Source organism: Oncorhynchus mykiss, chromosome 22 (genome assembly GCF_057628025.1).
Source record: "Oncorhynchus mykiss isolate SJ-2025 chromosome 22, ASM5762802v1, whole genome shotgun sequence".
NCBI lineage: Eukaryota > Metazoa > Chordata > Actinopteri > Salmoniformes > Salmonidae > Oncorhynchus > Oncorhynchus mykiss.
Genome location: NC_143043.1, coordinates 24,312,789 through 24,384,877, shown reverse-complemented (window position 1 = coordinate 24,384,877; position 72,089 = coordinate 24,312,789). Strand labels below are relative to the sequence as shown.

At 40.6% G+C, this 72,089-nt stretch overlaps 1 protein-coding gene across 4 annotated transcripts; it reads right to left on the bottom strand.

Annotated features, from left to right (window-relative positions):
* Window positions 1-28,938: 28,938 nt before the first annotated feature.
* Window positions 28,939-71,881, bottom strand: esyt3 (extended synaptotagmin 3). Of its 4 annotated transcripts, none has more exons than XR_016490576.1 (24): window positions 69,075-71,881; window positions 63,797-63,838; window positions 63,347-63,481; window positions 60,315-60,391; window positions 59,990-60,059; window positions 59,593-59,682; window positions 59,288-59,343; window positions 58,999-59,119; window positions 58,401-58,577; window positions 58,134-58,216; window positions 57,778-57,826; window positions 57,125-57,214; window positions 56,849-56,911; window positions 52,009-52,068; window positions 49,749-49,820; window positions 47,737-47,823; window positions 40,747-40,896; window positions 39,710-40,053; window positions 39,170-39,235; window positions 39,009-39,088; window positions 38,017-38,148; window positions 37,682-37,787; window positions 35,979-36,028; window positions 28,939-31,630 (listed from the first exon to the last, which is right to left on the bottom strand). XR_016490576.1 is itself a non-coding variant. In XM_021579283.3 (23 exons), the coding sequence occupies exons 1-23, from the start codon at window positions 69,468-69,470 to the stop codon at window positions 31,588-31,590; spliced, it is 2,592 nt and encodes an 863-aa protein (XP_021434958.1). In that variant the 5' UTR covers window positions 69,471-71,881; the 3' UTR covers window positions 28,939-31,587. The 4 variants fall into 4 exon arrangements, 2 of the variants coding, with proteins under 2 accessions (XP_021434958.1, XP_021434959.1); XR_016490575.1 differs by lacking the exon at window positions 28,939-31,630 and adding an exon at window positions 31,918-32,489; XM_021579283.3 differs by lacking the exon at window positions 39,170-39,235 and having other exon boundaries at window positions 39,009-39,107.
* Window positions 71,882-72,089: the final 208 nt, after the last annotated feature.

Below are 72,089 nucleotides of genomic sequence, written 5' to 3'. Positions count from 1 at the left end.
ATGGGAAAAATGACTGATTTACAGTTCATGGGGGTTGCCTAATCACACATATGAAGTTTTGGACAGATCTGACTTTTTTAACCCTTCGAAACAGACACCAATTATGGCACTTCCGGTTGGCACAGGAAGCTATAAGTCAACACATATCCTCATTGGGGTATGCTTTTACAGAATCCTGAGTTTTAAGTCTTTACGTTCAGAACTGACTGATTTACACAGGGTTGAATGCACTATGTCTATCAAACTGCAAGGCAGGGTATGGATATACACTTTTAGGGTGATTTTAACCACTTCCGGTTGGTCCAGGAAGCTTAGAATCAACACAGGTAGACCTCATAGTGGCCTGATTGGACTGTCACCGAAGACAGGTTCATACGGCATTCATAACCCACATAGGCTTCAGGTTGAATTTAGGGGTGCAGGCAATGTATTCCTATGGGGAGAGATGTCATTGTAATCTGTGAGATCAAAAAACCCTGTTTTAGTGTGAAGGGTTAATGCCACATGGTCACGGTTAGGCTTGCACAGATCGGGAGGACCTTAGGAACATTCCTGTGGTGGAATTTTTCTTCTCACCCTAACGGTTCTCTCACTGTCACCCAAAATCAAATGACGTTGTGGGGTAGGCTTCATTTTGGGCCTACTTTTCTAATGGTCGCTGCGCTTAGACCGAGCGAGCTACGGTCAAGCGGGATATCTCGTTGAAGTCGGCACAGTCTGGAGACTATGGTGATGCCATTTTTTGTGTTGATTTCAGAATGCCATTTTGGTGATGGTCCCTCTCCGTTTAAACACATTGCAAATGTACAAAAGTCAACTAGCAAGTCAGTGTCCATCAGTCAATTAGATGTCATTATGACACCAAACTGATACCAATTGACACCAAACCCACTTTTTCCAACTCATTTAGAAGCCTACTATCACATATGTCAGAGCAGGCCCATAATTCACAGCGCCTTCAGTTTAAAACATAATAAAACGTAAAACACATAGTTACATTCTAGCTGCGGGTCCAGTTCGGACATTATGTGTAGGCCTATGTGAGGCGACCCCGAATCCCGAGTTTCGGCTCGATAGGTCCTTCGGTGCCCGAGCAAAACCCTAATTGGTGCTGAAAATCCACTTTTTTACATGCCTTGCTACGGGGTCCTTGAATGAGCTATCGGACAGAAACGTTGGGGTCCGTCTCTATGGGCCGAGCCGGTTTCACTGCACCTAGCCTTGCGTCTCTGAGACTTTTCTAAATGTCGTCATTTTCGTAATGGTCAAAATGAATTGAAGTCATTGCAAATGTACGAGGCTGTTCCTCGGTCCGAGAACCTTCTAGAGCCACCTAACTCACCACGCACTATCGACCGGAGGTCTAGAACAGGTTTCTAAAGTTTCGGAACTCTAGGTCTGACGGTTCTTTTTTAGCTCGAACAAAGCTAACTATTGCAGCCACTGACTGTCTCTACGCACCCCAATACGTCCCTCCTTCCAAGTTGTGTGTTAGTGTGATTTAGTTTTCCTTTGAAATTTTATGGGAAAAATGACTGATTTACAGTTCATGGGGGTTGCCTAATCACACATATGAAGTTTTGGACAGATCTGACTTTTTTAACCCTTCGAAACAGACACCAATTATGGCACTTCCGGTTGGCACAGGAAGCTATAAGTCAACACATATCCTCATTGGGGTATGCTTTTACAGAATCCTGAGTTTTAAGTCTTTACGTTCAGAACTGACTGATTTACACAGGGTTGAATGCACTATGTCTATCAAACTGCAAGGCAGGGTATGGATATACACTTTTAGGGTGATTTTAACCACTTCCAGTTGGTCCAGGAAGCTTAGAATCAACACAGGTAGACCTCATAGTGGCCTGATTGGACTGTCACCGAAGACAGGTTCATACGGCATTCATAACCCACATAGGCTTCAGGTTGAATTTAGGGGTGCAGGCAATGTATTCCTATGGGGAGAGATGTCATTGTAATCTGTGAGATCAAAAAACCCTGTTTTAGTGTGAAGGGTTAATGCCACATGGTCACGGTTAGGCTTGCACAGATCGGGAGGACCTTAGGAACATTCCTGTGGTGGAATTTTTCTTCTCACCCTAACGGTTCTCTCACTGTCACCCAAAATCAAATGACGTTGTGGGGTAGGCTTCATTTTGGGCCTACTTTTCTAATGGTCGCTGCGCTTAGACCGAGCGAGCTACGGTCAAGCGGGATATCTCGTTGAAGTCGGCACAGTCTGGAGACTATGGTGATGCCATTTTTTGTGTTGATTTCAGAATGCCATTTTGGTGATGGTCCCTCTCCGTTTAAACACATTGCAAATGTACAAAAGTCAACTAGCAAGTCAGTGTCCATCAGTCAATTAGATGTCATTATGACACCAAACTGATACCAATTGACACCAAACCCACTTTTTCCAACTCATTTAGAAGCCTACTATCACATATGTCAGAGCAGGCCCATAATTCACAGCGCCTTCAGTTTAAAACATAATAAAACGTAAAACACATAGTTACATTCTAGCTGCGGGTCCAGTTCGGACATTATGTGTAGGCCTATGTGAGGCGACCCCGAATCCCGAGTTTCGGCTCGATAGGTCCTTCGGTGCCCGAGCAAAACCCTAATTGGTGCTGAAAATCCACTTTTTTACATGCCTTGCTACGGGGTCCTTGAATGAGCTATCGGACAGAAACGTTGGGGTCCGTCTCTATGGGCCGAGCCGGTTTCACTGCACCTAGCCTTGCGTCTCTGAGACTTTTCTAAATGTCGTCATTTTCGTAATGGTCAAAATGAATTGAAGTCATTGCAAATGTACGAGGCTGTTCCTCGGTCCGAGAACCTTCTAGAGCCACCTAACTCACCACGCACTATCAACCGGAGGTCTAGAACAGGTTTCTAAAGTTTCGGAACTCTAGGTCTGACGGTTCTTTTTTAGCTCGAACAAAGCTAACTATTGCAGCCACTGACTGTCTCTACGCACCCCAATACGTCCCTCCTTCCAAGTTGTGTGTTAGTGTGATTTAGTTTTGCTTTGAAATTTTATGGGAAAAATGACTGATTTACAGTTCATGGAGGTTGCCTAATCACACATATGAAGTTTTGGACAGATCTGACTTTTTTAACCCTTCGAAACAGCCCCTGAGACACCAATTATGGCACTTCCGGTTGGCACAGGAAGCTATAAGTCAACACATATCCTTATTGGGGTATGCTTTTACAGAATCCTGAGTTTTAAGTCTTTACGTTCAGAACTGACTGATTTACACAGGGTTGAATGCACTATGTCTATCAAACTGCAAGGCAGGGTATGGATATACACTTTTAGGGTGATTTTAACCACTTCCGGTTGGTCCAGGAAGCTTAGAATCAACACAGGTAAACCTCATAGTGGCCTGATTGGACTGTCACCGAAGACAGGTTCATACGGCATTCATAACCCACATAGGCTTCAGGTTGAATTTAGGGGTGCAGGCAATGTATTCCTATGGGGAGAGATGTCATTGTAATCTGTGAGATCAAAAAACCCTGTTTTAGTGTGAAGGGTTAATGCCACATGGTCACGGTTAGGCTTGCACAGATCGGGAGGACCTTAGGAACATTCCTGTGGTGGAATTTTTCTTCTCACCCTAACGGTTCTCTCACTGTCACCCAAAATCAAATGACGTTGTGGGGTAGGCTTCATTTTGGGCCTACTTTTCTAATGGTCGCTGCGCTTAGACCGAGCGAGCTACGGTCAAGCGGGATATCTCGTTGAAGTCGGCACAGTCTGGAGACTATGGTGATGCCATTTTTTGTGTTGATTTCAGAATGCCATTTTGGTGATGGTCCCTCTCCGTTTAAACACATTGCAAATGTACAAAAGTCAACTAGCAAGTCAGTGTCCATCAGTCAATTAGATGTCATTATGACACCAAACTGATACCAATTGACACCAAACCCACTTTTTCCAACTCATTTAGAAGCCTACTATCACATATGTCAGAGCAGGCCCATAATTCACAGCGCCTTCAGTTTAAAACATAATAAAACGTAAAACACATAGTTACGTTCTAGCTGCGGGTCCAGTTCGGACATTATGTGTAGGCCTATGTGAGGCGACCCCGAATCCCGAGTTTCGGCTCGATAGGTCCTTCGGTGCCCGAGCAAAACCCTAATTGGTGCTGAAAATCCACTTTTTTACATGCCTTGCTACGGGGTCCTTGAATGAGCTATCGGACAGAAACGTTGGGGTCCGTCTCTATGGGCCGAGCCGGTTTCACTGCACCTAGCCTTGCGTCTCTGAGACTTTTCTAAATGTCGTCATTTTCGTAATGGTCAAAATGAATTGAAGTCATTGCAAATGTACGAGGCTGTTCCTCGGTCCGAGAACCTTCTAGAGCCACCTAACTCACCACGCACTATCGACCGGAGGTCTAGAACAGGTTTCTAAAGTTTCGGAACTCTAGGTCTGACGGTTCTTTTTTAGCTCGAACAAAGCTAACTATTGCAGCCACTGACTGTCTCTACGCACCCCAATACGTCCCTCCTTCCAAGTTGTGTGTTAGTGTGATTTAGTTTTGCTTTGAAATTTTATGGGAAAAATGACTGATTTACAGTTCATGGAGGTTGCCTAATCACACATATGAAGTTTTGGACAGATCTGACTTTTTTAACCCTTCGAAACAGCCCCTGAGACACCAATTATGGCACTTCCGGTTGGCACAGGAAGCTATAAGTCAACACATATCCTTATTGGGGTATGCTTTTACAGAATCCTGAGTTTTAAGTCTTTACGTTCAGAACTGACTGATTTACACAGGGTTGAATGCACTATGTCTATCAAACTGCAAGGCAGGGTATGGATATACACTTTTAGGGTGATTTTAACCACTTCCGGTTGGTCCAGGAAGCTTAGAATCAACACAGGTAAACCTCATAGTGGCCTGATTGGACTGTCACCGAAGACAGGTTCATACGGCATTCATAACCCACATAGGCTTCAGGTTGAATTTAGGGGTGCAGGCAATGTATTCCTATGGGGAGAGATGTCATTGTAATCTGTGAGATCAAAAAACCCTGTTTTAGTGTGAAGGGTTAATGCCACACGGTCAAGGTTAGGCTTGCACAGATCGGGAGGACCTTAGGAACATTCCTGTGGTGGAATTTTTCTTCTCACCCTAACGGTTCTCTCACTGTCACCCAAAATCAAATGACGTTGTGGGGCAGGCTTCATTTTGGGCCTACTTTTCTAATGGTCGCTGCGCTTAGACCGAGCGAGCTACGGTCAAGCGGGATATCTCGTTGAAGTCGGCACAGTCTGGAGACTATGGTGATGCCATTTCTTGTGTTGATTTCAGAATGCCATTTTGGTGATGGTCCCTCTCCGTTTAAACACATTGCAAATGTACAAAAGTCAACTAGCAAGTCAGTGTCCATCAGTCAATTAGATGTCATTATGACACCAAACTGATACCAATTGACACCAAACCCACTTTTTCCAACTCATTTAGAAGCCTACTATCACATATGTCAGAGCAGGCCCATAATTCACAGCGCCTTCAGTTTAAAACATAATAAAACGTAAAACACATAGTTACGTTCTAGCTGCGGGTCCAGTTCGGACATTATGTGTAGGCCTATGTGAGGCGACCCCGAATCCCGAGTTTCGGCTCGATAGGTCCTTCGGTGCCCGAGCAAAACCCTAATTGGTGCTGAAAATCCACTTTTTTACATGCCTTGCTACGGGGTCCTTGAATGAGCTATCGGACAGAAACGTTGGGGTCCGTCTCTATGGGCCGAGCCGGTTTCACTGCACCTAGCCTTGCGTCTCTGAGACTTTTCTAAATGTCGTCATTTTCGTAATGGTCAAAATGAATTGAAGTCATTGCAAATGTACGAGGCTGTTCCTCGGTCCGAGAACCTTCTAGAGCCACCTAACTCACCACGCACTATCGACCGGAGGTCTAGAACAGGTTTCTAAAGTTTCGGAACTCTAGGTCTGACGGTTCTTTTTTAGCTCGAACAAAGCTAACTATTGCAGCCACTGACTGTCTCTACGCACCCCAATACGTCCCTCCTTCCAAGTTGTGTGTTAGTGTGATTTAGTTTTCCTTTGAAATTTTATGGGAAAAATGACTGATTTACAGTTCATGGGGGTTGCCTAATCACACATATGAAGTTTTGGACAGATCTGACTTTTTTAACCCTTCGAAACAGACACCAATTATGGCACTTCCGGTTGGCACAGGAAGCTATAAGTCAACACATATCCTCATTGGGGTATGCTTTTACAGAATCCTGAGTTTTAAGTCTTTACGTTCAGAACTGACTGATTTACACAGGGTTGAATGCACTATGTCTATCAAACTGCAAGGCAGGGTATGGATATACACTTTTAGGGTGATTTTAACCACTTCCAGTTGGTCCAGGAAGCTTAGAATCAACACAGGTAGACCTCATAGTGGCCTGATTGGACTGTCACCGAAGACAGGTTCATACGGCATTCATAACCCACATAGGCTTCAGGTTGAATTTAGGGGTGCAGGCAATGTATTCCTATGGGGAGAGATGTCATTGTAATCTGTGAGATCAAAAAACCCTGTTTTAGTGTGAAGGGTTAATGCCACATGGTCACGGTTAGGCTTGCACAGATCGGGAGGACCTTAGGAACATTCCTGTGGTGGAATTTTTCTTCTCACCCTAACGGTTCTCTCACTGTCACCCAAAATCAAATGACGTTGTGGGGTAGGCTTCATTTTGGGCCTACTTTTCTAATGGTCGCTGCGCTTAGACCGAGCGAGCTACGGTCAAGCGGGATATCTCGTTGAAGTCGGCACAGTCTGGAGACTATGGTGATGCCATTTTTTGTGTTGATTTCAGAATGCCATTTTGGTGATGGTCCCTCTCCGTTTAAACACATTGCAAATGTACAAAAGTCAACTAGCAAGTCAGTGTCCATCAGTCAATTAGATGTCATTATGACACCAAACTGATACCAATTGACACCAAACCCACTTTTTCCAACTCATTTAGAAGCCTACTATCACATATGTCAGAGCAGGCCCATAATTCACAGCGCCTTCAGTTTAAAACATAATAAAACGTAAAACACATAGTTACATTCTAGCTGCGGGTCCAGTTCGGACATTATGTGTAGGCCTATGTGAGGCGACCCCGAATCCCGAGTTTCGGCTCGATAGGTCCTTCGGTGCCCGAGCAAAACCCTAATTGGTGCTGAAAATCCACTTTTTTACATGCCTTGCTACGGGGTCCTTGAATGAGCTATCGGACAGAAACGTTGGGGTCCGTCTCTATGGGCCGAGCCGGTTTCACTGCACCTAGCCTTGCGTCTCTGAGACTTTTCTAAATGTCGTCATTTTCGTAATGGTCAAAATGAATTGAAGTCATTGCAAATGTACGAGGCTGTTCCTCGGTCCGAGAACCTTCTAGAGCCACCTAACTCACCACGCACTATCAACCGGAGGTCTAGAACAGGTTTCTAAAGTTTCGGAACTCTAGGTCTGACGGTTCTTTTTTAGCTCGAACAAAGCTAACTATTGCAGCCACTGACTGTCTCTACGCACCCCAATACGTCCCTCCTTCCAAGTTGTGTGTTAGTGTGATTTAGTTTTGCTTTGAAATTTTATGGGAAAAATGACTGATTTACAGTTCATGGAGGTTGCCTAATCACACATATGAAGTTTTGGACAGATCTGACTTTTTTAACCCTTCGAAACAGCCCCTGAGACACCAATTATGGCACTTCCGGTTGGCACAGGAAGCTATAAGTCAACACATATCCTTATTGGGGTATGCTTTTACAGAATCCTGAGTTTTAAGTCTTTACGTTCAGAACTGACTGATTTACACAGGGTTGAATGCACTATGTCTATCAAACTGCAAGGCAGGGTATGGATATACACTTTTAGGGTGATTTTAACCACTTCCGGTTGGTCCAGGAAGCTTAGAATCAACACAGGTAAACCTCATAGTGGCCTGATTGGACTGTCACCGAAGACAGGTTCATACGGCATTCATAACCCACATAGGCTTCAGGTTGAATTTAGGGGTGCAGGCAATGTATTCCTATGGGGAGAGATGTCATTGTAATCTGTGAGATCAAAAAACCCTGTTTTAGTGTGAAGGGTTAATGCCACATGGTCACGGTTAGGCTTGCACAGATCGGGAGGACCTTAGGAACATTCCTGTGGTGGAATTTTTCTTCTCACCCTAACGGTTCTCTCACTGTCACCCAAAATCAAATGACGTTGTGGGGTAGGCTTCATTTTGGGCCTACTTTTCTAATGGTCGCTGCGCTTAGACCGAGCGAGCTACGGTCAAGCGGGATATCTCGTTGAAGTCGGCACAGTCTGGAGACTATGGTGATGCCATTTTTTGTGTTGATTTCAGAATGCCATTTTGGTGATGGTCCCTCTCCGTTTAAACACATTGCAAATGTACAAAAGTCAACTAGCAAGTCAGTGTCCATCAGTCAATTAGATGTCATTATGACACCAAACTGATACCAATTGACACCAAACCCACTTTTTCCAACTCATTTAGAAGCCTACTATCACATATGTCAGAGCAGGCCCATAATTCACAGCGCCTTCAGTTTAAAACATAATAAAACGTAAAACACATAGTTACGTTCTAGCTGCGGGTCCAGTTCGGACATTATGTGTAGGCCTATGTGAGGCGACCCCGAATCCCGAGTTTCGGCTCGATAGGTCCTTCGGTGCCCGAGCAAAACCCTAATTGGTGCTGAAAATCCACTTTTTTACATGCCTTGCTACGGGGTCCTTGAATGAGCTATCGGACAGAAACGTTGGGGTCCGTCTCTATGGGCCGAGCCGGTTTCACTGCACCTAGCCTTGCGTCTCTGAGACTTTTCTAAATGTCGTCATTTTCGTAATGGTCAAAATGAATTGAAGTCATTGCAAATGTACGAGGCTGTTCCTCGGTCCGAGAACCTTCTAGAGCCACCTAACTCACCACGCACTATCGACCGGAGGTCTAGAACAGGTTTCTAAAGTTTCGGAACTCTAGGTCTGACGGTTCTTTTTTAGCTCGAACAAAGCTAACTATTGCAGCCACTGACTGTCTCTACGCACCCCAATACGTCCCTCCTTCCAAGTTGTGTGTTAGTGTGATTTAGTTTTGCTTTGAAATTTTATGGGAAAAATGACTGATTTACAGTTCATGGAGGTTGCCTAATCACACATATGAAGTTTTGGACAGATCTGACTTTTTTAACCCTTCGAAACAGCCCCTGAGACACCAATTATGGCACTTCCGGTTGGCACAGGAAGCTATAAGTCAACACATATCCTTATTGGGGTATGCTTTTACAGAATCCTGAGTTTTAAGTCTTTACGTTCAGAACTGACTGATTTACACAGGGTTGAATGCACTATGTCTATCAAACTGCAAGGCAGGGTATGGATATACACTTTTAGGGTGATTTTAACCACTTCCGGTTGGTCCAGGAAGCTTAGAATCAACACAGGTAAACCTCATAGTGGCCTGATTGGACTGTCACCGAAGACAGGTTCATACGGCATTCATAACCCACATAGGCTTCAGGTTGAATTTAGGGGTGCAGGCAATGTATTCCTATGGGGAGAGATGTCATTGTAATCTGTGAGATCAAAAAACCCTGTTTTAGTGTGAAGGGTTAATGCCACACGGTCAAGGTTAGGCTTGCACAGATCGGGAGGACCTTAGGAACATTCCTGTGGTGGAATTTTTCTTCTCACCCTAACGGTTCTCTCACTGTCACCCAAAATCAAATGACGTTGTGGGGCAGGCTTCATTTTGGGCCTACTTTTCTAATGGTCGCTGCGCTTAGACCGAGCGAGCTACGGTCAAGCGGGATATCTCGTTGAAGTCGGCACAGTCTGGAGACTATGGTGATGCCATTTCTTGTGTTGATTTCAGAATGCCATTTTGGTGATGGTCCCTCTCCGTTTAAACACATTGCAAATGTACAAAAGTCAACTAGCAAGTCAGTGTCCATCAGTCAATTAGATGTCATTATGACACCAAACTGATACCAATTGACACCAAACCCACTTTTTCCAACTCATTTAGAAGCCTACTATCACATATGTCAGAGCAGGCCCATAATTCACAGCGCCTTCAGTTTAAAACATAATAAAACGTAAAACACATAGTTACGTTCTAGCTGCGGGTCCAGTTCGGACATTATGTGTAGGCCTATGTGAGGCGACCCCGAATCCCGAGTTTCGGCTCGATAGGTCCTTCGGTGCCCGAGCAAAACCCTAATTGGTGCTGAAAATCCACTTTTTTACATGCCTTGCTACGGGGTCCTTGAATGAGCTATCGGACAGAAACGTTGGGGTCCGTCTCTATGGGCCGAGCCGGTTTCACTGCACCTAGCCTTGCGTCTCTGAGACTTTTCTAAATGTCGTCATTTTCGTAATGGTCAAAATGAATTGAAGTCATTGCAAATGTAAGGGAATACCCCCCTGATTTGGACAAAAACAAATGGCGGAATATTGGCATTGGACAAACCATATACACGATGGCCAATACCACCCAATTTGGCGTTGATTCATGCAAAGTATATTGCAAATGCCATATGGCAATTGCCAATTGTAACACTTCAAAATTCTAATAGGGGGCGTGTGCGTTCCACCGGGGCTTTTCATATTGCAAATGGCACCCAAGTCAACATCCAAAAGCCAAATTTTGAAAAAAGAAAAAAAAAAAAAAAACTTAAAACCCCTTAAAAAAGTGCTTTCTGGACCTTTTTTCGAAATTCTTTCGAGTTTTTTGTCAATTACACATGTGTAAGAACTGTATGAGTATACTTTTGTCATCATATATATATATTTTTTTAAGTACATGCGCATAAGGCATATGTTTTGTCCATTTGCAATATGATTTCATAGGAAGTCAAAAGTCAAAAGTCAAAAATGTCAAAATTTGGTAAAAAACTTCACACATCCTTAAAAAAGTGCTTTCTGGACCGTTTTTCAAAATTCTTTCGATTTTTGTGTCAATTAAACATGTATAAGAACTTTATCAACATACTTTAGTCATACTTTATTATCATATATATATATTTTTTTTTACTTGTGCATAAGGCATATGTTTTGTCCATTTGCAATATGATTTCATAGGAAGTCAAAAGTCAAAAGTCAAAAATGTCAAAATTTGGTAAAAAACTTCACACATCCTTAAAAAAGTGCTTTCTGGACCTTTTTTCAAAATTCTTTCGATTTTTGTGTCAATAACACATGTACTTTATCAACATACTTTAGTCATACTTTATTATCATATTTTTTTTACTTGTGCATAAGGCATATGTTTTCTCCATTTGCAATATGATGTCATAGGAAGTCAAAAGTCAAAGTCAAAAGTAACGATTTTCCTCCGTGCAACTGATGATCTAAAATGTGCAACAAAATTTTTTTGATTTTTTTTGTTTATGTTTCCTTACTTTTTCAAAGTCACTGTGCATTTGCAATATGTTTTAATGGGCAGGTACCATCACGAATTTGTCATGCTCAAAATTCAAACTTTACTTTGCTCAAACTATACCTTTGTCAACTTGTATTACATATTTCTTTTTGTTTTACTTGTGCATAAGGCATATGTTTTCTCCATTTGCAATATGATGTCATAGGAAGTCAAAAGTCAAAGTCAAAAGTAAATATTTTCCTCCGTGCACCTGGTGATCTGAAATGTGCACCTGGTGACCTGAAATGTGCACCTGGTGATCTAAAATATGCAACTGGTAACCCCCCCAAAAAATTTTGGGATGTTTTTTTGTTTATGTTTCCTTACTTTTTCAAAGTCACTGTGCATTTGCAATATGTTTTAATGGGCAGGTACCATCACGAATTTGTCATGCTCAAAATTCAACCTTGTGATCTAAAATATGCAGCTGGTTACCCAACATTTTTTGGGATGTTTTTTTGTTTATGTTTCCTTACTTTTTCAAAGTCACTGTGCATTTGCAATATGTTTCAATGGGCAGGTACCATCACGAATTTGTCATGCTCAAAATTTTTTAGATGTATTTTTTTTTGTTTCCTTACTTTTTCAAAGTCACTGTGCATTTGCAATATGTTTTAATGGGCAGGTACCATCACGAATTTGTCATGCTCAAAATTCAAGCTTGTGATCTAAAATATGCAGCTGGTTACCCAAAATTTTTTGGGATGTTTTTTTGTTTATGTTTCCTTACTTTTTCAAAGTCACTGTGCATTTGCAATATGTTTCAATGGGCAGGTACGATCACGAATTTGTCATGCTCAAAAATTTTTAGATTTTTTTTTTTTTGTTTCCTTACTTTTTCAAAGTCACTGTGCATTTGGAATATGTTTTAATGGGCAGGTACGATCACGAATTTGTTTATGTTTCCTTACTTTTTCAAAGTCACTGTGCATTTGCAATATGTTTCAATGGGCAGGTACCATCACGAATTTGTCATGCTCAAAATTTTTTAGATGTATTTTTTTTTGTTTCTTACTTTTTCAAAGTCACTGTGCATTTGCAATATGTTTTAAAGGGCAGGTACCATCACGAAATTGTCATGCTCAAAATTCAAGCTTTACTTTGCTCAAACTATACCTTTGTCATCTTGTGATCTAAAATATGCAACTGGTTACCCAAAAAATTTGTTGATGTTTTTTTGTTTATGTTTCCTTACTTTTTCAAAGTCACTGTGCATTTGCAATATGTTTTAAAGGGCAGGTACCATCACGAAATTGTCATGCTCAAAATTCAAGCTTTACTTTGCTCAAACTATACCTTTGTCATCTTGTGATCTAAAATATGCAACTGGTTACCCAAAAAATTTGTTGATGTTTTTTTGTTTATGTTTCCTTACTTTTTCAAAGTCACTGTGCATTTGGAATATGTTTTAATGGGCAGGTACCATCACGAATTTGTTTATGTTTCCTTACTTTTTCAAAGTCACTGTGCATTTGCAATATGTTTCAATGGGCAGGTACCATCACGAATTTGTCATGCTCAAAATTTTTTAGATGTATTTTTTTTTGTTTCCTTACTTTTTCAAAGTCACTGTGCATTTGGAATATGTTTTAATGGGCAGGTACCATCACAAATTTGTTTATGTTTCCTTACTTTTTCAAAGTCACTGTGCATTTGCAATATGTTTCAATGGGCAGGTACCATCACGAATTTGTCATGCTCAAAATTTTTTAGATGTATTTTTTTTTGTTTCTTACTTTTTCAAAGTCACTGTGCATTTGCAATATGTTTTAAAGGGCAGGTACCATCACGAATTTGTCATGCTATAAATTCAAGCTTTACTTTGCTCAAACTATACCTTTGTCATCTTGTGATCTAAAATATGCAACTGGTTACCTAAAACATTTGTTGATGTTTTTTTGTTTATGTTTCCTTACTTTTTCAAAGTCACTGTGCATTTGCAATATGTTTCAATGGGCAGGTACCATCACGAATTTGTCATGCTCAAAATTTTTTAGATGTATTTTTTTTGTTTCTTACTTTTTCAAAGTCACTGTGCATTTGCAATATGTTTTAAAGGGCAGGTACCATCACGAATTTGTCATGCTATAAATTCAAGCTTTACTTTGCTCAAACTATACCTTTGTCATCTTGTGATCTAAAATATGCAACTGGTTACCTAAAACATTTGTTGATGTTTTTTTGTTTATGTTTCCTTACTTTTTCAAAGTCACTGTGCATTTGCAATATGTTTCAATGGGCAGGTACCATCACGAATTTGTCATGCTCAAAATTTTTTAGATGTATTTTTTTTTGTTTCTTACTTTTTCAAAGTCACTGTGCATTTGCAATATGTTTTAAAGGGCAGGTACCATCACGAATTTGTCATGCCATAAATTCAAGCTTTACTTTGCTCAAACTATACCTTTGTCATCTTGTGATCTAAAATATGCAACTGGTTACCTAAAACATTTGTTGATGTTTTTTTGTTTATGTTTCCTTACTTTTTCAAAGTCACTGTGCATTTGCAATATGTTTCAATGGGCAGGTACCATCACGAATTTGTCATGCTCAAAATTTTTTAGATGTATTTTTTTTGTTTCCTACTTTTTCAAAGTCACTGTGCATTTGCAATATGTTTTAAAGGGCAGGTACCATCATGAATTTGTCATGCTATAAATTCAAGCTTTACTTTGCTCAAACTATACCTTTGTCATCTTGTGATCTAAAATATGCAACTGGTTACCTAAAACATTTGTTGATGTTTTTTTGTTTATGTTTCCTTACTTTTTCAAAGTCACTGTGCATTTGCAATATGTTTCAATGGGCAGGTACCATCACGAATTTGTCATGCTCAAAATTTTTTAGATGTATTTTTTTTTGTTTCTTACTTTTTCAAAGTCACTGTGCATTTGCAATATGTTTCAATGGGCAGGTACCATCACGAATTTGTCATGCTCAAAATTTTTTAGATGTATTTTTTTTTGTTTCTTACTTTTTCAAAGTCACTGTGCATTTGCAATATGTTTTAAAGGGCAGGTACCATCACGAATTTGTCAATCTATAAATTCAAGCTTTACTTTGCTCAAACTATACCTTTGTCATCTTGTGATCTAAAATATGCAACTGGTTACCTAAAACATTTGTTGATGTTTTTTTGTTTATGTTTCCTTACTTTTTCAAAGTCACTGTGCATTTGCAATATGTTTCAATGGGCAGGTACCATCACGAATTTGTCATGCTCAAAATTTTTTAGATGTATTTTTTTTTGTTTCTTACTTTTTCAAAGTCACTGTGCATTTGCAATATGTTTTAAAGGGCAGGTACCATCACGAATTTGTCATGCTATAAATTCAAGCTTTACTTTGCTCAAACTATACCTTTGTCATCTTGTGATCTAAAATATGCAACTGGTTACCTAAAACATTTGTTGATGTTTTTTTGTTTATGTTTCCTTACTTTTTCAAAGTCACTGTGCATTTGCAATATGTTTCAATGGGCAGGTACCATCACGAATTTGTCATGCTCAAAATTTTTTAGATGTATTTTTTTTGTTTCTTACTTTTTCAAAGTCACTGTGCATTTGCAATATGTTTTAAAGGGCAGGTACCATCACGAATTTGTCATGCTATAAATTCAAGCTTTACTTTGCTCAAACTATACCTTTGTCATCTTGTGATCTAAAATATGCAACTGGTTACCTAAAACATTTGTTGATGTTTTTTTGTTTATGTTTCCTTACTTTTTCAAAGTCACTGTGCATTTGCAATATGTTTCAATGGGCAGGTACCATCACGAATTTGTCATGCTCAAAATTTTTTAGATGTATTTTTTTTTGTTTCTTACTTTTTCAAAGTCACTGTGCATTTGCAATATGTTTTAAAGGGCAGGTACCATCACGAATTTGTCATGCCATAAATTCAAGCTTTACTTTGCTCAAACTATACCTTTGTCATCTTGTGATCTAAAATATGCAACTGGTTACCTAAAACATTTGTTGATGTTTTTTTGTTTATGTTTCCTTACTTTTTCAAAGTCACTGTGCATTTGCAATATGTTTCAATGGGCAGGTACCATCACGAATTTGTCATGCTCAAAATTTTTTAGATGTATTTTTTTTGTTTCCTACTTTTTCAAAGTCACTGTGCATTTGCAATATGTTTTAAAGGGCAGGTACCATCATGAATTTGTCATGCTATAAATTCAAGCTTTACTTTGCTCAAACTATACCTTTGTCATCTTGTGATCTAAAATATGCAACTGGTTACCTAAAACATTTGTTGATGTTTTTTTGTTTATGTTTCCTTACTTTTTCAAAGTCACTGTGCATTTGCAATATGTTTCAATGGGCAGGTACCATCACGAATTTGTCATGCTCAAAATTTTTTAGATGTATTTTTTTTTGTTTCTTACTTTTTCAAAGTCACTGTGCATTTGCAATATGTTTCAATGGGCAGGTACCATCACGAATTTGTCATGCTCAAAATTTTTTAGATGTATTTTTTTTTGTTTCTTACTTTTTCAAAGTCACTGTGCATTTGCAATATGTTTTAAAGGGCAGGTACCATCACGAATTTGTCAATCTATAAATTCAAGCTTTACTTTGCTCAAACTATACCTTTGTCATCTTGTGATCTAAAATATGCAACTGGTTACCTAAAACATTTGTTGATGTTTTTTTGTTTATGTTTCCTTACTTTTTCAAAGTCACTGTGCATTTGCAATATGTTTCAATGGGCAGGTACCATCACGAATTTGTCATGCTCAAAATTTTTTAAATGTATTTTTTTTTGTTTCTTACTTTTTCAAAGTCACTGTGCATTTGCAATATGTTTTAAAGGGCAGGTACCATCACGAATTTGTCATGCCATAAATTCAAGCTTTACTTTGCTCAAACTATACCTTTGTCATCTTGTGATCTAAAATATGCAACTGGTTACCTAAAACATTTGTTGATGTTTTTTTGTTTATGTTTCCTTACTTTTTCAAAGTCACTGTGCATTTGCAATATGTTTCAATGGGCAGGTACCATCACGAATTTGTCATGCTCAAAATTTTTTAGATGTATTTTTTTTTGTTTCTTACTTTTTCAAAGTCACTGTGCATTTGCAATATGTTTTAAAGGGCAGGTACCATCACGAATTTGTCATGCTATAAATTCAAGCTTTACTTTGCTCAAACTATACCTTTGTCATCTTGTGATCTAAAATATGCAACTGGTTACCTAAAACATTTGTTGATGTTTTTTTGTTTATGTTTCCTTACTTTTTCAAAGTCACTGTGCATTTGCAATATGTTTCAATGGGCAGGTACCATCACGAATTTGTCATGCTCAAAATTTTTTAAATGTATTTTTTTTTGTTTCTTACTTTTTCAAAGTCACTGTGCATTTGCAATATGTTTTAAAGGGCAGGTACCATCACGAATTTGTCATGCCATAAATTCAAGCTTTACTTTGCTCAAACTATACCTTTGTCATCTTGTGATCTAAAATATGCAACTGGTTACCTAAAACATTTGTTGATGTTTTTTTGTTTATGTTTCCTTACTTTTTCAAAGTCACTGTGCATTTGCAATATGTTTCAATGGGCAGGTACCATCACGAATTTGTCATGCTCAAACATTTTTAGATGTATTTTTTTTTGTTTCTTACTTTTTCAAAGTCACTGTGCATTTGCAATATGTTTTAAAGGGCAGGTACCATCACGAATTTGTCATGCTATAAATTCAAGCTTTACTTTGCTCAAACTATACCTTTGTCATCTTGTGATCTAAAATATGCAACTGGTTACCTAAAACATTTGTTGATGTGTTTTTGTTTATGTTTCCTTACTTTTTCAAAGTCACTGTGCATTTGCAATATGTTTCAATGGGCAGGTACCATCACGAATTTGTCATGCTCAAAATTTTTTAGATGTATTTTTTTTTGTTTCCTTACTTTTTCAAAGTCACTGTGCATTTGCAATATGTTTTAATGGGCAGGTACCATCACGAATTTGTCATGCTATAAAAATCCTGCAGGAATGTGAAATTGACTGGCCCGATGAACTCGGGATGGCTTTGCAGTGATTCTGGGTCATCTCAATCGCTCGTTTGGGTTGATTTCAGAATGTCGCTTTTGGTGATGTTTTTTCACTATAGGATCATATTGCAAATGTACAAGAGTCAAGTGGACAAGAGTCCATCAGTCAATTAGATATCATTCTGACCACCAAACTGATACAAACTGACACCAAACCCACTTTTTCCAACTTGTTTAGTAGCCAACTATTACATACTTCAGAGCTGGCCCAAAATTCACAACGCCTTCGGTTCAAACCATAAAAAAACCATAAAACACGTAGTTACGTTCTAGCTGCGGGTCCATTTCTTATGTTATGTGTTGGCCTAGCTGAGGCGACCCCGAATCCCAAGTTTCGGCTTGATAGGTCATTTGGTGTCCGAGAAAAACCCTAATTGGTGCTGAAAATCCACTATTTTCCATGACTTGCTACGGGGTCCTTGAATGAGCTATCGGACAGAAACGTTGGGGTCTGTCTATATGGGCCGAGACGTTCGCAATGCACCTAGTCTTGCGACTCTGGGACATTTCTAAATGTCGTCATTTTCGTGATGCAAAAATGAATTGAAGTTATTTCAAATGTACGAGGCTGTTTCTCGGTCCGAGAACCTTCTAGAGCCACGTAACTCACCACGCACCATCTACGGGAGGTCTAGAACAGGTTTCTAAAGTTTCGGAACTCTAGGTCCGACGGTTCTTTTTTAGCTCCAACAAAGCTAACTATTGGAGCCACTGTCTGTCTCTACGCACCCCAATACGTCCCTCCTTCCAAGTTGTGTTTTAGTGTGATTTTTTTTTCCTTTGAATTTTTTTGGGAAAAATGACTGATTTACAGTTCACGGGGGTTGCCTAATCACACATATAAAGTTTTGGAAAGATCAGACTTTTTTAACCCTTCGAAACAGCCCCTGAGACACCAATTATGGCACTTCCGGTTGGCACAGGAAGTTATAAATCAACACATATCCTCATTGGGGTATGCTGTTACAGAATCCTGAGTTTTAAGTCCTTACGTTAAGAATTGACTGATCTACACAGGGTTGAATGCACTATGTCTATCAAACTGCATGCAGTGTATGGGTAAACACTTTTAGGGGCATTTTAACCACTTCCGGTTGGTCCAGGAAGCTTAGAATCAACACAGGTAGACCTCATAGTGGCCTGATGGACTGGTACCGAAGACAGGTTCATACGGCATTCATAACTCACATAGGCCTCAGGTTGAAATTAGGGGTGCAGGCAATGTATTCCTATGGGGAGAGATGACACTGTAATCTGTGAGATCAAAAAACACTGTTTTACTGTTAAGGGTTAATGCCACACGGTCAAGGTTAGGCTTGTTCAGATCGGGAGGACCTTAGGAACATTCATGTGGTGCAATTTTTCTTCTCACTCTAACGGTTCTCTCACTGTCACCCAAAAGCAAATGACATTGTGGTGCAGGCTTCATTTTGGGCCTACTATTCTAATGGTCGCTGCGCCTAGACCGAGCGAGCTACGGTCAAGCGGGATATCTCGCTGAACTCGGTACGGCCTAGGGATTATGGTAATGCCATTTCCTGCTCTCTGTGTCTTTAAGCACCGCACTTTATCACTCCATCCTTCCTGTGTGTGTGTGTGAGGGAGCTTTTCTTTGACATCTGTTGGGATTAATGACTGATTTACAGTTCAGAAGGGTTACCTAGTCACACATATGAAGTTTTGGAGAGATGTGACTTTTTTAACCCTTCGAAACAGAGAGTGTGACCCAATTAAAGGCACTTCCGGTTGGCACAGGAAGCTATAAATCACCACATGTCTTGATTGACATGGCCACTTACAGAATCCCGAGTTTTAAGTCTTTACGTTAAGAATTTACTGATCTACACAGGGTTGAATGCACTATGTCTATCAAACTGCAGGCAGTGTATGGGTAAACACTTTTAGGGTGATTTGAACCACTTCCGGTTGGTCCAGGAAGCTTAGAATCAACACAGGTAGACCTCATAGTGGCCTGATGGACTGGTACCGAAGACAGGTTCATACGGCATTCATAACCCACATAGGCCTCAGGTTGAATTTTGTGGTGCAGGCTATGTATTCCTATGGGGAGAGATGACACTGTAATCTGTGAGATCAAAAAACACTGTTTTACTGTGAAGGGTTAATGCCACACGGTCAAGGTTAGGCTTGTTCAGATCGGGGGGACCTTAGGAACATTCCTATGGTGGAATTTTTCTTCTCACCCTAACGGTTCTCTCACTGTCACCCAAAATCAAATGACGTTGTGGGGCAGGCTTCATTTTGGGCCTACTATTCTAATGGTTGCTGCGCCTAGACCGAGCGAGCTACGGTCAAGCGGGATAGCTCGTTGAACTCAGCACAGTCTGGAGACTATGGTGATGCCATTTTTTGTGTTGATTTCAGAATGCCATTTTGGTGATGGTCCCTCTCTGTTTAAACATATTGCAAATGTACAAAAGTCAACTAGCAAGTCAGTGTCCATCAGTCAATTAGATGTCATTATGACACCAAACCCACTTTTTCCTACTCATTTAGATGCCAACTATCATATATGTCAGAGCCGTCCCATAATTCACAGCGCCTCTAGTTGAAAACATAATAAAAAGGTAAAACACATAGTTACGTTCTAGCTGCGGGTCCAGTTCGGACATTATGTGAAGTCCTATGTGAGGCGACCCCGAATCCCGAGTTTCGGCTCGATAGGTCATTTGGTGTCCGAGAAAAACCCTAATTGGTGCTGAAAATCCACTTATTTCCATGCCTTGCTACGGGGTCCTTGAACAAGCTATCGGACAGAAACTTTGGGGTCCGTCTCTATGGGCCGAGCCGGTTTCACTGCACCTAGCCTTGCGTCTCTGAGACTTTTCTAAACGTCGTCATTTTCGTGATGCAAAAATGAATTGAAGTTATTGCAAATGTACGAGGCTGTTTCTCGGTCCGAGAACCGTCTAGAGCCACGTAACTCGCCACGCACCATGGCCCGGAGGTCTAGAACAGGTTTCTAAAGTTTCGGAACTCTAGGTCCGACCGTTCTTTTTTAGCTCCAACAAAGCTAACTATTGCAGCCACTGTCTGTCTCTACGCACCCCAATACGTCCCTCCATCCAAGTTGTGTTTTAGTGCAATTTTTTTTTCCTTTGATTTTTTTTGGGAAAAATGACTGATTTACAGTTCATGGGGGTTGCCTAATCACATATATGAAGTTTTGGACAGATCTGAATTTTTTAACCCTTCGAAACAGCCCGAGACACCAATTATGGCACTTCCGGTTGGCACAGGAAGTTATAAATCAACACATATCCTCATTGGGGTATGCTGTTACAGAATCCTGAGTTTTAAGTCCTTACGTTAAGAATTGACTGATCTACACAGGGTTGAATGCACTATGTCTATATCAAACTGCATGCAGTGTATGGGTAAACACTTTTAGGGGCATTTTAACCACTTCCGGTTGGTCCAGGAAGCTTAGAATCGACACAGGTAGACCTCATAGTGGCCTGATGGACTTGTACCGAAGACAGGTTCATACGGCATTCATAACCCACATAGGCCTCAGGTTGAAATTAGGGGTGCAGGCAATGTATTCCTATGGGGAGAGATGACACTGTAATCTGTGAGATCAAAAAACACTGTTTTACTGTGAAGGGTTAATGCCACACGGTCAAGGTTAGGCTTGTTGAGATCGGGAGGACCTTAGGAACATTCATGTGGTGGAATTTTTCTTCTCACCCTAACGGTTCTCTCACTGTCACTCAAAAGCAAATGACATTGTGGGGCAGGCTTCATTTTGGGCCTACTATTCTAATGGTCGGTTATTGTGTTATTTCAGAAAATCATAGAAAATCACAGAAATGTCGCAGAGCTCCGCAGCACACTTTAAAAAGATTCGTATGAACACCCTGCAACTGGATCTGTAACCGTTGAAAAAAAAAAACGCCTATTTGTGACCATCACCAATTTGTCATTGTTCCGTTTCTCTTAAATGACGATAGATAAATGGCTGGTTCTTTTTTTATTGACACCGGAGGCTCCTTGGCTTTGACCCGAAGTGGAAAAATAATTTCTCTACTTCCATTTTAAGCCTTTAATCCCAGAAAAAATGGCCGTAGCTCAAAAACCGTCGAGGCCTAGACGCCATCCCGTTCGGGGCCAACTGCCCGTTACGCCAACCCTACGCTCGCCAAGTTTCGGCTTCGAAATATTTTCAGTTTTTGAGATAAGGCCCCGTCGCGATTCGTGATGTTTTGCCAAATTGCCATATGATTCCGTATGCCATCTGGTGGGAGTGTCCGGGACGGCGGAAAAACGGTCCGAAACTTGTTTTTTTTTTTAAACGGAAACCGAACGTCCGACAAAGTTCATTCGACGACTTCCCGGTAGGTCCGGCCCTACCGCACGGCCCGACGCCGACCGCAAATTTTACAAACGATTTCGGACGTCCGGTAAGGGACCGTACATTTGCAATATGGACTTTCTCACTGATCATACACGAAATGCCGAAATGTTCCCTTAAGGTATGTTAAGTGGCCTTAGCAAACATTCAATTCTCTGGCAAGAGCTCTGCTGGACAATCCTGTAGTCAGCATGCCAATTGCATGCTCCCTCAAAACTTGAGACATCTGTGGCAGTGTGACAAAACTGCACATTTTAAAGTGGTACAGTGTGTTGTGGGTGATGTTGATGTAACTGTACATTATCTTGCAATATACCCTCTTAGAAAAAAGGGTTTCAAAACAGTTATTTGGCTGTCCCCATAGGAGAACCCTTTTGGTTCCAGGTTAAACCCTTTTGCAACCTATGGGGACAGCCGAAGAACCCTTTTGGAAGAGGGTATTTTGTGAGATAATGTACAGTGTCATCAACTTTCACCCACAATACACTGTTACATGGGCTATTTAGACAATTAGCTGGGCTAGATGGAGTCTGCGGACAGAATTTTCGATGAAGCACCTTTTTTTAAGAGTGTACTGGTCCAGGGTCATATTTCCAATCAAGCTAAATCTTGTTTTTAAGCAGATAACACTGCCCTTAGACACTGATCGTAGATATGTTGTTAGAAGGCCAATGGAGTTGCACTTAGTACTGGAATTGTACCTTAAGCAGGTAACTGATAATTGCCCCTCTCCTAGCTCCAGGAGCCATTTCTCCACCGGGCCGCAGGCCTTGGAGTTGGAAAGGATATCTAGGAGCTCCACCACCTCTCCCTCGCTGCTCTTCATGTGTGTGATATCCACCAGCATGTCTCTGAACACCATGTCATTGATGCCCTCAAATCAGATGAGGCAGCACTCTATTGAAAGAGGGGGAGAGGGAGGACAATAACGGATTACATTTATGTAGCGCAATTTAACTGGGATTTATATATTTGTGTGGATAATTCTTATCACGTTACTACCACACATTTGTAGCAACTTCAAAGGGGCATGAAGTAGTCAAAAAAAATATGGGCATTAGTTCACCCCAACCTAAAGTTTGTCTGGAGCAATGCCTTCAGAAAGTATTCATACCCCTTTACTTTTCCACATTTTGTGGTTACAGGCTGAATTTAAAATGGATTAAATTAAGATTGTGTGTTATTGGGGGAATAATGTCAAAGTGAAATTGTGTTTTTAGAAATGTTTACAACTTAATAGAAAATGAAACGCCTACATGTCTTGAGTCAATAAGTGTTCCACCAGTGGAGTCTGCTGAGGTGAGCATTGAACATAATAATGGCTGGAACGGAGGAAATGGAATGGCATCAAACCTTGTATTTGATGCATTTGATACCATTCCACCTATTCTGCTCCAGCCATTACCACGAGCCTGTCCTCCTCAAATTAAGGTCCCACCAACCTCCTGTGTATCCAACCCCTGTGTTATGGCAAGCCTAAATAAGTTCAGGAGTAAAAATATGCTTAACAAGTAATATAATAAGTTGCATGGACTCATTCTGTGTACAATAATAGTGTTTAACATTATTTTTTAAATGACTACTTCATCTCTGTACCAATGCCTCGCAAAAAAGGACATTGAACACCCCTTTGAGCATGGTGAAGTTCAGTGGAGGCTCCTAAGAGGAGGAAGGGGAGGGACCATACTCAGTGAATTATAAAAATAAAAATTGTGAAACATTTAAAAAGTTATTATTTTTAGATTAAACTATACTAAATATATTCACGTCACCAAATTGTTGATTAAAACAAACTGTTTTGCTATGAATGTCTACAGTAGCCTCAACAGCACTCTGTAGGATTGCACCATGGTAGCTAGCGTCCGTACTCCCCTTGGTACATTGACTTCAATACAAAACCTAGGAGGCTCTTGGTTCTCACTCCCTTTCATAAACTTGCACAGTGGCCTAGTTACAGTTTTGACTAAAGTAATCTGGAGAATCTATGACAAGACTTGAAAATGTCTGTGTTACTATGATCAACAAACCAACTTGACAGAGTTTAATTAATTAATAATGTGCAAATATTGTACAATCCATCAAAAAGACAATAAAATCCATTTTAATCCCCCCTTGTAACAACAAAATGTGGAAAAAGTTTTTCTGTGAATACTTTCTGAATGCACTGTACACCTACTATAGCCGGATGCACAAAACAGATTACATGGACAGAGTTTGGACTTCAGACCACTTTTAAAGTATCAAAACTGACCAAAAAAAATGTAGGAGTGCGGCAGTCCCACTCCTCTTTGTATTTATTTTGTTTATTGTATAAAATAGAGAAAGACGAAAGCTAATGTGCTGAATTAGAAGTGTGCTGGATTCTAACCCATGCTGCGATTTATGTGTTCTGGATGCAGTGGCTTAGACCACTAGATCATCCCAGGCCACAGAACTAACAAACTTTCAATTTTAAGATTAATCATCCCTTTAATACCAGGCAGAATCTAACTGTAAACAGGTAGCCTATTTATCTCTCCCCCCGGGTGGCAAGTTCCTTGCTTTCAACGCATGACTTCCTTTCCCTATCTCACGGTAGGAGCATATCATATAGGCCGGCTGCTTGTGATTATTTTATTGCATGTAAGGGTTTGTCCGGAAAAATCTAAATTTTTGTTATTCACACAGCATTCAAACTCCTGTATCTGTCCTAAATCCCAAAGATAATCAGTTATTGATTGTTGTCGAACCACCAGTCGGGGAACGACACACACGCACACACGCACACACAAAACACCACACCTAAGCCTTTTGTTAGGCTTCCTGTGACTAATTACTTTGTAATATGTTATGTTGTGTTGGATTGAAGTAGAATACTTGGGAAAACTACAAAAACAAATTATAAAGCAACCATAAAAAAAGGTTGTGTGGGTTGTCAGGGACAGCCTAGCAAAACTTTGATAGGGAAAGGACTATAGTGAAGCTCTTCAGATGGGCAACTGGTGCATCTTTGCTCAACAGGGTATTAAAGACGGCACAGTAGGTCCTATTCAGCTTGGCAATGGATTCATCGACTCGCCAAAATCAAGATACTGTAGGCGAGTGGACATTTCTGTCTTTTCAGAAAAGTCAGTGACTGCACAAGGCGGGATGTCGCTGATGAAATTCATGGCAGTTTGAGCATTAAAGAGAGAAGGTGAAAAAAAGAAAGCAAAGAAGAGTAAAGAATTGAGCCTCCTTTGTCTGAAATCACATTCATTATGAAACAAATTCACCTTGGGTGAAGTAAGTAAGACAAGGCTTATCAGCCATGCGCCTGCTCGGGGAGCCACAGTGGAGTAAGTAGGGCAGAGTGTCATGGGGAGAAGAAGACATTCCATAATTAAATTCCCACAGTAAGTGCATGATTTTCAAGGCTTGAAATTCGTTTTTCAAAGCCCCAACTGAGTTAAATTGCTTTTTTAGAATCTCTCTTTTAAGCCCTCTTTATAAGGTGGCGAAGAAGAAAAATATATGTGCTTTTCAAAAGGACCAGCGTAGTCCACATGAATTCTCTGCCATGGCTCTGCGGGCCATTCCCATGGGTGGACTGGGACAGGAGCAGGCATGTGAAGGGTTTCCAAACCCTTCACATCTTTCCTTGTCTCCTGTTTGATAACTGTGCTTGTGACTGGTAGGGCCTTGAGCTGAGCGGTATGGAACATGTCCACTGCATCCACCCTCCTTTGTCTTTCTCTTGTACACGGCAGTCTGGATAATCCATCTGCATTCGTGTGGAGGGATGACGGCTTAAACTCAATGTCATACATATGACTGGCAAGGAACAGGGCATATCGCTGTAACCTGGCTGCTGTCATTGCCGGAATGCCTTTCTTTGGACTGAAAATGGAAAGCAACGGCTGGTGATCTGTAACCAGTGTGAAACGCTTGCCATATAGGTATGCGTGGAATTTCTTGACGCCCCACACTAGTGCCAGTGCTTCTTTGTCGATTTGTGAGTAGTTTTTCTCTGCATCATTCAATGTTCGTGACGCAAATGCAACTGGCCTCTCTGACCCATCTTTCAGTGTGTGTGAAAGGACTGCCCCTAATCCATAAGGGGACGCATCACAAGCCAACTTCACTGGCATTTCAGGGTCGTAATGCATCAGGACCTGTTCAGATGTTATGAGCCGTTTTGCCTCCAGAAATGCATTTTCACACTGTTCTGTCCACCGCCATGTCCTATTCTTTTCCAGGAGCTGATTTAGAGGCTGGAGTACTGCTGAAAGGTTTGGGAGGAATCTTCTGTAGTAATTGATCAGTCCCGTGAAAGATCTTACTTCTGTGATATTTTGTGGTCGTGGTGCCTGTACCACTGCCTCGATTTTGTCCTGTGTTTTGTGCAATCCATTGCAGTCAATCTCATGTCCACAGAAGACAATCTTGTCTTTGAAGAACTCACACTTCTTTAAGTTTGCCTGTAGACCATACTCTTTCAGTCTTTTCAGGACCTCTTCCAGGTTAGCCAGGTGCTCTTTGTCGGTGCGTCCTGTTATGATCATGTCATCCAGGATACACTGGGTTCCTGGGATTCCTTGCAAAATCTGGTCAATAGTTCGTTGCCAAATGGCTGGGGCTGATGCAATGCCAAAAACCAGGCGGTTATACCTGTATAGACCTTTGTGTGTGTTTATTGTCAGGTACTGTTTGGAACTCTCTTCAACCGGTAGCTGCAGGTAAGCCTGTTTCAGATCGATTTTACTGAAGTGTTTCCCACCAGCTAGTGCAGCAAAGATGTCATCCAGACGTGGTAGGGGGTATTGGTCCACATGCAACATTGAATTCACAGTTACCTCGAAGTCCCCACACATTCTAACAGACCCGTCTTTCTTCACAATAGGAACTATGGGTGTGGCCCATTCGCTTCTGTCCACTTTCGTCAGGATCCCTGTATCCTGCAAGCGATCGATTTCCGCTTCCACCTTTGGTCTCAGGGAGTATGGAACAGATCTGGCTTTGCAGAATTTCGGGGTTGCGTCATCTCTTAGTACAAGTTTTGCTGTGAAGCCTTTTACTGTTCCCATCTGATCACTGAAAACTGTGTTGTATTTCTTCCGCAAGTGTTCCAGTGTTTGGTCTGTGCCTTTCTCTTTGGACTGGAACGTGTGGAGCATTTTCAAGTCACACCAATTCAGCTTTATTTTTGAAAGCCATTCCCTGCCAAATAATGGGGGGCCAGTTCCAGGCACCACATACAGCTGTAACTGCTGTGTTTGCCCCCCATAATGCACTCTGACCTGCAACGCCCCCATTGGGCTCAATCTCTCTCCTGAGTATGTCTTCAGCAACACATTTGTGTTCTTCAGCTTGATAGCCTTAAAGTGCTCATTGTAGACAGTAGTGGAAATTATAGACACTGCAGATCCTGTGTCCAGCTCCATTTTGAGGGGTTTGCCTTTGATATCTGGTGTCACCCATATTATGCTACTGCTGGGAGAAGTCACTGTGTTTAACTCCATTGTACCAATTAATCGTTCATCTGAATCACTGCCACTGTTCTCTGCTAGTGTATTCACCAACCCTTTAATTTTCTCAGTTTTACTGTTGTGACTGAATTTTGCTTTGCATGCTCTTTGAATGTGCCCTCTTCTACTGCATTTGTGACAAATTTCGTCTTTGAAACGGCAGTCCTCTGCTTTGTGACCATCTCTGTCACACCTGTTGCATTTTTCGGCCACACGGGGGCGCTGTCGACTGCGTGAAAACTTGTGCAGGGAAATTTGTGACAGGTCAGTACTTCTTTTACTTTGCAACTCAAATGCATCTTTAGTCGCGATTTCCATAGCCACAGCAATTTCAACAGCCTTTGCAAACGTGAGCTCTGATTCTGTGAGCAAACGTTTTTGAATGTGTTCATGTTTCAGTCCACACACAAATCTATCCCTTAATGTGTCATTTAGGTTCTCTCCCAACTGGCAATGTTCAGACAGTTTCTTCAACACTGCTACATATGTACTAACACCCTCCCCCTCATTCTGATCTCTCTTGTGGAAACGAAAACGTTCCGCGATGAGGAGTGGTTTAGGTGATAGGTGATTTTGCAATATCTCCACAATCTCTGTGAATGTTTTATTTGAGGGCTTCAGAGGGGCAGTCAGATCTCTTAGCAAACTGTATGTTTTTGGGCCAATTAAACTCAACAACGCTGGTACTCTTTTGTTATCAGCTATGTCGTTTGCAATGAAGTACTGTTCCAGTCGTTCAATGTAAGTTGCCCAGTTTTCTTGCGTGTCATCAAACACATCTATTTTCCCGATGCTAGCCATTCTCTTTACCTCCGGCTCCACGGGTCTTTGATCTGCCGCCTCGTTCTCATTAGCTCTCCCCTCGTCTTCACTGCTTGCTAGCTGTTGTGCTACAGGGTCAAAATCTTCCTCTCTTCCTACGAACTCCATCTGTATTCGTGATGCACACTGCAGGTAATCATCCTCGTCGCCATTGTAGTGTCTTAACACTTAGTACTTATTTATGTAATAAGAAAGACTCGGAATACAAGCAATTGAACTGGAGCTTCACATTTACTCAAACTAGTTAGTATCAGAATAACATAGAACAATACTGCGCATGACCAAGGGTGCTCCATCCTTAAAGGGGACATCAGTAATTAACAGAACATAACAAAATTGAAAGAGCTCCACTCCCATCTGCATTGGAGGGCAAACTGGGCGTTTCTGAGGGTGAGGAGTGCAAGTGTAATTACAAAAGAAGCAGGTCCACAGACGCATGTCTTTTCAATTAATTTGCCATCTCTGATTTTGTCCACAGGAGATCATAATTGACACATTAAAGTGGTTAGTAAATAATGACTGGGATACCTGAGATGTGCTGGAGGCTGTTGTGAGGTTCGTGAATCTTGAGCGCACTCCTGTGGTTGATTTTGATTTCACGTCTCTCAAACATTGATTGACCTCTGTCTACAGAAGTGTTTACTGTGGTGTATTACATTGTACAGTGACACAATCTTCTGGTATGATACAGGAATGGTAGAATGACAAACAGCACCTTTCATGCACAGTGGGTTAACTGTGTTTATTAGGCATTAGTCATATCTTGATTGAGACCTATGCACATAATCATGATAAAAAAAATGTCTATACTTTTTTTAACCCGAGGCCACCAAGGGAGACACTAAAAGAGTGTGAAGCAAAAACATGTTCTGAAATCGTAAACTGCCACAAACAAGAACATATTATTGTTGTTGATGCGTAATGCTGTCAGCTATTTATTTTAGAAACACAGCTCCCCCATAAAGTTGTTTTGATTGAGCTTGTATTGAGGTAGCACTTTCATTGATGCTGGTATGATTGCTACTTTGACAAATTGCCCCTCCACTCTCCTGAGTGTAAACAAATAGGCCTCATTTCATCAATGGTCATTTCTCTAAAAACCTCCCTTCTCTCTGTACACATACAGTAACATCACACCACACAGTCCCAAACGACACAAAAAGACATTGAGACTGTAGGCTCTCCCTTTGTAACCTCATTTTCTTTGTGACTTCACCCGGCAGAGACAAAATCCATCATTTCTATTTGATGGTGCAGTCAGCCGGGTTTCTGGAGGACGCTGGGCTGACATTGATGCGTTTCATTTCGGTTCTGCTGAGGACGCCAATTACCCTTTGGAGAATCTCTAGGGTAGAACTATTGTTGTGTGTGTGTGTGTCAAGGGCAACAACAGGGGTCGGTGCTTATTTAAACATGTGGGGCCGCCATAACCAGACTAGCCTCTCATCCTTTACATAGCTATAGGGTCGTTCCACCTCAAAAAGCAAAATAAATTATTTTTACACCCACCATCTCACATTGTTCTGAAATCGTTTTTGCAGCAACAGCACCATCTAGGTGGTCAGAACATGGTAATATCAGGATGTCAGACGGAACATAAACCTAACCTCAATTACTAATTTCTCTGAACAGGGGAAAAAAAACATCACTATATTCACTGAAAATACAGTACATAACATACAATCAAGAAACAATACTCCGAGCCGCAGCTCCATACTACTTTTCAGAAATAGAGACCGGATACTGTATACTTGCTGGGTTGGGATTGGCGTGGGATGGTCCGTAAGGTGGCTTTTGACCATTCCTTTGGATTCCATGTCTTACTCATTGTTCGAAAAAACTGATGTAAGATACAAAATACACTATATTGAATATTATATGAATCCTATGAAGTAAAATGGCCAATTTGTGTGCAATCAACTTGTTTGATTTCTTAAAGATCAAATGACAAAAAAAATAATGCTGCAGGAATGCTAATCCTATCTTTTTCCTACTACAGAAACAACTTCAGAGCATCTGAGATGGTGGGTGTCATGGCTTGCTGAAATGAAATGGAACAACCCATCTAGTTCTTCAGACAGCCAAGTCCAAAACAGGTAAACACTCGCACAAAGACGCACACATGCTTGAGCACACACACGGATAAGATACGTCGGTAGTCAGAAATGAGTGAACACATCAGGATCATATTAGCACACAACGTATCGAAACATTAACAAGCGTTTTTTGAACAGAAAACAAAAACAAGCAGTTCATATTGGAGGTAGTCCCTCCTCGTTTCAATCCATTTTCTTCCATTGGGTGCCTAATGAATATGACCCAGGGTTCAAAGTGACAATACATAAAGTACTGTGTACAATTCAAATCCTCATTATAGTACTGGGAAATGTATTATGTTATTGTTAAAAACTGTTGAGTGCTAGCTGTAAAGGATTAGTGTTGGGTCATGTGAGTCGGCAACTCCAAAATACGATAAAAGTGATTTGAGACCTAATGGAAAGTGCTACATGAATACAATCCATTGTCAGTAATTGACAAAATAATAAATAATTGCAAAAATCATGAGGGTCTGTGCTGTTAAAGGGACTGGTTATTAGCTGGCAACGTAGCTACAAGATAGCAACAAGACCCCACTAGAAACAAGCAAAATAAGAATACTTGAAAAAATAAAGACTAATATCCTTTACCTACCGACTTCACTCTACAGTTCATTCGGAAAGTATTCAGACCCCTGCACACTTACCCCACCAGACATGCCACCAGGAGTCTTTTCACAGTCCCCAAATCCAGAACAAATTCAAGAAACGCGTTCAGTATTATATAGAGACATTACTGTATGGAACTCCCTTCCATATCATATTGTTCAAATAAACAGCAAACCTGGTTTCAAGAAACAGATAAAGCAACACATCACGGCACAACGCCTCTCCCCTATTTGGCCTAGATATTTTGTGTGTGTATTGAAATGTAGACGTGTTGTTTTTTTATTGATGGAGTCCTTGAGTCCATGAGCTGTTCTTGTCTATTAATGTTCTATATTATGTCATTGTTTGCTTTTGCAACAGCTAATTGGGATCCTAATAAAATACCAAACATTGGAGGAAGGAGGACGCTCACCCTGGGAGGAAGGAGGACTTTCCCTGCGTTGATGTTTGATGAGCTACTGTACTTGCAACCCGAGTAGATGCATTAAGCTTCACTCAGGTCACACAGGGAGAAAGAAGGTACGTGCTCAGGGAGGGAGCAGCAGCATCTTGGATCCTTCCTTGCCTGTGTTGATGCGTGGTGAGCTACTTGTACCCTTAGCAGCTGCATTGGCATCACTCAGGTCACAGGGAGGAAGGAGAACATGTGCCCAGGGAGGAAAAAGGATGTCAGCGCACTGAGGAAGCAGCAGGATCTTGGAGCCTTCCTTGCCTGTGTTGAGTCAGATTATAGCCATAATCATAATCAAATTATTAGCGTGCATGTTAACATACTCACTGTTATTGCACACAGATGGGCTCCATCCATTCATATGTTGCTCTGCATGTGTTCACCGCTCATTATTTGTCTGTATTGTCATTGTAATTGTTTTTAATAACCTGCCCAGGAACTGTGGTTGAAAATTAGCCGGCTGGCTAAAAAACTGGTACTTTTACTGAAACGTTGATTAATGTCCCTGTAAAAAAACGTCCCTGTAAAAATGAACTCAAACTCAATACCAATGCAATCAAGACAGCTTTGTTTTTTTATTTGGAAATTATATTAATTTAAAGCAAACGTGAAACTGGGAAAAGGTATAGTGAATACTTTCACAAGGCACTAGAAAAGTTGATTATATTGCTTTGGTTCGGGATTTTTTTAAATGTTTAAACAAAGAAGATTTAAACCCCAAGCCTGTCTTAAAAAAGTAACATTAACATCTACATTTATATAAAGAGCACCCGTATCGTATTTAAATTAAAACATAGTATGTGCAGGTTGGGCATTTTGACTTCTAATAAGTAAAATAACTATTTTAATAGCAAATTAATTGTGCCTTTGAACTTTGGTGTGAATCACAGCACAATTCAGACCCTGAGAAGAATGAGCATAGAAGTTGCTACTGTAGACACTGGTTTTGTTTCCTTACAGTATATATATATATATATATATATATATTCAAAGTGGCTATATCCACTGCAGTTATCTTTTTATTGAGAACTACACACACGCAGCACCCATTGATGTGGCTGACGAGTAAATGTCTTCCCTCTAGGCGATTTTCTTCAGTCTGGGCAGAGTGAGTTCATACCTGTTGGAGAATGTAATGGGAAAATTTCAGATCACAAAGGCCCATATATTTAGATTTAGTGTGATTTAGTGTGCCTGCTCTTTCCATGACATAGCTTTCACCTGGATTCACCTGGTCAGTCGATGATTCTTTATGGATGTCACTTGTTAAATCCACTTCAATCAGAGTAGATGAAGGGTAGGAAACAGTTTAAAGAATGATATTTAAGCCATGAGACATGGATTGTGTATGTGTGCCATTCAGAGGGTGAATGGGCAAGACAAAATATTTAAGTGCCTTTGAATGAGGTATCTTAGTAGTTGCTAGGTACACCGGTTTGTGTCAAGAACTGCAACAACGATGCTGGGTTTTTCCCACGATCAACAGTTTCCTATGTGTATCAAGAATGGCCCGACATCCAGCCAACTGTGGGAAGCATTGAAGTCAACATGGGCCAGCATCCCTGTGGAAAGCTTTCAACACATTGTAGAGTCCATGCCCCAACGAATTGGCAAACGGGGCGGGGTGCAACTCAATATTAGGAAGGTGTTACAAATATTTGGTATACTCAGTGTATATCTAACATGCTTTTTAAAATAAATTTACTGAATGCACTAACTCCCCTCAATGTACTCTAGGACCAAGAACATTTATTGAAAATATCTTCTGAAGTTCCATAATTGTATGTTCGAAATGGGAAAATAAATAATTTCCTGGAAAGTTTCTGTTTTGGCGACGAGGTTTTCATCAGACAGCGACAACAGTTTCTGAAAATGATTAACATTTGTTTTTAGATCTGTTGATAGTGATTGACACCAGAACTAGTTACAGAAGGTTCAATTGCAGGGACAGAGGACACACTAATGATAAAGAAGGAGATCTCAGAGAAGAGGTAGCTTAGTACAACTAGTAGGAGTATGTATACAGTCTTGGCCAAAAGTTGAGAATGACACAAATATTAATTTTCACAAAGTCTGCTGCCTCAGTTTGTATGATAGCAATTTGCATATACTCCAGAATATTATGAAGAGTGATCAGATGAATTGCAATTAATTGCAAAGTCCCTCTTTGCCATGCAAATGAACTGATTTCCAAAAAAACATTTCCACTGCATTTCAGCCCTGTCACAAAAGGACCAGCTGACATCATGTCAGTGATTCTCTCGTTAACACAGGTGTGAGTGTTGACGAGGACAAGGCTGGAGATCACTCTGTCATGCTGATTGAGTTCGAATAACAGAATGGAAGATTCAAAAGGAGGGTGGTAGTTGGAATCATTGTTATTCCTCTGTCAACCATGGTTACCTGCAAGGAAACACAAAAAAGGGCTTCACAGGCAAGGATATTGCTGCTAGTAAGATTGCACCTAAAACAACCATTTACCGGATCATCAAGAACTTCAAGGAGAGCGATTCAATTGTTGTGAAGAAGGCTTCAGGGCGCCCAAGAAAGTCCAGCAAGCGCCAGGACCGTCTCCTGAAGTTGATTCAACTGCGGGATAGGGGCACCACCAGTACAGAGCTTGCTCAGGAATGGCAGCAGGCAGGTGTGAGTGCATCTGCACGCATAGTGAGGCAAAGACTTTTGGAGGATGGCCTGTTGTCAAGAAGGGCAGCCAAGAACTTCTCTCCAGGAAAAACATCAGGGAGACTGATATTCTGCAAAAGGTACAGGGATTGGACTGCTGAGGACTGGGGTAAAGTCATATTCTCTGATGAATCACCTTTCCGATTGTTTGGGGCATCCGGAAAAAAGCTTGTCCGGAGAAAAGAACGTGAGCGCTACCATCAGTCATGTGTCATGTCAACAGTAAAAGCATTCTGAGACCATTCATGGGTTGGGTTGTTTCTCAGCCAAGGGAGTGAGCTCACTCACAATTTGAATAGCCATGAATAAAGAATGGTACCAGCACATCCTCCGAGAGCAATTTCTCCCAACCATGCAGGAACAGTTTGGTGACAAACAATGCATTTTCCAGCATGATGGAGCACCTTGCCATAAGGCAAAAGTGATAACTAAGTGCCTCGGGGAACAAAACATCAATATTTTGGGTCCTTGGCCAGGAAACTCCCCAGACCTTAATCCCATTGGTCAATCCTCAAGAGGCGGCTGGACAAACAAAACCCCACAAATTCTGACAAACTCCAAGCATTGATTATGCAAGAATGGGCTGCTATCAGTCAGGATGTGGCCCAGAAGTTAATTGACAGCATGCCAGGGCGGATTGCAGAGGTCTTGAAGGGTCAACACTGCAATATTGAATAAAAAATATTGAATATTGAGGGTCAACACTGCAAATATTGACTCTTTGCATCAACTTCATGTAATTGTCAATAAAAGCCTTTGACACTTATAAAATGCTTGTAATTATACTTTAGTTACTATTACATAGTAACATCTGACAAAAATATCTAAAGACACTGAAGCAGCAAACTTTGTGTAAATTAATGTTTGTGTCATTCTCAAAACTTTTGGCCATGAGATGACTCCCATACACACAATTTATCTCTGCACATTGATTGTCAATGTTTCGGTTAGTAGCCATCAAGACAGTCAACAGAAATGTTGACAATAAACATCAGCAAAGACTGTGTATAGGTCCTGTGGTTATGAGTCATCTTTTATGATGAACTGAATTTTTATGGGCTGTTATTCCCAGAACCACAAGCAAGAGAGACAGAGTGGTAATTGTGCATATTTACCTTTACCGACTATGTTCTGAATTCTTTAGCCAGCATATTTTACTTTTTTTTTTTCTTCTTAACAATACAAAACATACATATACAAGCAACAGCATTGCATGCTGTTTGGGGTTTTAGGCTGGGTTTCTGTACAGCACTTTGTGACATCAGCTGATGTATTTATAAAGCCCTTCTTACATTTCATTGATTGAACAGCATACAGACGCACACACATCCACAACATCAACCCTGCCCAGACCCACCTACCATCACTCACCGCCACATGGCCTACAACTGCACAATTTCGTTTCTCTCTGTCGCAGTTGACCTTTCTATTGTGTTAACAATGGAGGATTGGTTGATTTACAGTTAATTATACATTTTTCCAAGAAGATTGACGAGAAAAGTATTGTCCAAACCATGAGGATATCTTACTTATATGCCATGTCTTGAAATATGCAGACAGATGGATTAAAAGTACATTTACATTGTAATCCTTCTGCCAGCCAACTTTCTAACTCTGCCCATAACTTTTGGACATTATAGCGTTCCCAGAAGGCAATATCAACAGCCCACACACATTCATTCAATCACAGTTTTAGAAAAAGTATGACATTGTCATGAATGCTGACCTATCAGGTTACTGGATATACCTCAAGACTCCAGGTGCTACACTGCCTCCTTTAGAAGAGAAGAAGCACTCAATTGCAGAGCTAAGGGATCAGTCCCTTTATAGTACAGAAAATGCTGACCACACCATTAGATGAATAGAGAAGGAGGAAATGGAGACTGCTCCAATTATAGAAAAGAAGATGAAGTTCCTTGCTTACCATTCTGTGAAACCTTTTACCAGGTCCATCTGAGAAAGATCTATTAGTACCTGTGGACAAAATGAACAGCAGATCTGTTAATACACTCAACAAGATTTGCCTAGATTTATAAAACACAAGATATTGCAATTTTAAAACAATTTAAAAACCTTTTGAAGAATCCTGTCGGAAAATGTTAACAGTACAATGTATATTCCTAAAACAAATTGAATATGATACGGTTGCTGCTTCCTGTTGTTATGATTTTTTAAATTTATAGCCAAGTGGCAAACACTGGTTCAGCATAATCAATATGCTGAAGGCCAAGACATATAAATTGCACCTCCCCCCATACACACGTAAAACACATGTTCAGATGTACTAGTGTAGTAAAATACAGTATTTAGTAAAATTCTTTTAAAACTGCTCGCACACCAATATTTACCAAGTGGTCACTCTAGACTGGAATTGATTAGCTTGTTCTACTGTTCTACTGATAACGCACATAAATTAAATCACTCACATTGATATGGGTTGATTTCAATGGAACAAAGTGTAAAAAAAAAAGGTTTTCTTTTTCGTATTTTTGGCGAATCATATTCTCACATGGATTTCTAAATAGAGAGTGGTGAGGAGGAGCAGCTCCGTGGACCCTTTTTGTCCAGAACTAATTTAGCCATTCACTGTAGAGCTGCTATTTTCTTGAGTTTTCTCATGTTAATTAACTTGTGACATTGCTGGATTACTCATTATACTAATTTAGTCAAATTGAATCAACAAATATGATAGTCAGTTTAAAAAGGTTAACCTCTACAGGATTGGTGGTTAATGCAATTAGCATGAGGTTGTAAGTAACAAGAATATTTCCCAGGACATAGACATATCTGATATTGGTAGAAAGCTTAAAATCTCGTTAATCTAACTGCACTGTCCAATTTACAGTAGCTATTACAAGGATACCATGCTATTGTTTTAGGAGTGTTTTAGGAGTGAGCACAGTTAGGAATTAGAAAAGTTATTAATAAACCGATTAGGCACATTTGGGCAGTCTTGATACAACATTTTGAACATAAATGCAATGGTTCACTGGATCAGTCTAAAACTTTGCACACAAACTGCTGCCATCTAGTGGCAAATATCTAAATTGCACCTGGGCTGGAATAATACATTATGGCCTCTCTCTTGCATTTCAAAGATGAAAAAAACTTTTTGTAATGTGTTATATTCTGCTACATTCATTTCACATTTCCACAAACTTCAAAGTGTTTCCTTCCAAATGGTAACAAGAATATACATATCCTTTGCTTCAGGTCCAGAGCTACAGGCATCCTTAAGCAATCGATTTTGTGTAATCTTGATGACTATAAACTTTTATACTATCCTCATCTGAGGTAAAAGGAATGTGTATTTCCTGTAAATAGTGTGTGGTGAAAACGTTAGTCGGTGTAATGTAGTAAAACATTCTTTCCGGTATAGGGGAATTAGCGTAATATGAAATAATTCAATGTCAAAATAATTATATATTTTGATTTAGGATGATAGTGAATGAAGCACACACAGATTATTTACAACAATTACATATATGTATTACTAATTTAATAATGGAAAAAGTTAAAAAATGCTTCTAAACACAGATTAGACTAAACTCTAGACTAGAGCTTCCACAGTGACAGCAGCCTAAACCTCCCTACTAAACCTCCTAAACCTCCTTAATTGCTACCTACCATTCCAATTTCTTTCCTCTCCCGCGTGTGGAACATCCGGTTGTTTTTGACCGCCACGTCCAGCTTCCTAGTCCCCGCTTCCTCCAGGGACATGTCAAACTCAAACCTGAGAGATGTAAAAACAACATGTTTGTCAGAGACTCGCATTCAGAAGGGTGCCCTGAATGTATTTCTTAAATTTACAGAGTTTAGATGGAATTGGCCTTATGTTCATAAGCCTGGAATCGAAACTCATATGCAGTTTCACTATGCTCGGAGAAGCAGCTTAGATTCCAGGCTACCCATGGACACAAAAATGAATGCCCTCTGGTGGTCAAAGGAGGTAAGGCCCTTACTTCTCATTGAAGACAGGAGTCACCGTCTTCTTCTTCACCTGTGTTCTCATGCGATGCTTCCAGGACTGGTCGGGGAGGAGGTAAAGGCGGACGTAAGCATCTGAGCCGTCCTTGCTGCAGGCAAACAAGTTCCTGTGGAGTAAAGAGCAAAAATAGTAAGGCTTGGGTGAGAAGGACCTAGCAGAGTATGGCTCTATATGAAGGAACCAAGTGAAGAGAAGGACGTAGGGCAGAGAACATGTTCTATTCTGAATGTCTGCTCGTCCTCAGGAGTGCCATTCTAAACAACGTTAAGAGTTTTCAATTGTATTACAGAGTAAAGATCATAACACGTTTACACAATGGACTGGGTGCTAACGGTGATTTGGAAATGTCCATATGAGTGTACAGCATATCAGTATGTTTGTATCCATCAAGATATGATAAGTGTGTGTGTGTGTGTGTAGGGCCATGTACATATCTTTGGAGGGGCAGGTGGTCAAAGTGAAAAAAAAGTTTGTTCTGCTGCTGACATCTGCATTGTATGCCTACTTAAAAACAGTCAAATTGAATCCTTCTCACGTGACCGTGAAAGACGACATAAAATTAGAAAAGTACCCTGTGTGCCACTACTCATACTAGCGCTAGGCGCCGGTAGCTTCTGCTTGTGCAGCAGCAGTAGGAGGACAAGTGCAGTGTGCGCGCTCAGAGGAGCCGGAGTTTTTCAAGATACATTTTTTTTTAAATTATTAGCTAGTTTCATGGGCAATTAATTGCAGAACAAGCGAGAAAAGAGACTAAAAGAAAAATAATGTTCATTTTTAATTCATTTTTAAAACACTACCAATCTGAAAAGAGACTTTCCTCATAGGAGGGCAAAAGGTCAGATGCTCAGACACCCCTAGAACCTTATCTGTGCACGTGCCTGTGTGAGTGTGAGTGTGAGTGATAAAGACAGTACACAGATAGAGTGGGGATGTGTGGCATGATAGTAGGTTTCCCAGGCACAGTACCTGCAGGAGTTGACCAGGATGATGAGACGGCTCCTCAGGGTGACATAGCGCACTGTCAGCTGTATCTCCCCAAAGGTCCCCTGGTGGTTCATGATGTAGCTGGAGTCATTGTTAAAGGGACATTACACATCAAAATCACATTTTGCCAGATGTTTTCAGACCTCAAAAGTAGTCTTCTGTCAAGATCCCAGGCCATCTGTTTTGTAGATCCAGCAATATCCCACATTCTACAATGAATGGAAAAGATAAGCACCATGTAATTTCCAGTGCTCATCTTTTCATTCATTTGGACTGCTTCTGTACAAAGTTAGGACCTAAGACTCAACAATATGTTTGAGTTAGTCTACACCAGATGAGAAACTTTCCAGAATCAAACAAGCACAGATGAGGTGTGACTCTAAAATGGCAATACTTTATTTTTAGTGTACAAAGTCAGGACTCATCACCACACATCACTGAGTATATATATAAAAACAAACAATATACACAAATAAGACTGTTTGAATCTTAAGCCATTTATTTCAATATTATACGTAACTACCAACCAATGACCCCAACTGTGGTGCATTCATTAGTGTGCACCATAGCAAAGTGTAGAAAAACATTTTGCAACGATAACCAATATTTTTTTTATGTTAATCTCTTTCCTTTTCGGCCCATTTGGATCCTAATGAACTGTTGATAGTAAGTTAATGACTCACTCAGGATAGGGGGCCCCTTCAGTCAAGTCAAAACGGGATGAGGCGATGGAGTTCTCCGACAGGAGGCTTTGGGAGTCGAAGCGCCGAATGTGTGCTGGGGTGGAAGGGACTGTCCTCCGGCCGTCGGCGGCCAGGAAAGACCCGTGGAGGTCGCGCACGTAATCTCCATGGAACCCATTGGTGGAACTGTTCAGAGCTGCAGCAGTAGGGGTGGTGTAAAATGAGGGGGACGGGGAGGGAGAAGGAGTAGGAGATGTGGTGGGTGGGTTTTGTAAGGGCTGGGGCTGAGGATGAGGTGGAGGATTGAGAATGATCTTTGGTTCTGGTTTCTCCAGGGTCAGGATCTGTGTTTGAATAGAGGGTAGGGACAATGTCAAGGACACTAAAAGGCTATTCGCCACTTACAGCTAGATAGTGTACAGCTTGCAATAGCCCTGTCACATTTGCACATCTCTCGTCAACCACTGTTAAAGCTGAAATCCACATAAGGTGAAACAGCACCACTGTTCACCGCAGCACATATACTATTGTTTTTGTTTGATGAAAAAGAGGAGGATCATCCAGCATCGTGGTAAAAAATAAATAAATGCAGTACATACTCTGCTTTTCTAGCACGCATGCAATGATGTCCGAGGCAAAAATAAATAAAAAAATTGCTCGTTGTTTCAAGTAACTTCTTTGTTGTAATATCGCAAACGGATGTGGCAGTCAAATCTAGCCCAATCCCTATAATTTGAACCAAATAAAAAAAGTTAATCTGCAACAGAAGTGACCTGCAAGTCATTGTTCTAGCTCAAACAAGTCCAAATAATAATTGCAGACCACAATATCCACCTGACGCCCAACCCAACTTGACACAAATCAAAGAGACTGGTCTGAGAACAGATTTACATACATCACACCTAACCATTCCATGTGAGACTATAGGGCACCAATCCAGTCTAAGCCTGCAACACGGATCCAGTCTCACCTCACATTTCGCCCCATTTACCCAACCCCTGAAGCAGAACACTGATATGTGAGCAGTTTTCCCTCACCCTGAGAGTGGCCTTCATCTTGATCTGGCTGTTGGCCCCAGAGCGCTCCAGCAGAAAGCGCTGGTCCAAGGTCATATCTGACGTGTTGAGGAGCCGGCTGAGGGGCACATTGAGTGTGCCTAGTAACGTCTTCTTATCGTGCTCTTTGACCTGTATAGAAATATAATTATACTTTTGTCATTGTATTTTTATGGCCATAAGACACAGTGGCACTCTCACACACAGAAACAAAGGATCAAATCCCATTCCATGTGCTATGTACAATGTGATACGAGCATATAATTACCTGAGTAGCCTACATGTGTTAGAGCGGTATGGAAAAATATCAAATATTCAGTATCGATCTAAATATTTGCCTCATCCAGAATTATTTTTGTTTTAAAAACAATCCCATCACTGATTACAATGGTAATTGTGTACTTTATTTCTGTTTCTACAGTGCCTTCAGAAAGTAATCACACCCCTTGACTTTTCCCACATTTTTGGTGTGTCTGAATTTAAAATGGATTAAATTCAGATGTCATCACTGGTCTACACACAATAGCCCATAATGTCAAATTAATGACATAAAAAGCTGAAATGTCTTGAGTCAAAAGGTATTCAAGCCCTTTGTTATGGAAAGCCTAAATAAGTTTAGGAGTAAAAATTTGCTTTAAACTTCTTATGGCTTGGGGGCAGTAATTCGACATCCGGATGAGAAGCGTACCCAAAGTAAACTGCCTGTTACTCAGGCCCAGAAGCTGGGATATGCATATACCTGTAGATTTGGATAGAAAACACTCTAAAGTTTCCAAAACTGTAAAAATAATGTCTGTGAGTATAACAGAACTGATAAGGCAGGCAAAAACCTGAGGAAAATCCATCCAGGGAGTGGGATTTTTTTACGTGGGTAGTTTTCAATTGAAAGCCTATGGAGTATCTAATGGGTGAGGACCCATATTGCAGTTCCTATGGCTTCCACTAGATGCCAACAGTCTTCAGATAATGTTTCAGGCTTGTTTTCTGAAAAATGAAGAAGAATGAGACCTTTCTGTCAGTGGACTGTAGAATCATGCAGTGCTGGTTTGCGAGCGTGACCGAGTGCGCGCCCTTCGTTGTTTTTCCTTTCTATTGAATAAGCTATTGTCCGGTTGAAATATTATCGATTATTTAGACAATTGACAACCGGAGGATGAATTATAAACATTGTTTGACATGTTTCGACAAACTTTACCACTAATATTAGGATGTATTTGTCTACATGTTTTGACCGCCTTAAGCCAGTGGATTACTGAACAAAACGTGCCAACAAAACTGAGTTTTTGGGACATAAAGAGGGACTTTATCGAACAAAACAAACATTTATTGTGTAGCTGGGACTCTTGTGACTGCAACCATATGAAGATCTTCAAAAGGTATGTGATTAATTTTATCGCTATTTCTGACTTACGTAATTCCTGTACTTGGTTGTAAAATGTTTGTATGCTTTTGAAGCGGGGCGCTGTCCTCAGATAATCACATGGTATGCTTTTGCCGTAAAGCCTTTTTGAAATCTGACAAAGCGGCTGGATTAACAAGAAGTTAAATCTTTAAGCCGATGTATAACACTTTTGATAACACCGATGTATAACAATTTTTTATGAATGTTTATTATGACTATTTCAGTATTTTGAATTTGATGCTCTGCAATTTCACCGGATGTTGTCGAGGTGGGTCGCTAGCGGAACGCCTGCGCCAGAAAGGTTAACAAGCCACGTAATAAGCTATATGGACTTACTCTGTGTGCAATAATCGTGCTTGAAATTATTTTTGAATGACTACCTCATCTCTGTACACCACACATATACAGTGGGGCAAAAAAGTATTTAGTCAGCCACCAATTGTGCAAGTTCTCCCACTTAAAAAGATGAGAGGCCTGTAATTTTCATCATAGGTACACTTCAACTATGACAGAAAAAAATGAGAAAAAAAATCCAGAAAATCACATTGTAGGATTTTTAATGAATTTATTTTCAAATTATGGTGGAAAATAAGTATTTGGTCAATAACAAAAGTTTATCTCAATACCCTTTGTTGGCAATGACAGAGGTCAAATGTTTTCTGTAAGTCTTCACAAGGTTTTCACACACTGTTGCTGGTATTTTGGCCCATTCCTCCATGCAGATCTCCTCAAGAGCAGTGATGTTTTGGGGCTGTTGCTGGGCAACACAGACTTTCAACTCCCTCCAAAGATTTTCTATGGGGTTGAGATCTGGAGACTGGCTAGGCCACTACAGGACCTTGAAATGCTTCTTACGAAGCTACTCCTTCGTTGCCCGGGCGGTGTGTTTGGGATCATTGTCATGCTGAAAGACCCAGCCACGTTTCATCTTCAATGCCCTTGCTGATGGAAGGAGGTTTTCACTCAAAATCTCACGATACATGACCCCATTCATTCTTTCCTTTACACGGATAAGTCGTCCTGGTCCCTTTGCAGAAAAACAGCCCCAAAGCATGATGTTTCCACCCCCATACTTCACAGTAGGTATGGTGTTCTTTGGATGCAACTCAGCATTCTTTGTCCTCCAAACACGACGAGTTGAGTTTTTACCAAAAAGTTATATTTTGGTTTCATCTGACCATATGACATTCTTCCAATCTTCTTCTGGATCATCCAAATGCTCTCTAGCAAACTTCAGATGGGCCTGGACATGTACTGGCTTAAGCAGGGGGACACGTCGGGCACTGCAGGATTTGAGTCCCTGGCGGCGTAGTGTGTTACTGGTGGTAGGCTTTGTTACTTTGGTCCCAGCTCTCTGCAGGTCATTCACTAGGTCCCCCCGTGTGGTTTTGGGATTTTTGCTCACCGTTCTTGTGATCATTTTGACCCCACGGGGTGAGATCTTGCGTGGAGCCCCAGATCGAGGGAGATTATCAGTGGTCTTGTATGTCTTCCATTTCCTAATAATTGCTCCCACAGTTGATTTCTTCAAACCAAGCTGCTTACCTATTGCAGATTCAGTCTTCCCAGCCTGGTGCAGGTCTACAATTTTGTTTCTGGTGTCCTTTGACAGCTCTTTGGTCTTGGCCATAGTAGAGTTTGGAGTGTGACTGTTTGAGGTTGTAGACAGGTGTCTTTTATACTGATAACAAGTTCAAACAGGTGCCATTAATACAGGTAACGAGTGGAGGACAAAGGAGCTTCTTAAAGAAGAACTTTATGAACTGGTATAATTAATTCTGAAAATGTGTTTTGTTAGATGTTTTGAATCTGCAAAAGTGGTTCCAGACAATCTTTAATTTACTACGATCTGAAAGCCCTCCAAACCATGGCTTAATTATATACTTTTGAGTAATTAAACTCACTGGTTTAGTTTTGGTTCTTCAAATGTTTATGGAATATTTTTTTACATTTTATGTTCATTTTTAAATAATTGTCCTATATTAAAAATACAATTAGTTATTTAATATCAAAGGAAATAATTGCCTTTAGTTGACCATCTTAAATTGGACTAGTTTCAAATAATCTACAAAACACAACTATTTTTGGCCAAGGTCTGGGTAGACAGACCACTTGACTTGTTCCACAACCCAAAGATTCCTTGATGTCATTCCAGACTCCCTCTGCCTACCCAAGGACGTCAGAGGACAGAAAATCAGTTAACCACCTAACTGAGGAACTCAATTTAACCTTGCACAATACCCTAGATGCAGTTGCACCCCTAAAAACAAAAAACATTTCTAATAAGAAACTAGCTCTCTGGTATACAGAAAATACCCGAGCTCTGAAGCAAGCTTCCAGAAAATTGGAACGGAAATGGCGCCACACCAAACTGGAAGTCTTCCGACTAGCTTGGAAAGACAGTACCGTGCAGTCTCGAAGAGCCCTTACTGCTGCTCGTTCATCCTATTTTTCCAACTTAATTGAGGAAAATAAGAACAATCCTAAATTTATTTTTGATACTGTCACAAAGCTAACTTAAAAGCAGCATTCCCCAAGTGAGGATGGCTTTCACTTCAGCAGTAATAAATTCATGAACTTCTTTGAGGAAAAGATCATGATTATTAGAAAGCAACTCACTGCCTTCCTGAAGACAAACAATGTATACGAAATGCATCAGTCTGGTTTTAGACCCCATCATAGCACTGAGACTGTACTTGTGAAGGTGGTAAATTACCTTTTAATGGCATCAGACCGAGGCTCTGCATCTGTCCTCATGCTCCTAGACCTTAGTTCTGCTTTTGATACCATCGATCTCCACATTCTTTTGGAGAGATTGGAAACCGGAATTGGTCTACAAGTTCTGGCCAGGTTTAGATCTTATCTGTCGGAAGGATATCAGTTTGTCTCTGTGAATGGTTTGCCCTCTGACAAATCAACTGTAAATTTCGGTGTTCCTCAAGGTTCCGTTTTAGGACCACTATTGTTTTCACTATATATTTTAACTCTTGGGGATGTCAATCGAAAACATAATGTTAACTTTCACTGCTATGCGGATGACACACAGCTGTATATTTCAAGGAAGTGGATGGCTGCAAACTTTTTACTTTTAAACTCGGACAAAACAGAGATCCTTGTTCTAGGTCCCAAGAAACAAAGAGATCTTCTGTTGAATCTGACAATTAATCTTAATGGTTGTACAGTCGTCTCAAATAAACCTGAAGGACCTCGGCGTTACTCTGGACCCTGATCTCTCTTTTTACGAACATATCAAGACTGTTTCAAGGACAGCTTTTTTCCATCTACGTAACATTGCAAAAATCAGAAACTTTGTCCAAAAATGATGCAGAAAAATGTATCCATGCTTTTGTTACTTCTAGGTTAGACTACTGCAATGCTCTACTTTCCGGCTACCCGGATAAAGCACTAAATAAACTAAAGTTAGTTTAAATACGGCTGCTAGAATCCTGACTGCTAGAATCCTGACTAGAACCCAAAAATGTGATCATATTACTCCAGTGCTAGCCTCCCTACACTGGCTTCCTGTCAAGGCAAGGGCTGATTTCAAGGTTTTACTGCTAACCTACAAAGCATTACATGGGCTTGCTCCTACCTAATCTCTCTGATTTGGTCCTGCCGTACATACCTACACGTACGCTACGGTCACAAGACGCAGGCCTCCTAATTGTCCCTAGTATTTCTAAGCAAACAGCTGGAGGCAGGGCTTTCTCCTATAGAGCTCAACTTTTATGGAATGGTCTTGCTACCCATGTGAGAGACGCAAACTCGGTCTCAACCTTTAAGTCTTTACTGAAGACTCATCTCTTCAGTGGGTCATATGATTGAGTGTAGTCTGGCCCAGGAGTGTGAAGGTGAACGGAAAGGCTTTGGAGCAACGAACCGCCCTTGCTGTCTCTGCCTGGCCGGTTCCCCTCTTTCCACTGGGATTCTCTGCCTCTAACCCTATTACAGGGGCTTAGTCACTGGTTTACTGGTGCTCTTTCATGCCGTCTCTAGGAGGGGTGTCCCTAGGAGGGGTGAGTCACTGATGTGATCTTCCTGTCTGGGTTGGCACCCCCCCTTGGGTTGTGCCGTGGCGGAGATCTTTGTGGGCTATACTCGGCCTTGTCCCAGGATGGTAAGTTGGTGGTTGAAGATATCCCTCTAGTGGTGTGGGGGCTGTACTTTGGCAAAGTGGGTGGGGTTATATCCTTCCTGTTTGGCCCTGTCCGGGGGTATCATTGGATGGGGCCACAGTGTCTCCTGACCCCTCCTGTCTCAGCCTCCAGTATTTATGCTGCAGTAGTTTATGTGTCGGGGGGCTAGGGTCAGTTTGTTATACCTGGAGTACTTCTCCTGTCTTATCCGGTGTCCTGTGTGAATTGAAGTATGCTCTCTCTAATTCTCTCTTTCTCTCTGAGGGCCTGAGCCGTAGGACCATGCCTCAGGACTACCTGGCATGATGACTTATTGCTGTCCCCAGTCCACCTGGCCATGCTGCTGCCCCAGTTTCAACTGTTCTGCCTGCGGCTTTGGAATCCTGACCTGTTCACTGGACATGCTACCTGTCCCAGACCTATTATTTGACCATGCTGGTCATTTATGAACATCTTGGCCATGTTCTGTTATAATCTCCACCTGGCACAGCCAGAAGAGGACTGGCCAACCCTCATAGCCTGGTTCCTCTAGGTTTCTTCCTTGGTTTTGGCCTTTCTAGGGAGTTTTTCCTAGCCAACGTGCTTCAACACCTGCATTGCTTGCTGTTTGGGGTTTTAGGCTGGGTTTCTGTACTGCACTTTGAGATATCAGCTGATGTACGAAGGGCTATATAAATAAATTTGATTTGAGTTACCATTGCTCTTTTAATAAACATTTTAAAAAGCTCATCTCCATTGCTATGGAATTAAAATACACAACTTATATAACAATGTTAATAAAATGTTACTCAAGTTATTACATTGTTAATCAAAGCGGCATAAGTCACTTGCAAACAAAATATGAATTTTAAGTATCCAAGTAAGGAAATATCAAACTTGCCTTGTTGAAAATCGACAACAGCCAAGGTACAGGTGGAAAATAATGTTAATTTGTATTGCGAGTAAACTATCCCTTTAAAATTGGTACATTTGTTTGAAACAAGACACTTTATCTGTACGTGTGTGTAGTTCGAGGAGTAAATCTCATTGGTTGGTTTGATAATCTACTAGTTTAACTAATTGTAGTTGAAGGTGGAAAATCCAAATGTTTCCGAAAAGTAGTCACTTTGTGCAATCTGTATTCAGATATTTGTAGTCACCTCTAAATGGTAGTAAACTTATTTTAAAAAAAGATGTTACTATTCACAAAGCATAATTGATACTATAGTTATCCCAGGTCTGATGTCTACAGTAGTACAACAGAGAAATGTAGTAAAAAACAAAAAAAATAGTAGTAGTAGAAAAATAAAGTAGACCTGAAATCATAAAAACAGAAAATTAAATTTAAAAGACTACAGACTATTTGCCCATTATATGACATGATCAGGTCTATGTGTGCACTGACTACTACCAGTGTGAAGGTTTCTTCCTTACTTTATCATGAGGGTTGTATACCTGAATATTCAGTCGCTGGTTTGTTATGCTGTGCACAAAGAAGGTAAAGCACTCCTCCCACACAGGGTCTTTGGATGCAAACACCACCTATAGGAAGGAGAGGGGAATGACAATAAAGAGGGGGCACAATGGAGCCCTTTTCTCAATTGGATTTCCTCGACTCCTCATGTCCTCCTCCTCGTCCTCTCCGTGCCTCTTTTTGAAAACATCAGAGGGAAGCGAGGAAATGTGGAAACAAATGCGCTTGTAAGAAATTACTTTGTCTCTTCTCTAGTGTCTCATCAGGCAAATTACGTTTACAGGAGTGGAATCCCAAAATACACAGTGTACAAAACCTGTTCTTTCCGTGACACCTGTTGACACCTGTTATTTCCATGACACAGCTTTCAGCTGGATTCATCTGGTCTGTCTATGATCCCTTATTGATGTCACCTGTTAAATCCAACTAAATAAGTGTAGATGAAGGGGAGGAGACAGGTTAAATAAGGATTGTGCCATTCAGAGGGTGAATGGCAAGACAAAATATTTAAATGCCTTTGAACGGGGTATGGTAGTAGGTTCCAGGCACACCAGTTTGAGTGTCAAGTACTGCAACGATGCTGGGTTTTTCACGCTCAACAATTTCCTGTGTGTATCAAGAATGTTCCACCACCCAAAAGACATCCAGTCAACTTGATACAACTGAAGCATTGGAGTAAACATGGGCCAGCAACCCAGTGGAATGATTTCAAAACCTGTTCTGAGGGCAAAAGGGAGTGCAACTCAATATTAGGATGGTATTCCTAATGTTTTGTACACTCAGTATTCACACACAGTATGTGTGAAGTGGTAAAAATAAATGTAACTAGCTGCACTATACATTTTACAGATAAAAGGATAAGTAATGTATTACTTTTTTAAGATGTGCAAAGTTTTCTCCTCTGAGAAAACAGCTGTTTCAAAGGGGGTGTGGCTGATTTCAAAACTCTTCCGTGGTAGGACACACCTTTAACATCCTTTGCTGGAGGGGGCAAACAAGGAGAAGAGGAAACTCCTCATTTCACCTATTAAAGAATTTAAACTCCTACATATGGTGACCACTTATTGGTTTCCGGGTCACGGAGGAGAGGAGGAGTTGAGGAGAGAACAGATTTTTTACCCAATTGAGGAAAAAAAAAAATCGAAGAAAAACACCTGTTACAAAATTGCAAAATTCCAGGAAGTAAAAAAAAAAAAAAAAAAAAAAAAAAAAAAAGTTTTCCCAGAAAACCCAGGTCTGAAGATTCCTGGAATCAGGATAGGAGAAGCAGGAAATTCTAGGAGAAGCAGAAAATCCTTAAATTCAGGATTTTAGGGATTTTAGGGGCCCAACCTGTAAGATACAAGTAACTGCCAAAATAAATAAAACACTAACATAAATTGTCTTAATAGGGTGTTGGACCACCATGAGCAAGAACTGCTTCAATGCACCTTGGCATATAATCTACAAGTGTCTGGAACTCTATTGGAGGGATGCAACACCATTCTTCCTCGAGAAATTCCATAATTGTGTTGATGGTGGTAGTAAACGCTGTCTCAGGCACCGCTCCAGAATCTCCCATAAGTGCTCAATTAGGTTGAGATCTGGTGACTGAGACAGCCAATGACATATGGTTTACATAGTTTTCATGCTCTTCAAACCATTCAGAGACCACGCATGGCATTGTCATCCTATGGGGGCATAGGCATGGTAGCCAAGCATTTTTATACATGACCCTAAGCATGATGGGATGTCAACTGCTTAATTAACTCAGGAACCACACCTGTGTGGAAGCACCTTTTTTCAATATATACTTTGCATCCCTCATTTACTAAAGTATTTGCATTATTTTGGCAGTTACCTGTATATAGAATGGTTAACGGCAGATACAGTCAGTTGAATGATGCAATGGACAAAACGTATCAGTGGGGGATATACTATATTTAATTAATAGAAGTCACATCCACCTGGCATGACTATCCCTACAATGCAGCAGCATTCAGTATTAACATACCTTGCTTTTCAGATTCTGTTCATCAATGGAGAACTCCACATAAGAGTTTGGATTGTTGTGTCTCCTTGTGAACTATAGATTAAAAGAACATTAACATTGATATAAAAGAGGCTCAGATATGAGTGTGTCAGTGTGTGTGTGTACAGTGAGCTCCAAAAGTATTTATTGGTATGGCTCTGTACTCTAGCACTTTGGAATCGAAATGATACAATGGAGGTTAAAGTGCATTTGCTGTAAATTTTGGTTGTGTTTCAGATTATTTTGTGCCCAATAGAATTGAATGGTAAATAATGAAATTGTATCAGTTTAATTGTAAATTATAATATATTTCTAAACCAGTGGAGGACAGCTCGTAATAATGGCTGGAACAGAGCAAATGGAATGGCATCAAACACATGGAAACCATGTGTTTGACGTATTTGATACCATTCCACTGATTCCGCTCCAGCCATTACAACGGGCCCGTCCTCCCCAATTAAGGTGCTACCAACCTCCTGTGTTCTAAACACTTCTAAATTAATGTGGATGCTACCATGATTACCGATAATCCTAAATGAATCATGAATAAATTATGAGTGAGAAAGTTAGACGCACAAATATCATACCCCCAAGACATGCTAACCTGTTAGCATTTTTGGGGGGTTATGAATCATTATTCACGATTCATTCAGGATTATCCGTAATCATGCTAGCATCCACATGAATGTAGAAGTGTTTAGAAACATATTCTATTCTTATTTACAATAAAAGTGACTCCAAAATAACACAATATATATTATTTACCATTCTATTGGACACAAAATAATAACTTGACTACTTTCATACTGTACAGTATAAGTGAATTTGTCCCAATACTTTTGTTCCCCTAAAATGGAGGGGACTATGTATAAAAAGTGCTGTCATTTTTTTTTTTTTTTAAACCTGACAGTCTGCACTTTAACCTCAGTCATTGTATCATTTCAAATCCAAAGTCCTGGAGTACAGAGCCAAAACACTGTCCCAATACTTTGAGCTCACTGTATTTTTAAATTAACCTGCATAATATTCACTTCATTACTTAGAACCTGTACTTGTCCAACTCCAAATCAGAGATTTCAATGTCAGGAACACTCAGCGGAAAAACAAGAGATTTCACAAAAGTTAGGTAAACAAGCTTCAGCCAGGTCTGACATGTCTGGTTTATGAGTGGCGGAGCGCTCTGGAATGTTCTAGTTTACCTGCATGCAGCTCCCATATTGGTTGCCTTGAGTCTGCATTCCACTCACATGAGAATAATATGAGCTAGGCTCACGTGAGCAAACAGAGGAATGCATCAGCTCATAAGAGAAAAGGTGCTCTCTGTGTATATACACACACACTAGCTGCTAGCACACTATATGACCTAGAGAGGGGAGCCTATAGTGTTAGCAGACTTCAGAGAGGGAAATGTCAATACTTCTTTAACACGGGGATCTACACTATACTGTATAAAAGGACACAAATGCACAAACAGATGAAATAATATAAACTGTGCTACACCTGGCAGCTTGTTAATGTTTTCATGCTTTAGAGAGAGAGGAGCTCTAGACTAATCATCACAACATACAGACAGTGGAGATTGTCCTCTGACTAATCAACCTTCAGAAAAAGTTCTGCATTACCACAGGTCAAAGACAGAACTCGCTGCCTACGGTCCAGAAAGGGACCTTACTTATGCAAAAGGCATTTTCTATGACAGTGTTTAACACTTTCCCCGAAGAGTGACATCAGCGAAACTGAAGATTCTCACAGCTGTGTCACAGAGTGACCAGGAGGGGGAGCAGAGGAGGGGAAGCAGAATCAAAAAGATCAAGACAGGGCAGACAAAGCAGGTATGGGAATGAATACAACCGGTCACACCCTCATGACCTGCCTTCTCCAGAAAAACAGGAAACACTAGTGCTGTACCAGGTACTGTGCACAACGGAAACCATTTACTCCAAACAGAAAAGAGTTTGTTGGACAAATTCATGTAGGTCCCTCCCTGTTTTGTTCTGTTTGCTGCTGTTGGCTTCCATTTGGTTTCTAGTGAACACAACCCTGGAGTACCAGTAGCAGGCCATTCAACTCTGCCTAAGTCATATTCATTAGGCACCAAATGGAAAACAGACTGAAACAGGGAGGAACTACCTGGACATGTCCAATAAGAAACTAAACATTTTAGTTTCCATTGCAAAATGATTCAAAATGTTGTCCTTTATGTGCCCTACTAAATACGACCCATGCATGTGGTCAATCTTACCCTGGCATCTTTGGCGTGCTTCCCATCCTTTTTAAAGTGGCTGAACTCACTGTGGTCTTTCTGTGGTAGGCAAATAAATGGATATTAATAGTATACAATATATATTTCAGATAGAAAAACAAATACTGGCATATGCCTGCAATGAAGTAGAATGAAGAGCATGTATAGAGCAAAACAAATAAATGTAGTGCATGTATCAAAATAACACATTTAAGGGCTCTATTTTCAGCTGGCGTTAAGCAGTTGTCAAATGCACATTCTTTGCAATTTTGACCTGTTAAAGCCGGCACGGTTCCGTTTTCAAATCCTCGAGCCAGGATTAGTAATTTACTTTGTACATGAGCACGCCTGTGCAGAGGTGGGAGAAGTGGTAATATCTGAGGTGTGTCCTTTGGCTCGTGAGACCGCTTTGAAATACATCTTAAATCACCAAAGCTTTATTAAAATATCAAGTTTGTGAGTATCCCCTAATCTATGTAGGCTACTGTACATTATTTGAGCCAGTTCCTGTTATTATTTTGGATGTGCGTAAAAAAACCCTCCATGTAGGTTATATGCCCATCATGGAACGAGAGATGACATGATCTGGTGACACTGGTATTTATTTTCCTGTAATAATTGCTTGTTTTCCATTTCATTTGATAAAGAAAAAAAGCCCTTACAGGCTACAACTACCCTACTATAATGAAAGAAGGTTCAACAGCAATTAATCTGGTGTCTTTCTTATCCTAGCCATGCATTAGCCAAGTAGGCTATCCATAAAAGGTTTCTAAATGGTCTACTCGTGAGGCTTTTGCCATCATGCTTTTGCATTATTCACAATTCACATAGGTCTACCTGCAGCGCATAGGCTACTCCAGTCTGTTTATATCCATCCTGATTTCCAAAGAGCGCCTCTTGTATTCAAATTATTCAGTGCTATAACACCATATCAACGGTAGGCCTAGGCTACATCATGCTTATTGAGAACATATTACGGGAGCCTAGTATTTTTTATTTGAGGAGAAGTGCGATGCGTAAAGGCCCATAGTCATTGAAGCCAATTACAACAATGTTGACTGTCAACACTCCAAACATCTTGAGAAAACATTGTTTTTGTTATGTTGCTATTACATGTTACTGTAGCCTATGCTATTTAATAAACTCAATTACTGCAGTGAAAATAGCAACAATATTTCTGACACACCCCCAGACCCAGCCAGTGCTAATATTTACCATTGCGTTAGGTTTGATAAAATAGAGCTCTAAAATGTTCAATGCAGAAGGCCACGTTTTATGACAGAAAACTTGAGCACAATTGACCTTTCGCTAAGCCCCGCCCCTCTTGGTACTGTTGCAACCTCGGACAACATCTGCAAAATTTGACCGACCACCATCTTTGTCTACACCAATTCGGCATTATTCACACCCTCTTAAGCCTTAGTCCCACCCATCTCTCTAAGGATTCACATGTGAGGCCATGTGCTAAACAGAGTAGTGTAGAGTAGTGAACAACCAAAGATTTCAAAAACTAAAAATAGTGAAATAAGTAACCTACAATAAGGAAACCGCCAGGTAAAAATACACTTTATCTAGTTCTTGGCCTATATCCTAATCTGACTTCGGTGCAGGTCATGTTGTTCTTCACATTACAGTCTCTGTATTTGATATAGTGTGTGTTTACCAATCAAAATGTATTTGTCACAAGCACATGATACAGCTATAAACGGTACAGTGGAATGGTAACTTGAAAATTTGCATAGTAGCAATATCACAAAATGAAAGGGTACAGATAAATGTTTTTATAATTATTAGATGACGCTTCCCGAGACACTTGTCTAAATTGATGGGTCATGTGAAAGAAATGCTATAACCCCCAGACACATCAAACTAAGTAGATGGGTCACTATTGTCTAGACATGTACACATGTTCATGAAATACAATAGATGGCTGTAAAATCACCCCCAAACAGTACAAACTGATTGTCATAGTTAGCCACCATGCATGAAATGCTGTAGTATGAATCTGCAGGTAGCTAAAGCTAACCAACTAGGTTCAACGTTTGCTAGCTAGCTAACATTAGGCAATGCAAATGGGTTTCTGAGATAGAAATAACATTACTACACAGATCATACACCTTGGCTAGCGAGCCAGCAAGCTAATGTTTGTTAGCTTGACTTGAAATGAAAATGACTTTCCGACAAAATTAGAAATGTATAATTTCTGAAAATGTAGCTAGACTCTTACATGGGATGAACGTTTCACGGCAGACTGGAACCACTTTAACTAAGTAAGACATCTTGTGTAGTTACAGTGGGGCAAAAAAAGCATTTAGTCAGCCACCAATTGTGCAAATTTTCCCACTTAAAAAGATGAGGCCTGTAATTTTCATCATAGGTACACTTTAACTACGACAGACAAAAAGAGAAGAAAGAAAATCCAGAAAATCACATTGTAGGATTTTTAATGAATTTATTTGCAAATTACGGTGGAAAATAAGTATTTGGTCACCTACAAACAAGCAAGATTTCTGGCTCTTACAGACCTGTAACTTCTTCTTTAAGAGGCTCCTACCTCAAAACAGTCACACTCCAAACTCCACTATGGCCAAGACCAAAGAGCTGTCAAAGGACACCAGAAACAAAATTGTAGACCTGCACCAGGCTGGGAAGACTGTATCTGCAATAGGTAAGCAGCTTGGTTTGAATAAATCAACTGTGGGAGCAATTATTAGGAAATGGAAGACATACAAGACCACTGATAATCTCCCTCGATCTGGGGCTCCACGCAAGATCTCACCCCGTGGAGTCAAAATTATCACAAGAACAGTGAGCAAAAATCCCAGAACCACACGGGGGGGACCTAGTGAATGACCTGCAGAGAGCTGGGACCAAATTAACAAAGCCTACCATCAGTAACACACTACGCCGCCAGGGACTCAAATCCTGCAGTGCCCGACGTGTCCCCCTGCTTAAGCCAGTACATGTCCAGGCCCGTCTGAAGTTTGCTAGAGAGCATTTGGATGATCCAGAAGAAGATTGGGAGACTGTCATATGGTCAGATGAAACCAAAATATAACTTTTTGGTAAAAACTCAACTCGTCGTGTTTGGAGGACAAAGAATGCGGAGTTGCATCCAAAGAACACCATACCTACTGTGAAGCATGGGGGTGGAAACATCATGCTTTGGGGCTGTTTTTCTGCAAAGAGACCATGACAACTGATCCGTGTAAAGGAAAGAATGAATGGGGCCGTGAATCGTGAGATTTTGAGTGAAAACCTCCTTCCATCAGCAAGGGCATTGAAGATGAAACGTGTCTGGGTCTTTCAGCATGACAATGATCCCAAACACACCGCCCAGGCAACGAAGGAGTGGCTTCGTAAGAAGCATTTCAAGGTCCTGGAGTGGCCTAGCCAGTCTCCAGATCTCAACCCCATAGAAAATCTTTGGAGGGAGTTGAAAGTCTGTGTTGCCCAGCAACAGCCCCAAAACATCACTGCTCTAGAGGAGATCTGCATTGAGGAATGGGCCAAAATACCAGCAACAGTGTGTGAAAACCTTGTGAAGACTTACAGAAAACATTTGACCTCTGTCATTGCCAACAAAGGGTATTGAGATAAACTTTTGTTATTGACCAAATACTTATTTTCCACCATAATTTGCAAATAAATTCATTAAAAATCCTACGTGATTTTCTGGATTTTTTTTCTCATTTTTTTCTGTCATAGTTGAAGTGTACCTATGATGAAAATTACAGGCCTCTCTCATCTTTTTAAGTGGGAGAACTTGCACAATTGGTGGCTGACTAAATACTTTTTTGCCCCACTGTATATATAAAAAAAATACAAATAAAAAGAGTGTGACATACACCTAGCTTCCTGAAATGGGTCACATTTTCCAGGGAAGCCTAACTACCCATTCCATCACTGGCGAAATCCCCACAATGATTTCAAACTGTGTTTCTTATATACAATGAAATTAAAACAGACACCCAATAGTTTCCTGATTGACTGTCATTACAATTGCTTCACAGGAATCTAGTAATGTTCTGTTTGTAGTGTAGCTAGCCACTGAACGGCTCTGAATTCACTGTCAGCATGCAGTCAAAGCTATAACAACTTTTAGAGATAACTAGTGCGCTCAAATCGTATCCTAATGCCGACAGCAGATGGGAGTTGTATTCATAACATTGCTAACTTAGTTAGCTAACATTCATTTTGAGAAACTGAGAGCTAGTTAATAACCAGCTGAGCTAGCAAACAATGTAACAAAGGTTTAATTTCAGATTAGAAAAATACTCCATCAACAAGCTCTGCATTTCAGGAATCACAGTAGCAAATACACCTGGTGCACTGTTTAAATGGCTAAATAATTGAACATGTATTTTTTGAAGAAAATTCTCAGTATTTGCCATAGCCTTCACTGGCTTTCATGCGATTTAAATGTGAGCTTGTCCGAGGACTCGACGACAGTTGTTATCCATTGGAGCGCTGTGAATGGTTGCCCAAAATTCTGAGGCAGATCTTTGCGAAGGGTCAATTGCGATGGGTTACGAATGATGGTACTGGTGATGATAATCTTCAATAAGGGGATTACATTGTAACATTTATATTTGATTGTCATCGGCCTATCACATGATGTTTATGCAAAATTGCTAACTCTTTGTTATATGCATGTGCTAAGGCACCCTGGGGCATTCCGATTGAGTGGAGAGTGTCTTGTTAGTGCTCAGCGAATGTGTACTAATGTTTTCATAACCGAATAAACTTGGTTATCGCATCTTATATTCACATCGCAGACTGTTTGTGCTAGTTAACATGTGAGTCTCCGTGGCTGTACAGGCTTGACAGAGGTACTTACTGGTAGATTTGAGGCATTGTCTAGGTACACAGCAAGCATAGCACAAGCACAGCCATCAGATTTCTATAACGGAAAAATAAAAGAAATATACAATATTCGTCAAAGGTTGTATACGGTTAATAGGCACATTTGTTGTTTTCCTTTAGCGCCCCGGGCTGTACAATATGAAAAGACATATCAGAGCTTCCACAACACGGTTTGGGTGAGTCAGCTCAACCGCTTAAGAATGCTTATAAACTGCTTAAGAGTGGTTATAAACTGCTTAAGAGCGCTTACCTCCACTAGGAGTCCCGGGTCAGTTTGTAGAGAGAGCCACTGCAGTTTGAGATGAACCTCTCCACTCGTCACATCATCCAGGGGGAACCACTATGACAACGAAATGGGAAGAGTTTATTCATCTGAACCGAGATGTTATCACCCTCAGAACCTCTCAAAATAAGGCTAGTCAACTCCAGACATGGAGGGCCAAAAGTTCTGCTAGTTTTCTTTTCTACCTGATAGTTGATGTATTGATTTATATCACTGATTGGCAAGAGAGTCTTCTCATTCCATTCTTTAGATACCAAAAAGTAGAAAACACACTGAAACCGGGAGACTACCTTAGCTAATAACAATAATTTCTATTTGTATCCACATTTTAAAAATGTGTTCCGTTGTGTGCAGGGCCATAACCAGGGTTTGAGTTAGTGAGGTCCTCCCTGGACATTTTTTGAAAGTTGAATTTCATTTACTGCATTTCTACACAATTAAAAATGTTAAAATTCTATTTGGAGAACAGCAAAAATGACCCCATCCATTATCACCTTAGCTGCTGTAGGTTCATTCACCTCAGTTAATTAGAGGTAGAGAAAGACAACCAGAAGTATTTTGGCCTTGCAGGACCTGAGTTGCCTATCCCACAACTTAAACATTCAATGTGACCTTCTCACCTTATCCATCTCTTTTTCCTTCTTCACTTCTCCAAAGTCCAAGCGAAACCTACGATGGATAAATAAGCGCTCAAATGGTCAAAGTATCTAACCAGGGCCATGTTCAATAGGCTTTGTCACACAAATGTTGTGGAAAATATTCCAGATAACGTCATGAATAGAGCCGGAATGATTCCTTACTCTACATTGTCAGAGGCATATGTTCTACATGACATATTTCTATATGAACATTCCACAACCTACTTGTGCACTACTGACTGTTTGACATAGGTCAGCAGTCAGTGACAAGTGGGCGTAAGAAATCAGAATGGGGAGGTTGTGTCTATTCTCGTGCACATAATAAGTAGTTTCCTCACTTTCCCAGGATGTCATCCTTGTCAGTGTCCTCGTCAAACACATCCACCTCTAACTCCTGCCCAGGGGCCTCGTGTACCACAAACTGCAGTTGACAAAAAAGGGGATAAAAAACAACAGAGTAAGAAATCATATATTCAAATATATATTATATGGTAATAAATAAAAACAAAGTTTGTATAGACAAAGGGGAGAGAGAATGGGTTGACTGCACGATCGTGAGTGTGTGTGACTACATTTACAGTAGGAGGATTTTCAGGAGTCCCTACCTCATAAACTTCGTTCCAGCGTGGGTGCAGGTTCTCCTGGATGGTCTTGCTTTGGAAGTGGATATTGCCGACCCTAAGCACCGCGTAGGGGTCAGACTTGCCCTTCACCATTCCCATCATATAAGTGTCCTTCGCTATCAGATCCCGGGCCTCCAGCAAGTGTACCCTCACAACTCCCTAAAACATCAAAAAATACTGTAGTTACAAAAAAAGTACAAAACACAGCAAGATCTTACTGCACACACCCACTAAAATACAAATTTAACAGAACTAGCATATTTTTAGACCCCCAAAATATGAACACAAGTTAGCCAGCAACACAGGAACCAGATTTGATTAACAGATTTTTAGAGATATAGAAATATTTGAAGACCCCATTAAAACCAATGTTTGGTGTCAAATCTTGTTCTGACATTTCATAGAAAATTACAATTTAATGGAGCCACTTCCAATCATTGGAACTGTGCCATAGATGTGCCATACACCCAAATTGTGTCTATCCATTCTCCTGTGTTGTCCGACCAGAACACCTACTGTACTGGGCCTTTGGCACTGACACAGGTCTCAACACAGTGGAGCATCAGTTTACTGTACTCACACGAGGCAGGGGGAACCTCATCTGGTCCACTTTGACCTGGTCTATGAGGGGGATACACATGCGGTTGGGCAGGACCATAAGGGAAGCGATGATGTCCATGATGGCTGGCTCAGACAGGTGACTGTGGAGGTGAAGGTTGAAGGGCAGAAGTCACTTCAATCTAAAATAGTGATTTTGAAACTGATACATTCAGACCAAAAAAAATCTGAATTTGTAGAACTCTTTTTCAAGGAAAAAAATGCTAAATATATTTTGTACTTGTATGGAAACATACAAAAAAACATATTACCTTAGACCTGGAGTGTCTAGGAGGTTGGTCAACCCTGTCCAGTTGATTTGTAGGGTCTGAAAATTAAACCATTTTGAATTTGATAACTTTAAATGAAACAGGTCCCATACTCATTAGTGACATGGTAGGGTTTAAAAAGTTATAGCCTATACTACTAGCCTTGGTCCTCCTGAAAACAAAAATATATAACATTTAGTTAAATAACAATAATAAAGAGGGTGAACGAAGGTAGCTAAAGTTTTTTTTTTTTAATCTCTGGGTGTCATAGGTATAAATAACAAACAGAGCCATCTTTCAGAACCCACCGGCCGACGAATGAAGAACATAGTGACTCCTCCCACCAACGGGGCATTTCCAATCAGAGGTTCCAGAATGACACGCAACATGCCTTGAAGCTGAAAAATAAAAAACATTCTGACATGATTAGAAAAGGGCTGATATAGATCAATTTAAAGATCAAAACCAGTTTTAAAACAGTTCCTCAAGAGGGGAAATTTCTCTTCAAACCAAAAAAGCTAATTACACACAATGCAAATTGAACACACGGCTTGATGTGTGAGGAACAATGTGACGTAACCTGTTTGTCATGATAACAATGTTCAATTTTGAACCACAGTCATCCTAGGCTAGCATAGGGTGGTTGCATGTGCCAGTAGGACATGGAGCCAAGCTAGATGCCACACAAGAACATCGGATGCCTACCCGAATACTTTTGACCCCAGCAGTGATGGGCGGCTTCACCTCTGTGTCGATGTCCACATCCCCATCGTAACTGTGAAGCAAAAAGCACTGTCAACAGCACAAACATATCTGGGACCAAGCTAAATCCAAAGCCCTAATAGTTTACAGGGAGTCATAGAACGGACTACAGTACCTTGTTATGGATTTTCTGGGACAATAAAACTACTACTTCTGCTGTACTCCTAACTACAACATGCATCTTGATTCTACTAGCCAATGTAGGCCTATTGTGTCTTTATTGTGCTGTACTGTGTGTTATTGATTCGATTTTGACTACTACTATTACCTTATGTGAAGGTCCATAACCACCTGCCTCTTGTCCACTTCATGGGTGTACACTTTAAGTCCAGTGATTCGGAGGGGCTGAAATTAGGAGAATATATATATATATACACAGTGCCTTGCGAAAGTATTCGGCCCCCTTGAACTTTGCGACCTTTTGCCACATTTCAGGCTTCAAACATAAAGATATAAAACTGTATTTTTTTGTGAAGAATCAACAGCAAGTGGGACACAATCATGAAGTGGAACGACATTTATTGGATATTTCAAACTTTTTTAACAAATCAAAAACTGAAAAATTGGGCGTGCAAAATTATTCAGCCCCTTTACTTTCAGTGCAGCAAACTCTCTCCAGAAGTTCAGTGAGGATCTCTGAATGATCCAATGTTGACCTAAATGACTAATGATGATAAATACAATCCACCTGTGTGTAATCAAGTCTCCGTATAAATGCACCTGCACTGTGATAGTCTCAGAGGTCCGTTAAAAGCGCAGAGAGCATCATGAAGAACAAGGAACACACCAGGCAGGTCCGAGATACTGTTGTGAAGAAGTTTAAAGCCGGATTTGGATACAAAAAGATTTCCCAAGCTTTAAACATCCCAAGGAGCACTGTGCAAGCGATAATATTGAAATGGAAGGAGTATCAGACCACTGCAAATCTACCAAGACCTGGCCGTCCCTCTAAACTTTCAGCTCATACAAGGAGAAGACTGATCAGAGATGCAGCCAAGATCACTCTGGATGAACTGCAGAGATCTACAGTTGAGGTGGGAGACTCTGTCCATAGGACAACAATCAGTCGTATATTGCACAAATCTGGCCTTTATGGAAGAGTGGCAAGAAGAAAGCCATTTCTTAAAGATATCCATAAAAAGTGTCGTTTAAAGTTTGCCACAAGCCACCTGGGAGACACACCAAACATGTGGAAGAAGGTGCTCTGGTCAGATGAAACCAAAATTGAACTTTTTGGCAACAATGCAAAACGTTATGTTTGGCGTAAAAGCAACACAGCTCATCACCCTGAACACACCATCCCCACTGTCAAACATGGTGGTGGCAGCATCATGGTTTGGGCCTGCTTTTCTTCAGCAGGGACAGGGAAGATGGTTAAAATTGATGGGAAGATGGATGGAGCCAAATACAGGACCATTCTGGAAGACTCCTGATGGAGTCTGCAAAAGACCTGAGACTGGGACGGAGATTTGTCTTCCAACAAGACAATGATCCAAAACATAAAGCAAAATCTACAATGGAATGGTTCAAAAATAAACATATCCAGGTGTTAGAATGGCCAAGTCAAAGTCCAGACCTGAATCCAATTGAGAATCTGTGGAAAGAACTGAAAACTGCTGTTCACAAATGCTCTCCATCCAACCTCACTGAGCTTGAGCTGTTTTGCAAGGACGAATGGGAAAAATGTTCAGTCTCTCGATGTGCAAAACTGATAGCGACATACCCCAAGCGACTTACAGCTGTAATCGCAGCAAAAGGTGGCTACAAAGTATTAACTTAAGGGGGTTGAATAATTTTGCACGCCCAATTTTTCAGTTTTTGATTTGTTAAAAAAGTTAGAAATATCCAATAAATGTCGTTCTACTTCATGATTGTGTCCCACTTGTTGTTGATTCTTCACAAAAAAATACAGTTTTATATCTTTATGTTTGAAGCCTGAAATGTGGCAAAAGGTCGCAAAGTTCAAGGGGGCCGAATACTTTCGCAAGGCACTGTATATATATAAAAAATATATGCTGGCTGTGTCTGAATAATCATACTTGTGTGCTAAATAGTAGCAAAAATATGTTTTATAGTATGGGAATTTGAAGAATTGCTTTGCATGCAAATATAGTTTTTTTGGGGAAATGGAGATGTTTGTTAACATTCATTTAATTCATTTAATACATAAATGGTAATACAAAAATATGATAAAAATATGCATTTGCTGTTAGCAAGGAGATTGCATAACTGGGCGCTAATAGGCCTAATATGTTTATGTAGGCCTAATATGTTTATTTAATATTCTAATTATCTCCTGATTGGTTTATTCCCGCTACTACACAACAAATCTTACCATTCATTAGGAATGTGCATCATTCCCTTTCAAGATGATTCGATACATATCAAGATACATGCATGGCCTCTGATACGATATAGGAACAATACGTTTTAGTTTGAAACAATTCGGTGTGATTCGGTTTGATTAGAGAACAAATCGATGCACTAACATGTTGCATAAACACATTCATTTTTCATTCTAAATGAAAATCTGCTGCTGATGGAGGGTCATGAGCTGGGCCTTTCTGAGCTGGATCTGTCTGAGCAGACTTCTCTCTCTGGGTGTGTGTGTGTGTGAGTGAGAGAGAGAGAGAGAGAATAATGTATGTCTATGGGGTATGTACTGTGTGTGTGTAAATGATGTATGCCTATGGTGTATACTATGTAGGCACCTGATTTGAGCCATAAGGGAGACTAGGCACCTACCACCCCACTTCCACTATCAGATTAGGGTGGGCCCCGCACTTAGGGATTTTTTAGAACCTATTGCCCAGTAATTAACTTGTTATTTTTGCGGATTAAGTGTTTGAGCTTGTAATGCATTAATAATTATCGCTTACAAATTATCCATGACAATACCAATGAATATATAGCACAATTTTGGATTTTACCCCAATCCCAAAATCGAATGGTTTTGAAGTTTAGCAGAGAGGAAGAGGCAAAACGAGAGGGACAAAAGGCCACATAATCAGTCTTCTCCAGCAGGTAGTGTTTTGTATTCACCAAGCATGGAGTTTTTGTATGGAGGTCAATGAGAAAGTTTCAAGTTTGGTTAACAAAAAAATTTAACAGCTTATTTGCTACATGTGGCTTTGATCAGAAAAATTTGTTGAGAATACAAATCCTATGATCTCCACATACGGTAACATTTTGTGAGGAATTAAGCACGGTTGATAAATGAGGCCCCAGGTACTAGAACTTATACAAACCTAGAACCACGAGGTGAAACCTGATATGCTAACACAACAAAAGCTCTCTCACTGTATGACCAAAGTGGACTTTTGTGAAGGTGAATGTTTTGAGGTATGGGCTGGACAATCTGATGGATGGCTGGATCTTCTCTTTGAGGAGCTTCTCCATGAACATGCCAAAGAAAGGCCACGCCTGCAGCAAAATCTAAAGACATACAGACAGACATATGACCAAAGAATGACAGGAGAACTAGTTGCGATCAGCATAACCAAATCATTGTGTGGATAAACAAATGTAGAGCATAACATTGAGAGGTTGTGTATGTGATATGTCATTGAAAACAATGTTGTTTTGAAAGCTTTGCGGGCAACATGTCAATGTTTAAAGCAGTTCATGGCCAGACCGTCCCCAAGACTACACTAAACAGATCTGTTTGTGCCGTCGGGCCAACTCCATTGCTGAGGTGACAACAGCACAACAGACAAAGAGTGACCTGCATGAATGGAAAAAACATTTTACCTTGTTGAGCCAGTCAACCTTCTCAACTTCGGGAAAGTGTACCTTTGGGAAGAGAATAGACAACTTTACAAGAGAGTTTGGTTGACACAAACCCTTGTGGTTCTGTGAGTTGGCAGGAGTCCAGATAATGAAGACATCCTCATTTAAGACTTACTTTTGAACAGGTCAACATTGTATGCAGGGAGATGGACATATTAGACAAAGAAACAAATCAGAGGCACATTTGATTTGACATATACAGTGGGGCAGAAAAGTATTTATGATGAGAGAGGCCTGTAATTTTCATCATAGGTACACTTCAACTATGACAGACAAAATGAGAAAAAAAATCCAGAAAATCACATTGTAGGATATTTAATGAATTTATTTGCAAATTATGGTGGAAAATAAGTATTTGGTCACCTACAAACAAGCAAGATTTCTGGCTCTCACAGACGTGTAAACTTCTTTAAGAGGCTCCTTTGTCCTCCACTCGTTACCTGTATTAATGGCACCTGTTTGAACTTGTTATTAGTATAAAAGACACCTGTCCACAACCTCAAACAATCACACTCCAAACTCCACTATGGCCAAGACCAAAGAGCTGTCAAAGGACGCCAGAAACAAAATTGTAGACCTGCACCAGGCTGGGAAGACTGAATCTGCAATAGGTAAGCAGCTTGGTTTGAAGAAATCAACTGTGGGAGCAAGTATTAGGAAATGGAAGACATACAAGACCACTGATAATCTCCCTCGATGTGGTGCTCCACGCACCAAATCGAGGGGGTCAAAATGATCACAAGAACGGTGAGCAAAAATCCCAGAACCACACAGGGGGACCTAGTGAATGACCTGCAGAGAGCTGGGACCAAAGTAACAAAGCCTACAATCAGTAACACACTACGCCGCCAAGGACTCAAATCCTGCAGTGCCCGACGTGTCCCCCTGCTTAAGCCAGTACATGTTCAGGCCCGTCTGAAGTGTGCTATAGAGCATTTGGATGATCCAGAAGAAGATTGGGAGAATGTCATATGGTCAGATGAAACCAAAATATAACTTTTTGGTAAAAACTCAACTCGTCGTGTTTGGAGGACAAAGAATGCTGAGTTGCATCCAAAGAACACCATACCTAACTTGAAGCATGGGGGTGGAAACATCATGCTTTGGGGCTGTTTTTCTGCAAAGGGACCATGACGACTGATCCATGTAAAGGAAAGAATGAATGGGGCCATGTATCGTGAGATTTTGAGTGAAAACCTCCTTCCATCAGCAAGGGCATTGAAGATGAAATGTGGCTGGGTCTTTCAGCATGACAATGATCCCAAACACACCGCCCGGGCAACGAAGGAGTGGCTTCGTAAGAAGCATTTCAAGGTCCTGGAGTGGCCAGTCTCCAGATCTCAACCCCATAGAAAATCTTTGGAGGGAGTTGAAAGTCCGTGTTGCCCAGCAACAGCCCCAAAACATCACTGCTCTAGAGGAGATTTGCATGGAGGAATGGGCCAAAATACCAGCAAGTGTGTGAAAACCTTGTGAAGACTTACAGAACATTTTTGACCTCTGTCATTGCCAACAAAGGGTATATAACTAAGTATTGAGATAAACTTTTGTTATTGACCAAATACTTATTTTCCACCATAATTTGCAAATAAATTCATAAAAAATCCTACGTGATTTTCTGGATTTTTCTCATTTTGTCTGTCATAGTTGAAGTGTACCTATGATGAAAATTACAGGCCTCTCTCATCTTTTTAAGTGGGAGAACTTGCACAATTGGTGGCTGACTAAATACTTTTTTGCCCCACTGTAGTGCCTTCAGAAAGTATTAATACCCCTTGTGTCACGCCCTGGTCTTTATATTTTGTGTTTTCTTTATTATTTTGGTCAGGCCAGGGTGTGACATGGGTTTATTTATGTGGTGTGTTTTGTCTTGGGGTTTTCGTAGGTATTGGGATTGTGGTTTAGTGGGGTTCTCTAGCAAAGTCTATGGCTGTCTGAATTGGTTCTCAATCAGAGGCAGGTGATTATCGTTGTCTCTGATTGGGAACCATATTTAGGCAGCCATATTCTTTGAGTGTTTCGTGGGTGATTGTTCCTGTCTCTGTGTTTGTTTGCACCAGATAGGCTGTATAGGTTTTCACGTTACGTTTGTTGTTTTTGTATTGTTCGTGTTTTTTCCGTCATCATTAAATATGTTTCAAGAATACCACGCTGCATTTTGGTCCGACTCTCCTTCACCTAAACTTACCTTGACTTATTCTAAATTTTGTTGTGCTAAAGCATGAATTCAAAAATCATTAATTATATTGTCTTACCCATCTAAACACAATACCCTATAAAAACAAAGTGAAAACATGTTTTTATAAATGTTTGCACACGGTAGATTGAGCAATATTTCCATATTTTCAAAATTCTTCAAGCTCAGTCAAAATTGGTTGTTGATCATTGTTAGACAACCATTTTCAAGCAGATTATAACTCAGCGAATGTGTTTAGACTCAGCCACATTCGCTGTCTTCTTGGTAAGGAACTCCAGGGTAGATTTGACCTTGTGTTTTTGGTTCTTGTCCTGCTGAAAAGGAAAATTCCTCTCCCAGTGTCTGGTGGAAAATTCCTCTGCCAGAGTCTGGTGGAAAATTCCTCTCCCAGAGCCTGGTGGAAAATTCCTCTCCCAGTCTGGTGGAAAATTCATCTCCCAGAGTCTGGTGGAAAATTCATCTCCCAGTGTGTGGTGGAAAATTCATCTCCCACTGTCTGGTGGAAAATTCATCTCCCACTGTCTGGTGGAAAATTCATCTCCCACTGTCTGGTGGAAAATTCATCTCCCACTGTCTGGTGGAAAATTCATCTCCCACTGTCTGGTGGAAAATTCATCTCCCACTGTCTGGTGGAAAATTCATCTCCCACTGTCTGGTGGAAAATTCATCTCCCACTGTCTGGTGGAAAATTCATCTCCCACTGTCTGGTGGAAAGCAGGCTGAACCAGGTTTTCCTCTAGAATTTTGCTTGTGCTTAGCTCCATTCCATTCCAATTATTTTTTATCCTGAAAAACTCCCCAGACCTTAACGATTACAGGCATACCCAAAAACATTATGCAGCCACCACTATGCTTGAAAATATGGAGAGTGGTACTAAGGTGTTGTATTGGATTTGCCCCAAACATAACTTTTTGTCCTGAACGCAAAAGTGTTAATTGATTTGCCACTTTTTTTTCAGTATTACTTTAGTGCCTTGTTACAAACATGATGCATGTTTTGGAAAATAAAAATTCTGTACAGGCTCCCTTCTTTTCACCCTTTCAATTAGGTTATTTTGCTCCATCCTCAGTCTTCTCCTCTCATAGCCATTAAACTCTGTAACTGATTTAGTCACCATTGGCCTCATGGTCAAATCCCTGAGCAGTTTCCTTCCACTCTGGCAATTGAGAAGGGAGCCTTCCTAAGAAGGGCGCCTGTATCTTTGTAGTGACTAGGTGTATCAATACATCATCCAAAGTGTAATAATGTCACCATGCTCAAAGGGATATTCAATCTTTGCTTTATTTTTATCCATCTACTAATAGGTGCCCTTGCGAGGCATTGGAAAACCTCATTGGTCTTTGAGGTTGAATCTGTGATCGACCTTACAGATAATTGTATGTTTGGGGTACAGAGATGAGTTACTAATTCTAAAAAATCATGTTAAACACTATTATTACACACAGAGTGAGTCCATGCAACTTATTATGTGATTTGTTAAGCAATGTTTTACGCCTGAACTTATTTAGACTTGCAGTAATAAAGGGGTTGAATACTTAGACTCAAAACATTTCAGCTTTTCATTTTTAATTAATTTGTATACATTTTAAAATACATAATTTCACTTTGACATTATGGGGTATTGTTTGTAGGACAACAGAAAAAACATTTAGTCCATTTTTATTTCAGGCTATAACAAAATGTGGAAAAAGTCAAGGGGTGTGAATACTTTCTGAAGGCACTGTAAACTTCCCTTTTTAATATATGTTTTACTTTCCATTGCCTTTTTTTGTGTCAGAGTAGCCTGGTACCAGATCTGTTTGTGCCGTATTGCCAACTCTTATGGCTATTGTAATGCTAAACAAAGAATATGAGTTGGCAAGACCGCACAAACAGATCTGGGACCAGTCAGAGTGGTTGAATATAGAACTGCGTCGTCTTAATCTACCACAGTGTGGGGTTCTGATATTGAAATGAAAAATACTGGTTTGGCAGGACCTGATGACTAATCAAGGGATTGTAATCCCAAACCTTGTGGGAGAGCAGGAGATGAAGGTCACAACCCCAAAAACAAAACGGGAACATTGCGAAATACAAAATAGCCACTATATTGTTTTAACAATGACAACTACTGCTTCAACTTTACTCAACATGTTCACAAAATACTATTCTAAATGTACAACAGCCTCAGCAGTGGCACTTTATTATCTTTGTCAATGTTTCCTATTAGGCATGGGTGTGGTAAGGCATAGATGAATGAAACCTCCTGCAGCATAATCACACAACTATGATGTCAACACTTCAAATCACCAAACATATTCCCATGATGTCTCTAAATATTAATGTGTCCACAGGAATGGATTAAGAACACTGCTCTATAGCCTACAGTTATTTGGGGACACAGTAGTCAATGTGGCACTGACGACTGCCTTTGGCAAAACACAGAGGCCCAACATTCACTGCAATTTGGCAATAAACCACAGCTTGATTCAAACGCAAGAAAGAATACGGGGGTGAAAGCTTCTGCACTTGCATATTACACTCCCAAACAATACAGCCACTGCCACTACTTTGTTATTTCCCAACAATGGAATGCAATGTTAGGTATTACTATTATTGAGGCAGAAACTGGCTGGAAGATGATGACAAATTACTCTTCTACAGGTTTGACCATAACACTATATTGCTATAACAATCATACAAGTAGGCTAGTGCTGAGCATCTGGTCTTAGTGGGTAATTAGTATGCTCATACACACATTTAAAATAGGCCTATGTAGGCTCTATTCTTAAGAGTGCTTTGCTTTAAGTCAAACAAAACCTTCCAGACATGAACTCCCCCAAGGACATGAACAGCTGTAGCCTAGATGAGTTCATTCATTATGTAAAATGTGTAGAAACGCCTACTGATCCAGCAGGACAATTTTCATTGTGTGTGTGACTGAGTGCGTGTGTATATATGCATATTTTTCATCTTATGTCAGCCAGAGTACCACATAACATTACTTTTTTCCACATATGGGGAACAACCTCTGCCTACATCAACAGCATACCAATACATACCCAAGTTGCCATATTCAATGTTTTCAACTCGTTGTGGATCACTTGTGTTTCGTTATCCAGAAAGTTCATAGCCGTTCCAATTCGGATATCTTTCCACTTGCGGTTTTTCTTCCACCAAATGATCAGCATCATACACAAGAGGATCCAGATGACGCTGAGGCCGAGGTACCCTGTCAAATACACAGGATAAAAGACCAATAGCGCTCTCCCGAAGTACATCAGAAATTCCATCAAGAGTTGGTTGACCACGCTCGGGCTCAACGTCCCCGTGCTTCCCGGGACAGTGCGCTCGCCGAATCCTCCTCCCTGGACGGTTCCTTTTGAATCGCCTGAATACATTTTGTCAGTAGGTGAAGCTCTGGATGTAGTAGTCGGTACGGGTAGCTGTTCGGCCATATGGGCCCTACTGAAGTCCTTTTGCGCTCCTAAAAAAATGTGTTACGCTGCATTGCAATGTCCTGACTGTTGAAGTCAAATCAAATCTATTGATTTGGTAGCATTGGCTGTTGACTGATATCTGAGTCAAATCTAGTAGTTGGGAACTTCCGTATTTGTACCTGCACAGGTGGCTACGCCCAAAAACCTCTCCTAACCTGACACCTCGAGGCATCCTATGGTGCGTTCAGTTCGCTTGAAAGTTTGCTACGTTGCGGAACAGTTTGTACTGAATGACACGTTTTCACCAAATGTTATTGAAAATACTTTGATGTGTGTTTGGTGGGTGTGTCTTGAAGCAACGAGTGACGTGTTTAAAGGGCGGTGGCCATGCTGACAGCGTTCCCCAACCCCTCCCCAAATTTCAACTGGTCGATCAGTACACCACCATTTACGTTAAATTGAACGTTTCAAAACGTACAAACGTACTGAATGCAATCCAGCTGATGCCCCTGCAGCCAGTCATTAAAACTAGCCCCTGTCTGAAAACATAGCTCTTAGATTTCACTTGACAAAGAATGTAGTAAAACTGGTTTTCCATTTCAAGAGACCTCTCTTTTCTGCAATGTCTAATCTAGGTAACTATGCCTTGGCAACATGTCACACAAGGGCTGTGCATTGACCTTGTGGGGGTATGTGCTAAAACATATATAAAAAATATTGTGGCCTACCATTAATATATCCAACCCAACATTTGTTTCCACTATCATGTATTCCAGTGGGGTTCAAACCTTTTGACCCACTACCCCAAAAAAGAGTGGTACAAAACCTGCTACAAGCGTGCAAGCACACACTTGCAATGCCCGCAATTTCTACACAAATGTAGTCTGTCATTACAGCCTAATGCCTCGATCACACCAACAGACTTATTCCATTTTGGTATACCAGAAGTACATTCATTTCAATGCAACACTGTGTTCGCCCTGCAGCGTTGCAGAGGCAGTTGCAGTGCGTTCTATATGTAACAGTTTAGCTTCCGTCCCGCTCCTCGAACCAGGGACCCTCTGCACACATCAACAACAGTGACTCTCGAAGCATTGGTACCCATCGCTCCACAAAAGCCACAGCCCTTGGAGAGCAAGGGAAACAACTACTTCAAGGTCTCAGAGCAAGTGACATCACTGATGGAACACTATTAGCACACACCCCACTAACCATTTCACACCAGTTACACTCACCCCGCTTTTCCACAGCAACCAGTGATCCAGGTCAACAGCATCAATGTAACAGTTTAGCTTCCATCCCTCTACCCTACCTGGGCTTGTACCAGGGACCCTCTGCACACATCAACAACAGCCCCCCACGAAGCATCATTACCATCACTCCACAGAAGCCACTGCCCTTGTAGAGCAAGGGAAACAACTACTTCAAGGTCTCCGAGCAAGTGATGTCACCAATTGAAAAGCTATTAGCTTAACTAGCCAGCCATTTCACATCGGTTACATATATATTGGATTTATCGATAGTATGCATCAAACTGTATGTGTAGATGGCTTGACAGAAATGGCAGCAGAAGGGGAATGTTGAACCTTTGTTGCACATATATCCAGACAATGCTGTGTTCAATTTTGCGCAATCAAGCTGTTGGTGTGATCTAGGCGTAACCCCTTGTTGGTGTACTAGCTAGTTAGCTAGAGTTGTACTAGATAGATAGGGTGTAGTAGCTAGGTAGCATGTGTTTACAAGCTAGATAGCTAGTGTGTACTAGCCATAGAGAATGATAGAGTTCTCTAGTGACCAAAAGGCAATTTTAGCATGGGCAGCGCCAGTGAGTGTACACCATGCTTCTGCCATTTTAATGTCACTCTAGCCAGCCTTCTAACCGTTTGTATTCTTATTTCAAAATAATCCTACATGCTGTGTAGTGAAAGAGTGCGCTGCTATTTAATCAAATGTAATATGTTAATCAGATTTAATATGTGTAAAAGAAGGTATCACATTTTTGCTTTAGTTTATTGAAGAGAGTTGTATCTTTGTAAATGCGCTCCACAAACATGTCATTGTGGGCACAGGACAACACAATCCCACCATTCAATACCTGTGACAATCAACTGCTCCTGAACTCAATAATGTTAATGGCGCTCCTTCAACTTGTGTGTGCCATGCTCAACTTTGAGGTATCTACAGTCAATGTAGCTTGTTGCATTTGGGCCTTTTTCTTCTATAAGCCCGAATGAAGGTCTCTCAAGTGGTTAATATAACAGATGCACCTAGCCATGGTGCATTTGGGTGGATAACCGGTCCACACTTCCTGTAGTTCAGGTTGTTCATAGTTGAATAGTCCCTCAACACCTCTGTCTCCATTTACAGTATTCTCTTTATCTGTGCCATTTGACTAGTTCCTCTCAGCTATGTTTTCAGCTGTGCTTTGCACTCTCACATGGCTGACTTCCCTAAAAGTAGAAGCAGTCACTCCTCAAGGAGTGCCACTCAGGCATTTCACTTGGACTTCTTGTGGCTCCTTCAATCGCATGTGACTGTGACATAGACACAGACAAATATTTCAGGTGTAACTGCTCTTGATTGGTTAACGCATACAGTATGCATGGTCTGTTGCCCTTAACTTCATATGGCTGCAGG

Bases quoted from the DNA above. Each gene is read 5' to 3' on its own strand.
- esyt3 (XM_021579283.3), bottom strand. From the start codon at position 69,470: ATGGCCGAACAGCTACCCGTACCGACTACTACATCCAGAGCTTCACCT. The intron at 52,069-56,848 runs GTAAGTACCTCT...TGCCTACCACAG, and splicing joins ACAATGCCTCAAATCTACCA to AAAGACCACAGTGAGTTCAG. The intron at 40,054-40,746 runs GTGAGGGAAAAC...ATTCAAACACAG, and splicing joins AGATGAAGGCCACTCTCAGG to ATCCTGACCCTGGAGAAACC.